Below are 71,262 nucleotides of genomic sequence, written 5' to 3'. Positions count from 1 at the left end.
TTTCCCAGGATTTAGGAATAGAATAGTAAATCATCCCCTAGTAAAACAAAAAGAAATAACAAAAAAATGAGGTGAGGACCATGAGCAACAGAGAAGGGCTCCATGACGAAGCTAAAATGGAAAGGGAGACCTGCCTTAGTTGCCAAGTAGGTCAAAGATGATAGTAGAAATAAATGCCAAGTTTTTAGATGAATCAAACTCTTAGAAAGCCTGCCAATCAGACCCAAAGCAGAGACACAGCAATATGCAATAAGAAATAAGACTCATTCCATAGAAACTCTGGGACACTGATAAGGCTGGAAGAATCCTCAGGTTGTTCTAAAAGATCAGGAAAGCCTGGTCCCAAAATCACAGACAGGATTGTTATCCACCACTCACACACAGAGATGAAATAGCCTAAGGAAAGCACTGGCAAGCTGACCCCATCCAGGCACAGAGAAATACAAAGCATTGTGACCAAGTGCATTTATTAAAGGGAAAAATGTTTCCTTTCAAAGCTCACTATCAATTACCACCTGGGGAGAAAGAAGAAAAGTGTTATTTGTTTATAGGTGATCATTTAAGGAGTCTGTTGTCACACAGATTGGAGTGACTTTATCCTTTTGCCCATAAGTCGCTCATAAAATCAGAATTCAGGAATGTCATCCAAAATCCAATTAGAGGGACCAGTACAGTAGCCTAGTGACTAAAATCCTCGCCTTGCATCCACTGGGATCCCATACGGGCGCTGGTTTGTGCCCCAGCTGCTCCGCTTCCCATCCAGCTCCCTGCTTGTGGCCTGGGAAAGCAGTCGAGGATGGCCCAAAGCCTTGGGACCTTGCACCTGTTTGGGAGACCTGGAAGAATCTCCTGGCTCCTTGGCTTTGGATTGGCTCAGCTCCAGCCATTGCAGCCACTTGGGGAGTGAATTAATGGAAGCAAGATCTCTTTCCTCTCTGTCTCTCCTTCTCTTTGTAAATCTGACTTTCCAATAAAAATAAACAAATCTTTTTATTTAGAACTAGAACTGTTTTAGAACTCTTTGTCAGAAGCAGCTGGAGAAGAGGGCAGACCAGGAAATATCAGGATTAATCTGGACTCTGTCCCAGATGCTGAAGGATGGAGGAGAGCATAGACATTGCAGCTCCCCTCCCTGTCAATAAACAAAAAGGCTTCCTGGGGCCAGCCTGTGGACTTTCAGAACAGATCAACAATTCCCAGGAACTAGCCTGTGAATCAGAACTACTTGGTCCCATTTCCTGTTGAGAACATCTCAGCTGGATATGGTCCAGTTTCCTGGGATCCTGAGTTCAAGGTATTGGCCATCCCTGACACCCTGACCCTGAGCAGTGAGGGCAGCTGAGGCAGGCAGTCATGCTTATCTGGGACAAATGGCCCATTATTTCCCAGAATCTTGCACTTTTTACTTTGGCTTGACCTACTCATTGTACCCAAGGTTGATGCTAGGATGCTTTCAAAAAGATCATTTTCATTTTGTTTGAAACTCAAAGAGACACAGATAGATCTTCCATCCACTAGTTCTCTCCACAAATGCTTGCAATAGCCAGGGTCAGGCTGGGCTGAAGCCAGGAGTTAGGAATCCAGCGTGAGTCTCCTACATGGGCGGCAGGTACCTGAGGACTCGGGTCATCACTTGTTGCCTGCCAAAGGCTGTGTAAGTGGGAAAGTAGGTTAGCAGCTGAGGAACTGGAACTGGAAGCAGGCACTCTGCTGTGGGATGCGGATGTCCCAAGAGGTGCCTTTGTTGCTGTCCCAAATGCTCACCCCTCGGCACTTTCTTGGCAGAAAAGTTCTTGCTCTTGACAAGTGGTTGACAGCTCTGCTTCTGGAGAATGGCCATTGGAGTTGTCAACTCAAAATGCAACTCTGGGTTTCTTCTGTGATTCCAGAAGGGATTTATCGTCAGTGAGGAGTGGCAACTCCCTTCCTCACACCCACGTTTCCAGACCCTGATCCTGCCACACAGACAGATGTTTATTAAGCAAGCAGGAGCAGGCAAGTACTGGATGATTTCTGAGGGCCAGTATAGTGGGTAAAGTTGTAGCCTCCAGGGTTGGCATCTGATCTTGGAGTTCACCCTCCAGGATGGTGAGCCAAAACAAGTCTCTTTCTTTGTAATACTGTACCACATCAGGCATTTCATGTTAGTAATGAAAAGCTAATATTGAGAGGAAATTGGGATTCTCTAAATCATGGCTGTACAGGTTATCCTCTGGGACTTAGTCCAGAGGTTCTGCCCCTTGTATTTCATTTGTGCAAACCGTGAATATTTTAGTATCTTTAAATACCATGAATGGCCCCAGTTAGAGCAGCCATTTCTGAAATCACTGTGATATTTACAGGCCATCATGACAGCAAGTAAAAGCCGCTTCTGACACTTACTATGGAGATCACCTACTAGGTTGGTGATCAAGACATGAAGCATGTGCAGCTACGGTCCCTGGAGCATGGCCATGCTGCCCTGGGTGCTGAGGGCCACATTCTACTTAGAATCCACACTTGTGCTGTGGCTCAACCCAAGTGGAACATGCACTGGCCCCACTCTACACATAGAAGTGTTCAGGAGGAAGCTAGAGCCCTTGGAAATTCCATCTCTGGCACATGCTAATGAATGCCCTGGACACACTAACCAACATTTCTGTGCTTCAGTTTCCTCCTTGTCTGTATGTATGGGTTGTTAGGCCAACAAAATAGCCTAATGTACACAAAGTACACAGAATTGTGCCTGGCACACACAAAAAAAGCAGATGCTTATGAACTATAGTATATGTATCACTAGATGTCATTTTCTCACCTTTAGCTGTTCAAGTTTAGTGAGTAAAGATGGGGAAGTGAAGGCCTGGAGCAATTGCTTGGTGGCTAAATCCTCACTTTGCATACACTGGAATCCCATATGGGCACTGGCTTGTGTCCCAGCTGTTCCGCTTCTCATCTAGCTCCCTGCTTGTGGCTTGGGAAAGTAGCATAGGATGGCTCAAGGCCTTGGGACCCTGTAACTAAATGAGGGAACCAGAAGAAGCTCCTGGTTCCTGACTTTTAGACTGGCTCAGCGCTGGCCATTGAGACCACTTGGGAAGTGAACCCTTGGATGCAATATATTTCTGTTTCTTCTTTTCTCTGTAAATCTGCCCTTTCTAATACAAAATAAATCAATTAAAAAATATGGGGAGATGAAACAGGTCCAACAGGTCCACCTGAGTGCACCAATTGTTGCTCTGTCCTAGAACTAGATGTCCACTATACATAGCCAGGCCTCAGGCTCACACAACAGGTAAACTGATTCTCCTTAGTATTGCCAAAGATAACTCCTGATGACCAAGCAAATCCATGAAACCAACATATACATTCAACGTTGCATTTATAAATCATAATGGGAAATGAAGCTCCTGAATATATCAGAATATTTGAATCCCTGTAATTAAGCCATGATATCATTAGGATAAGTTCACTTTATGCGATAAGTAGCTTCCTGAAGATTGTATTACTCAAATGTTATGGATTTCACAGCAATTTTTCCCAACTTTAGAGTTATGCAGAGCCTGGCACGGAACTGCCTCTTGATGATGATTCCCATTTCTTCAGTACACTGTCTGATGCTCTTCGAGAACAGTCTAAGTGTAAGCATGTCACATGGTGACAGTTGGGAGGTCTTCAGCCGTCTGGAGTCGGTACTCTGTATACCACCCTCAGTGCTCCTGTGCGCTACCACATAACGAATGCCCACTTGGCACGACCCTGGATATATACAAAAGTGTTTAACATAATGACCACGACCCAGTGGCCACCAATGCCACCTGGAATTCTAAGCTTTGTGAACAACAGCAGTGCTCACAAGATACTGGCCAAAGGAAGACAGGATTCCTGTGTTAGCACGGCACTGGCACATCATAGGAGCAGCTTTGACACTGAGAGAATCTTGATCTGACTTTAACTTGGGGGACTTGCATAACTCCCTTTTTTGAGCATAAACCATAGGACACTTACATTGTGTTCTAAGTTCCATGGTTTCAAATATGCGTGTCTTAGTTCATTCTTGGCAATGGTAACAAGTAGCGAGGGCTAAATGCTTACAAAGCAAAGGTGTATTTAACTCAGTTTTGGGGGTGAAGGTTTCCATGGTCATGTCGCCTCCTGGTGGATGGCACTGCAAATGGCGGGAACTGAGAGAGGAAGAGAGATCCCAGGCTAGACTGAGGGGGAGGGGCCGGTTCTATGACCTCCCATTGAGGTCCCCCACTCCCCACACTGGGGAAGCAAGCACAGGACACACAGCCCCTTGGGGCCTAATGCTGTGCTGTGACATCCACCCCAGAGCTTTTGTTTTAGTGAGAAGTCACCAAGGGCTATGGAGAGGATGGGAGAAGGTGGTCGTTGGCGCTGTAAAGACTGAGAGAGCTCCTTGAGGGTAAGGAAAGGCTTTCCACAGGTAAAGATGTCACCCATCTCTTTCCAGGCAGAGGATGATGGCAAGACTATTCTTACCTCAACTGCCAGCAGCTACCCTGAACGCCATCTTTTGGGACCTTCCTGAGGCACCTTCTACACCAGCACTTTCCCTCCTCTGCCCTGCCCTGCTCAGTCACACCAGCCATCACAACACCTCCTGTGAACCAGGGTTCTACTCGAAGGGTGGAAATATCTATCAGGCGTCCAGCATCCATGCATGTGTATGACAGTGTCCACAGTAAATATGTATATACCAAACACCCTGACACAGATTTAGACCTATTCAGATTTGCACAGTCACACACTGTGTATTCTGTGCAGAAGTTTATGTGAACACACTTACTAAGCATAACTCCAAACTTTCCAGGAGATGAATTGCTCAGCTGGAATTATCGGTTGTCACCTCAGACATTAGACTTTATTAAATTTCTCTAAAAACAGCAATAAAAAGGCAGTCTGAAACAGCCTGCTTTTGTAGAGCAAGGTAGTAGACCCAGCAAGTTTGGGATGTGCCTGGCTGACGTAGAAATTGTTCCCGCTCATCATTTTGCAGAAGATTTGCTATTGGAACAGCATTTTGAGTTGTCCCCATCCTTGGGAATCTAGAACAATAATTATCATTGAGATCTACCCATATGTGAATGACTAACAGCTAATCATAATGGGATATTTATTAAAAATGGAATGGGTCCTCTCCCTAGTGCTGCTCCCTGCCATGGACAGATCCATGACTTCAAATTGTTAGAATTTCTGATGGCCATAAAAGTGATGTGTAAGAGTGAGAGAGGAAGTAAGCTTTCTCTGAGATTTTATTACTAATGATGACATGTATAACAGCCATCATCAAAGGAATACCTGGGGACTTCAGAAAGTTCCCGAAGGGCAGGCCTTTGGCACAGCGGTCAAGACAGCTGTTCTGAGCAGACGCTGTAGTGCAGCGGGCTACTGCTCCATCTTGCAGGGCCTGGAATGGAGCCTCCACTTCTGTTCCTGCTTCTTGCCAACGTACATGAGAGGCAGCAGATGTAGGCTAAGGAACTTGGATTGTGGGAAATTAGGAAGAATTTCCAGACCCTTGGCTTATTCTGACCCAAACGCAGCTGCTGCTGGCATTTGGGGAGTGAACCAGAAGAGCAAAGAGCTCTGTCACTCCGCCATTCAAACAAATAAGGATAAATTTGAAAGACACTGGTTGTGATGCCCATGTCTTGGAGAGCCTGTGTTTGGATCCTGCTGCACTCCCAGGTCCAGCTCTCTGTCAGCACACACCTGGGAGACAGCAGATGAGGACTCAAGGCCTTGGACTGTGGGTTTTCTTCCTGACTCCCAGCTTCAGCCTGCTCCAGCCAGAGCTGATGTAAATATCTGAACAGTGAGCCAATGGACGAAAATTCTCTTTCAATCTGTTTCTCAAAACAAACCAATACATTTTTTAAAAAGTTCATGAATATGGAATTCAAAGCCAAGTTTACATATGGCACAAAAATTGAAATCTGTGCATAGCAGGGGACTTCAAGAGGCCCATGGAAAATCTACACTATGAGAAGAATGTATGGATTTCAAGTTTTTGTCCCGAGGTAAGTTTATTTTTGATTCCATTTCCCACAAACTTTTGAAGTACACTGGCACACATATTCCCAAGGTTCCAGGCACTGTCTGGCATGTTCTCACTCCTGTCTGATGAGAGCCCACTTCATTCTCATAGACTCATCATCCCAATTTCACCAGCGAGGAAGACGAGCACAGGGGAGTAGTAACAGCCAGGATTTGAACCCAGGCACCCTGACTCCACAGTCCACTTTTTCCTAAGCTACATTGCCTTTACTGTGCCGCTCTCATGCATTGCCGACCTGGAAGGACAGGTAAGAGAGAGAAAGAGACCCAAGCCCGAAGTGTCTGTCTGGGTCCTCCCCTCCAGCAGGGGGCGCACATAGTTCACATTTTCCAGGTCCCACATAACCACGGAGAGAGCTGGAACTCCAGATTCTTGGCAGGAGAAGCCCTGATCTTAAAAATTCTTTCCACCCTTCTGGGAAAGGCATAGGTATTTCCTCATGTTCATGGAAAATTGACTTTAAAAGTCATCCATGCAAGGGAAATCTTCAGAAAGTTTGTGAAAAATGCACTGTGGAAAGGCTGTGCCTGGATAGCAACATTTTTTTTTGCACCAAAATAAATTCTCATTCAACTCCATTCTCAATGTGCCTTTCGAGGCCTACACCTACTGCTGCTGTGTTGACCGAAGAAATGAATTGACACATGGAAATCATTAGGGAATTGTGCCCTAGTCCCTGGGCCTTCTTGAAGGGCCTGTGATAGGCAACTGTTAGGCACCCAGCCAAGTACCAAGACTCCAGGCTCAGAGGGACCGTGAAGACCTTGGGGCCACGGATTTTTTTTAACAGCTTCAAGAAAGCATACTGCTAACGCTGAGCCCATACACAGAGCAAGGTGATGGGGTCCATGCTCTTCTTGCTGCCCTACTCCTCTGTAACTAAGGAGCACTTAGTCACTTACGCTGCAGGAAATCAGCTCAACTGAGCATCCCTGAAAGGCAGAAGTTCAACCTGCCCCAGTGGCAGACAGCTGCTGGTCAGGTACAGCTGGATTTGTACTCTCACACGTGGGTGCTGGGATGGGGGTCTCTCCCTCTTTCCAGGAGCATGCCTCCAACCTTCCAAAGCTCTACAGAAAAGTCTGGGTGCAGGGGTCTGACATCTGAAAGGGGGCTTCTCAGGATAGGAGCAGGAACAAGTTGATGCAAGAACCCCAAGAATGCAAGAATTTCTCCAGGATCCCACACATTCTCCCAGTAGCTGGGAGGAGCCCCCGTGGGCTAACAACCTAAGCCTTGTGGGGATGGGACCAGGAGGGGGCCACCTCTGGGGGCAGTTAGGTCAGGAGGTGGCGGTGACCTCGGAAATGAGATCACTGCCCTTAGAAAGAAAGTGCCAACAGTTCCAGCCTTCACCCCTTCGTCCATATGAGCACACAGGTGGAAGATGCCACTTAAAACCCGGGAGTGGGACCTTCCTGACCAGGCACAAGATCTAACCACACCTCCATACACACATCCAGAACCCAAAGGAGTGTCCATTGCTTAGGAGATCTCTTTTGAAATTTGTTTTGTTGCCGTGGTTGGGAAAAAGTCATCTCCTTTCTGTAAATGCCCTAGGCGTAAGACAGGCGACTGAAAAACCAAAGGTAGGGGACACAGGGCTAGCCTCCCTGCCAACCTCCAGAGGAGGGCAGAAGATGGCCTGGGGTCTGGCCGTGGTGCCTCCCCTGCAGGCTGAGCAGCCCTGAGCGGGATATTAACCTCGCTGCAATAGCGCTTCTCACCTGCAAAAGGAAGATGGTGAAATCCATCCTGGGGGCAGGGGCAAAGAGGTGTTGAGTGCATTCAAAGCACAGGCACCTGTGCGGGTGTGCGGGTGTGCGGGTGTGCGTGCGTGTGTGTGTGTGTGTGTGTGTGTGTGTGTGTGTGTGTGTGTGTCTGGCATGCAGGGAATACTGAGGGTATCTGAGCTGATGTGACAATGTTGCTCCTGAAAACCAGGCACTCACACTGCTACCCCACTGCTCTGATGACTCCCTGGACCCGGACAGTTTCTGCTGCTCTGGATGACACTGGCCAACTCCCTGCTCTCCTCCACCACGCCGCCCGGTCCCAGCCACTCTGCTCTTCCACGTAGCCACAACATGCCATGCACTATGTGTGTGTCTCCCGCAATCCGCTTCCTGCCGCTTGTCCTTGGGGCTCACCGGCTCAGCAGTTCAAGAGGGCCTTCATTCTGACGCTTAGCATTTACTGATTTGTAGCATTTATAAGCCAAAGCACCTGTGTCCACCCCTCAATCCCATTCCCTCCCCTTGCCTCCAGGGCCAAGGCCAAGGCCAAGGCGACAGGCACAACAAAGCCGTCCTTCATCAGTGGCCTGCTTACCTTCCGGGAGCTGGCAGGGTGTGTGAAAACTTCTGGGTGGCGGGTGCTCAGGGTGTGGCGAGAACTCTGGGTGTGGCTGCTGGGATAGGCCTTGGAGAATGTGACAGAGTAGCAAAGTGTGGGACCAGGTGCCCCAGGTGTGAATGCCGGGGCTACCGGCAGCTTCCTGCTTTGCTATGGACTGGCTGTGGGGCCTCAGGTCCTCTGCTCTGCCTCCCCCAGCTGTGGATCGCTGATAGTGATAGCACGTACCGTCCTCGCCTTGCACTCCTGGCATGCCACAGCTCTCCCGTGCTGGCGTGGCCTGTGGGCTGCGTCTGAGTCCCAGGGCCCAGTGACAGCTCTGGGACCCGGGTCCGGGCAACCATCACTTAGCGCCCTCGTTCCTCGACCTCTCCTTTAGTCAGCAGAAGGGCAGTGAGGAGCATCGATTTGCCTTGACGGGGCAGAGAGGATTAAACGAGAAAGCCGGAGAATCGCCTATCCTGGACTGCAAGTGAGCGGTTCCTGCTGGGGCTTTAACACGTGTGAGTTCACGTGATCCTGGGAGGAGGCCCGGGGTACCCTGAAAGAAGCCGGCAAAGCTAACCTGTGGCCCCCCGGGGTTCTCTGCCTCCGAATCCCCAACTCTGGACTCAAGATCACACTGCCTGTACCAGCTTCATCCGTAGCACTATCTACAGCGCATCTGCTCTGAGCGCGGCTGTCGGGACCTTGTTTCATTGATTGAACGTTACAGCTGAACTCAGCTCACCTGTGCTCAGTCCCGTCCCAGCAGGCCGTGGGCCGCCTTCTGGACCTACCGCAGTAGCACTGGGTGGGAGGCAGGGCTCGCCAGCAGCAGCTCCCATGCCCTTGCTTGAGATTCAGTATCTACAAGGTTTGGAGAGTCTTCGTTTGCAACTCCCCGCATTTTCGTCTTTCTCTTTTGAGGGTCCTTCCTGATCTCTTGCAGTTCCCATTTCAAGCCTGAGATTGAATGTGGCCTTTCAAAAATACAAGGAAACCAGCTGGGAGAGGCATTTGCAGTCACCAGCTCATCTTTGAAAGGCGAGTACAATGATCTGAGCCCAGTAAAGCAGGACACACACACACACACACACACACACACACACACACACACACACACACACACACACACACACACACACACACACACACACACACACACACACACACACACACACACACACACACACACACACACACACACACACACACACACACACACACACACACACACACACACACACACACACACACACACACACACACACACACACACACACGGCATGGGTCTCTAAGGTGACAGCTGGGGAAACTCACCTGCACGTTCTAGAAAAACGTGGAAAGTGTCCCTTCCTGTGAAGGTAGGAAGAGAGCAGTTGAGGAGACAGACTAGTTCCAGGCGTAACCCAGCCCCAAGATGCGCTGGGATAGCTATGTATGAGATTCAAAACAACCAAGGACAAATTGATGCCGCCAGGAAACAAGGATTTACAGACCAGCTGATACCGCTGTGTTAGGATTCTTCAGAGGATCAGCTGTGGGGTCAAAGCCCACACCTGTGGCCTGCTGCACGAGCAAATGGCCATGCAGGGCCTGTCCGAGTCGAGTGCTGTCCTCCTTGACCCAAGTGACCAGAAGCCTAAACCAGTCACTGGAAGTTTGGGAGCCTGTTTGGAAGAGTGGCTGCTGAAGACTAGCTGCTGCAATGGTTCAGTTGGCTAATCCGCTACCTGCAAGTGCCAGCATCCCATCTGAGTGCTGGTTTGTGTCCCCACTGTTCCACTTCCCATCCAGTTTTCTAGTTACATTCTGGGAAAGCAGCAGAGGATGGCTCAAGTTCTTGGGACCCTGCACCCATGTGGCCAGGAGCCAGAAGAAGCTCCTGGCTTCAGATCAGCTCAGCTCAGCCATCACTTGGGGAGTTAACCAGCAGATGGATGATCCTTTTCTCTGTAAATATAAATAAATAAATAAATATTATATATATGTGTGTATATATATATGTATATGTATGTATATATATATATAATATATACAATATAGCCAATATATATATATATACTGGCTATTGCTGTGGGGAGAGCAAGGGTCCCAGGGCCAGATGTCCATACTCCGCCATCTACCTGGCTGGGTGGCTGGCTGTAGGAGGTACCAGTGACAAGTGGCCATTGTCCTGAGGCCTCTTACAAGTTTTTTTGGGGGTGGAATGGGAGGTGGGAATAGAATACCTACCCCAGAGTGTTAGTTGGATTACTTAAGCACCAGGATTTAAAATGCTTACAACAGCCCTGGGGACAGGGCAAGTGTAGTTGCTAAGGGATGAATTTGCCACAAGCTAGGCAGATGCTGATGGAGCTTCCTCAGGCCCAACCCGGACCTGGGTCCTCCTGGGACTGAGTCCTGGAAGAGCTTGGGGTCATGCACCTGTCTGGGGAAGAGAGAGATACCCTAAGCAAATGTGGACCCATGCACATATGAGAACCCTGAACCTGACTGTCTCGGGAGCTCAGATAAACATCAAAGTCCCCGCAGCAGAGTCAGGACAGCAGCTCACTGTCACCGGTTCTGAGCTGAAGCATTTTGTTGTTGTTGTTGTTTTGTTTTGTTTTGTTTTTCAGGGAAGGACTAAGTTTCTGAGAATGCTGCCACGTGGCCTTGGAAAGAGACTCTGCTAGGACTCAGCAACCAAGGACTTAAATGGGTACACTGTGTGGGTTTTTTTTTTCCTAGCCACATCTGCATCCACAGGGTCTGGGGTTGCTTGGCCAGGGCTGGTGGTCTCTAATAGATGTTCACAGGGGGAGGGTGTGGAGGCTTGGATATGCCTGAGCTTGAGCCTTTGAAGTGGGGCTTTGAGGGCAGGTGGCCTGGAAAAGCCAGCAAGAACTGCCTGAGGCCTTTGCTTTTTCCATGTGAGTCTCAGGGCTGTGGTTGGAGTAGGACCCAGGGTGCTTAGCAGGTTGGCCAGGGCTTTGATAAGGTTTCTCACCCACTTCCAACACCTGGAAGCCTTCCAGCCAGGCCATGATGTTGCAGTTCAAGCCCCAAGAGGACTGGGTGTGACCCCTACTGAACAGGGGCCATGGGGATGGGTGCACTGTGGAATCTAGGAAACCGGAAGGATCCCAAAGGTGTTCCCTGTTCCAGTTGGGTGCAATCCAGCAAATTCTCAGCAAGCACCTGCTGTGGAGTAGCCCCCACACTGTAGCTCATCAGGGCACAGGCTTGGCTCGCCCACGCCAAGTCCACAGTCTAGACGGAGAGTCAGGTGATAAACACAATGAAATTCTCCAGCTCCCTGCTTGTGGCCTGGGAAAGCAGTCGAGGATAGCTCAAAGCCTTGGGACCCTGCACCCGCATGGGAGACCTGGAGGAAGTTCCTGGCTCCTGGTTTTGGATCAGCGTAGCACTGGCCATTGCAGTCACCTGGGGAGTGAATCATCAGATGGAAGATCTTCCTTTCTGTCTCTCCTCCTCTCCATATATCTGACTTTGCAATAAACATAAATAAATCTTTAAAAAAAAAACCACAATGAAATTCTTAGAATTTTATCAATAAGATACATGAAATCTGTTCTCTTTGTATTAATAGATTTTTAAATTGGGGTGGGGGAGAAAAAACAATGAAACTGACATTTTGTGACAATGTGCCGGGCATGCCAGGAGACAGCTGTGCTGAAGGGAAAGGGAGCTGCTGTGGCCTGGGCACCTTCCTGCAGCAGGTGCAGCTCCCAGGGGAAGGTGGAGATCTCTTCCCCACCCCAGACCCACCCTTCTAAGCATTAACTGCAGGCTTTTACAAGGCTGTTCCTGGGACTTTTACTTTTTTTTTTTTTCCTAATTGTATCTTGTTTTTCCAGTTTTTCTTGGCAGAGGCTATTGTAAGCTATTCCGTCCTACACATCAGAGGAAGTCACTCGGCTCTTATTTTCATGTATTTCTGGTTCTTTTCTGAGCTGCACAAATTGCACACAAACACTGTGTCTTGATAAGAATCAATTTATAACAATAGACTGGAACGTAAATGGGATTGAGATGGTTCTCATTGCCCTGTGAGCTTGGCTTCCTGCCAGTGGCTGAGTGCTGATGGGGAACCCTCCCCAGCCCGTTGGTGAGGCCTCAGACCTCTTTCTCCTTCTCATTTTGCGCTGAGGCTAGGAGAGAGTGGAGGTGGTTGAACCTGACAGGTTTGTCAGCAACACTGGGCTCAGTTCTGAGATATTCTTTCTCCTCTTGGCAGTGAGCTGTTTGCAAGAAACACAAACTCCCTTCTGCTTCTCCAGGCCCTACATGCTACCAGGCCATCCTCAGTTGACCATCCGACTGGAGGTGGGCTCCCGAGGAGCTCTGGTCACCCTGACTGGGTATAGAAGCTGGACACATCTGGGGTTCAGTTAGGACCTTGCCTCGAACATATGCTGCAGGGGGCCTCTCTCAGTGAGAAAGGGGCTAGCACATCTCTCATGCGTGGGGCAGAACGGGATTCCTGCCCCAAATCTCAGCTGCAAGAGAGGCTAGGAGATGGGATTTTTAGTTTTCCAGACTCTGCAGTGCAAGAAAGTGAGAGATCTGCAGAACCTGCCAGCCCCAATGATGTCACTGGAGCGTACAGGTTGTTTTGAGAAGTAGATACAAGTCAAGCATCCTACCCTCCTTCTGTTCACCTTAAAGCACAATGTAAATGTGTGCAGAAGCAAATCACCAACAATATGAGGTCCTTAGCAGCACAGAGAAGGTGCTGGAGGATGCCACAGAGCAAAACATGGCTGACTAAACCTCATCCCCCTTCCCTTCATCCTTCATCTTCATATTGACTCTCCCACAATCTACAACCCTAGAATCTCAAAATCCTTTTACCTAACTTCTGTGCAATGTACTGTGTTCACCTGTGTCATCTAAGATGCTGTAAGCCTGAAGTCTAGCCACTTATTTGGGTGATTCATGCCTGACCTCATGCATCCAAGTAGCTGTGATGCTGTGCTAAGCAACTTCTGCTTGTTTCTCTCTTGCTCATCTGTCTTTTTTTAAGGAACTCCAGACAAGAACCTAAAGCAGAAGGAAAAGGTTTTTTTCTCTCCTCTCCAGAGGTATTGAAAGAGGTGAGGTAACAGGAAACCCAGAGGGCCAACTGACCAACTCATCACAAACAGAAATACGATTGTATGTTATGGCTTATTTGGCATCTGCTCCCTAGGGAAGGTGGGTCAGCTTTGTAAATTTGCTCATTAGAAACATCTAGCTGACATTTGTGGCTTTGGTATCAAGGTTGTGTCACCCACCTTTATTCGCTGGCATCAACAGAGTTTTTTTCAAAAGAACTTGGGAGTCGTTGCCACTTCAGGTCAATTTAGATCCATTTGCAACAAGTTCTTAGAAATTAAATATATGCATATTGAATTTTGATAAACACTATCAAGTTACTTTTTAAAAGATTTTAATCAATCCTCCTCCTACCGGTGTTTGAAAACATCCTTTTCCTGCAGCCACAATAACTCTAACTTTATAGTTATAGTTAACAATAGCAATAACTTTCTGTTCAGTTGAGTATCCTCTCTGCTCACTTTGAAGGCACAGGTGGTAGTGGAGTGGAACTAGTCATGGTAATTTTTTTTAAAGATTTATTTATTTTTATTACAAAGTCAGATATACAGAGAGGAGGTAAGACAGAGAGGAAGATCTTCCGTCCAATGATTCACTCCCAAGGTGAGCGCAACAACTGACGGGTGCAGGGTCCCAAGGCTTTGGGACTGCTTTCCCAGGCCACAAGCAGGGAGCTGAATGGGAAATCGGGCTGCCGGGATCAGAACCGGCACCCATATGGGATCCTGGCGAGTTCAAGGTGAGGACTTTAGCCACTAGGCCACGCCACCGGGCCCCATGGTAATTTCTTGAGCAGAGTTCTATGTTACATCAGCACACACTCGACAATCAGTATTTCATGGGCTCCTTAGAACCCCACTGCTGGGATGCACTGTCCCATTTTACAGAACAGACAGCTGAAGCGCAGAGAAATGAAATTGCTCCCTGGAGGTGCCTGATGGAAGGCGACAAGAATGGGAGAGCAAGTTCTGCAGGTTGAGGAATGGAGGCATCAAAAAGGGAGACAGGCTTAATGCCAAGACTTGTTATTAAGAAAATTATTTAGTGGGTATTTCATTATTCAAGTGGTGTCTTTAGATCACAGTTATAAATATCAAGTCTCTCTCTCACCTTCTAGCATGCAGAAATGTTTTCTTTTATGAACACAGTTACCTTTTTTAAAGTTACTTATTTGGGAGGCAGAAAGAGAGAGAGAAAGGTCACATCCTCTGGTTTATTCCCCAAATGCCTTTAATGGCCTGGGCCCAAATCAGAAATTCCATCCAGATCTCTTTCATGGGTGGCAGGGACCCAGGAGCTTGAGCCATCACTTGCTACCTCCCAGGGTACAAACTGGAAAGGAGGGAGGGAGGAGTTGAGACCTGAACTTGGGGGTTTTGATATGAGATTTGAGCTGAGATGAACTAATTACATTTCTGGAAAAATACAAAGGGCAATAATTGGTGCAAGAAGAACAATGCTTAAATAGAATAATACTTACTTTAAAACCTTAAATCATAATGCATGACCTCCTTGGCCCAGCATTTGATCCAGAAGTTTTCCAGAGGGCATTACCAAATTTTTAAGGAAGAATCTCTATTTTTCTACAAGCTGTTTCAAAAAATTGAGAAAGGGTAAAAGTTGCCCAAATCAGTTGAGACTGACTACGTAAACAGATAAGGGCTAGATCACATATAGAAATAAAACTTTGACCCGCAATCTACACCAACCAGCCCGTGCCAGTAATCTATGATCTCCAGCAAACATCTTAGAGAACCAACCTGCCAGACCAGGAGTTGAGCTCAGCAGTGACGACCAGGCTTGGGTTGCCGGCATCCTACATGAGAGTCTACTCTACTTCCCAACTCACTTCCTGCTAATGCGCATTGGGAGATAATGGCTCAAGCCATTAGGTTCCTGCCATCCCTGTGGGAGTCCTAGATTGGGCTCCAGGCTTCTGGCTTCAGCCTGTCCCAGCCTTGGCTGTGTGCAGGCATTTAGGGAGGGACAGTGAGTGGAAGAGCTCTATTTTAATCTCTCTCAGTGTCACTAGGCTTTTCAAATGAAGTAAAAATAAATCAATAAAAATTTGAAATAAAATGGAAAGCTTCCTAAGCAAAACAGCAAATTATATTTGAAGAAACACAGAGAGATAAGCCAACCTGCTATCTTCAAATCACACTTACAGGATGTCAGGCTGCTAGTTCTAGCAAACAGCCCAGGACATCATGCAATCATTCCTGCAGCAATCCATCCAAAAGGGGCAGGATGTGACTAATACGTAACTGCTTCACTGATACCTGTTACCCTGCTCCCAATGTGGCACCAATCAGAGAAAGCTACATAGGTCACCTAACCAGCGATACCCTGGGACACCTCTGGCTGCACGAGACCAACAGGTCCGCTCTCCTACCCCCAGCCCCAAAGCCTTCCTTTTCCCCACTCCAGCTTCCCCGACTCCTCTGCCTGCCTTTGAATCCCTGCAAAAAACCACCTGTGATGGTTCCTTTCATAAGCAGGCTCTGAAAGAATCCCCTTTGCCACTTCTCACCTTGTTGCTCTTTGCTTGTTTCCTTACGGTTGGGGAAGCCAGCGAGACATTGACCTGGCAACACAAACTCCATTCACAGACGTGCAATCTTGATTAAAACATCAGATAGTCAAATTTGCAATGTACTGAAATATGTCCATTTATATATCCCATGCTCAAGCGAGATTTATATAGGAAATGCAAGGATGGTTCTACATTTAAGGGTCTACCACAGTCACCTTATTTATAGTCTCAACGAAAGAAACTATAAGTGTATCTGGATGAAAAAGAAAGTTGAAGTCCCATGCTTAGTTATATCAACTTCTCCATCCTCCAAGAAAACCAAGAAAAAAATAAAAGGCACTCTTAGCTAAGATTTGTATACCGAAAAATATCCTAAACAGCATCATTCTTTTGGGAGGTGCTTTGGATACATTAGATCATAGTAAGCTGAAGATGTTGGAATTATGTTACTAAACTTAACACAGTATTAGCTAGTGAGGTTAGCCAATATCATAGGACACAAACATCAGAAACGTAAGAGTTGAAGGCAAGATCCAATAGGCCATTACTGCAACTGAGGCAAGTATTACAACAGCAGCAATGGGCTTGGTGTGTGCCTAAATCCTCACCTAGCACACACTGGAATCCCATATGGCACTGGTTCATGTCCCGGCAGCTCCACTTCCCATCCAGCTTCCTGCTTGTGGCCTGGGAAAGCGGTAGAGGATGGCTCAAAGCCTTGGGATACTGCACCCGCATGGGAGACCCAGAAGAAGCTCCTGGCTTCAGACCACCTCAGCCCTGGCCGGTTTATAGCCACTTGGGAAGTGAACCAGCAGACAGATGGAAGCTCTTTCTATCTTTGTATCTCCTTCTCTCTATAGACCTGACTTTCCAATTAAAGAAAATACTTTTAAAAATATGTAAAAGAAATCAATCTTAAATAAATAAATAAATAAATCACCAGCAACAAGAAACCAGTAACAAACCAGACAAAGGAATAGAGTTAATTGGATAGCTTAATCACTTTGCTAGATAAAAAATATTATAAAATGAATTGTGGTCCTCTATAGCAGAAACTATAAAATATAATATAAACAAAAGGGGAAGAGCATATCACCCCCAAATTGTGTGGAACCTGAGACAAGAATACAAATGAAAATCCTGTTTTTAAATACCTAAAATTGAAAATCAGTGCCAGTAAAAAATAAAGTATAAAATGAGAGCATGTACATTTAAAGCTACCATCTACCACAAGCTCACCTTAAAGAGAAGGGATAAATGAAGCATGATTACTTCGAATTTTACTGGATATGAAGAAAATGGTCTTTTTCGGGCCCGGCGCGGTGGCGCAAGTGGTTAAGTCCTCGCCTTGCACGCCCGGGATCCCATATGGGCGCCGGTTCTAATCCCGGCAGCCTCGCTTCCCTTCCAGCTCCCTGCCTGTGGCCCGGGAGAGCAGTCGAGGACGGCCCAAGGCTTTGGGAACCTGCACCCGCGTGGGAGACCCGGAAGAGGCTCCTGGCTTCGGATCGGCATAGTATCGGCCCGTTGCGCTCACTTGGGGAGTGAGTCATCGGACGGAAGATCTTCCTCTCTGTCTCTCCTCTCTGTATGTCCGCCTTTCCAATAAAAAATAATAATAAAAAAAAAAAGAAAATGGTCTTTTTCAAAGTCAATTATTGTTCTTAGCTTCTGGCTATATTCCCATTAAACTAAGGTCTTTTTGCTTCTTATTTGGTGAAATAGTAAGCCTTTTTACTGTAATGTAAATTTAAAATATGCTATCTCAAATATTAAAACATAATGGAGCTGGTGTGTGAGCCCAGCTGGCTAATCCTTCACCCTGAAGCACCAGGATCCCATATGGCGCCAATTCATGTCCCAGCTGCTCTACTTCCCATCCAGCTCCCTGCTCGTGGCCTGGGAAAGCAGTAGAGGATGACCCAGGTCCTTGGGTCCATGTACCTGCATGGGAGAGCTGGAAGAAGCTCCTGGATCCTGGCTTCAAATTGGCTCAGCTCTGGATATTGCAGCCATTTGGGGACGATCTTTCTCTCTGTCTCTCCTTCTCTCTGTAAAACTACCTTTCCAATAAAATAAATAAATATTAAATCTAACGAGAGAGAAAGGGAACAGAAAACAGAATGGGAAGGAAGGAGGAATGGGTGAGGAAGGGAATATCATCATATTCCTAGAATTGTCATATTGACAAGAACAAATTAAACACAATCTACAATAGAAAGAACATGGAAAGAACCCAGGTGACTGTTGAAAGTAGACTGGATAAAGAAACTGTGGTACTTCTACCTTATGAAATGCTACTCAGCCATTAAAAAGAATGAAATTCTACTACCATTTGCAACAAAACGGTCCCAACTAGATACCATTATGCTCATTGAAATAAGCCAATCCCAAAAGGACAAATGTCACATGTTCTCCCTGATTTAAGGCAGCCTTCACGCAAAATACAAGATCTACAGATATGTAGGTAAACATGGACGTACTTTTAGTCATCTAAAGGAATTGTGTAATAGAGAACTGTCATATCAAGATGTACAGATACAACACAGTATGCATATCAACTTCCAAACCAAAGATGGACTCCCAATGAAACTTAAACATATCTTGACACTAGGATGCTGGACTTTCTGCCGTTATCTATACCCATAATGTCAGGACACACTTTAATAACAGAATGATGGACTTACAACTTTTTTGAAGGACTACACTATTGTAATAATATAGGGTAAATGAGTGTGGGGAGGGGCCTGGGGAAGGGGAGAAGGGAGAACCTAGAGACGATGGAACTGAATCATAAAATAAACACAATTTTAACAAAAGAATTAAGCTTTTAAAGAGAGAAGAGGGTTATTTCTTTCCACTACTAGTCCAGTTGCTTGCATCAAGGTTCCCTGGAGATGCACTTGCAGACAGAGCTTGCATGCACCTGCTTTAATAGGGACCACCCCGCGATAGTCCTGTAGTCTCCCACAAGACTGAGGGAAACTAGACTGCAAAGAGGGACAAAGAGAGGCTTTATTTCAATTTTTGGCAAAATAAGATAATCTTGTCTGTCTTAATAAATGGAAAACATCAAAATTCTCGTATTCAGTCTCTACCCACTGGCCACTGTGACCACTCAGCGTCCCCCTTCACTCCTGGTGCGTCTGACCTCACACTGCCTTCCCTTGGGCTGGCTTTCAGCAGCCTGGTGATGGCGCATCTGACTGGGCTAATTCTTCAGGGGTCTCCCAAGCATCTCCATCCTGTGGAAGGTCTTTATCTTTCAACAAGCATATTCCTCAGCATATTCCTCAAATATTTTCTCAGCCCTGCAATTTCTTTTCTTTCCTGGGGCTCCACTGCGCTGATGGCCTTATTGTGGCCTTATTGTGCCACAGGTTCTTGTATTCCCATCTGTTGTCTTTCAGGCTGTGTAATCCACACGGGTCTGTCTTCAAGTATACTGAGTCTTTGAGCTGTAATCTCCAATTTGATATTGAGCCTCATCCAGTGAATTTTTAATTTCTTTTAAAGTTTATTTGAAACATAGAATTACAGAAAAGGAGAGGCAGAGATAAAGGTCTTCCATCCACTGATTTGCTCCCCAAATGGATGCAACAGTCAGAGCTAAGCCAGGCTGAAGCCAGGACCCAGGAGTTTTTTCCATGTGTGCAGGGGTCCAAAGACATAAGTCATTCTCTATAGCTTTTCCAGGCCGTAAGCAGGGGACTGGATCAGAAGTGGGGTAGCTGAGATATGAACTGGTGCCCATATTGGATGCTGGCACGAGAATCTGAGGCTTAGCCCACTATGCCATGGCACTGGGTCTCCATATATAGTGCATTTTAATTTTCATTTTATAATTTTCAGTTCTTAGATTTCCTTTTGATTTTAAAAATTTAATATTTCTATTTCTTGCCAGGATTTTACCTTTCCATTTGTTCCAAGAGTGGTCATGACGGCTCCTGGGATAATTTTTTTTTTTGTGATACTGACTTTAGTCAGATAGTCCCAGTATTCCTGTGAATTGGGTTTAATAGAATCTGTTGATTTTTTTTTTTCACTGTACGATGAGATTTTTCTGGTTCTTCCTGTGCCACGTAGCTTTGGATTGTGTCTTAGCAATTTTGAGTATTGTGTTACGCGACACGTTCCTGTTCAAAGCTTGTATTTTAACCGGCAGTCAACCCATTAAGATTTAGAACACATACACCCTGGCCGGTTCTGGGGGCTGTGGTGTGCATGGTAATTGAATTTCAGAACCTTCGCAGCATTTTTGTTTGGTCTGCTGCTGCCAAGCAGCCACTCTGCAACCTGGGTGGTTACTCCGCAGCGGGCGGTTCTCAGAGCTTCCTGGGCGGGTTCTGCTCTGCTTGGCTCACTCAGTCCTGTAGTCTTTCAACAAATGTCTTCCTTCTGCCAGTTGCCCTTTCCCAGCTCTCTCACTGAAAAGGGAGGAAATGTCTCCTTCTTGGGATACAGTGCTGGGTGGGCACTGTCCGCCGGGCCCACCTGCTGTCTCCACCCAATGATGAGAAGCGAAGCAAGAGCGGACTGCCGGTCTTGCGTGTGTGTAGCTGCTATTGTCCAGAAAGATCCAGACTGTGGAGCCATCCTCTTCCTGCTCTTACTGAAAGGGAGTGGGATTTGGCTTGTGTGTTTGTGTGTGTGTGTTTTGGTTCTGTGCTTTCAGATCAGGAAATCCACGAGTGGACTTAACTCCCGGGAACTTAATGGTTGGTTTCTCCCTTGACCAGCCTATCATCTTTCAGTCACCTTCCAGAAACTGATGCAGGCAGCTTTCCATGTTTTACTCTAGAAGTTTTTTTGCATGTTTACTTTTGTTTTTGTGGGGATTAGCAGGAGGAATGGCCTGGGATGCATTTATTTCTACTGTGACTAGAACCACATGTCCTTTTGTGAAGCCATTGATGAATCCCATTTTGTCAACAAGCTGCCTGATTTATAGTTGCCTGACAATCGCACTGTTGGAATTCTGGTGTTGCACCCTTTCAGTGTTGGCTGACTCTCATAATGTTTCTTTATGCGTTTTGTTAGCTTAGCCCGTGAACTTGATCAAAGCAGGGCTTTCTCTGGGAAAGCCCTCTGTGTCATGGGTTAAGGATGTTCTACAAGAGTTTTGTGTTTGCTTATGTCCTGGGATTTATGCAGAAGGTCTTAGTTCCAACTCTTCATCTCACTCAAAGCTCCAGTTTGTCATTTGTCCTCTGTGGCTGCTAAAGTGAATCCCTGGCACAGACCTAATGAAAATAACAAAATCTTAAAGTATAAAAAGTATAAACCTAATTAAATAAATGTAAGACCTCCTGTACATGGAAAGTGCTAGATGCCAATGAAAGAAATCAAAGGGAATCTAAACAAATGATGTAATAGGCCATGTTCTTGGACTGGAAGACAAAATTTCTGAGATATTAATTTTCCCAATGTAGATACAACACTGGTCACAATAACACTATTTTCAATACATGGTGCTAGTATAGTTGAACATACAGTTGAACCTAACTTCTCCATTAAACCATAATCCCCAAACTGACCATGTAATCTCAGAAACTATAATGCTTCTAAAAAGTAAAAACAAAATAAAAGAGTTGTGATATTGGGTTATATAGGCAGAAATTTCTTAGCAAATATAAAGTATGGGATGGGATTTGTGGTGTAACAGATTAAGCTGCTGCCTGCAGTGCCAGTATCCCATATGGATGCTGGTTCAAGTCCTGGTTGCTCTACTGTTTTTAAAAAATATTTATTTATTTAAAAAATTTATTTCTATTTATTTCTTTTAAAGATTTATTTATTAGATTTCTTTCATTTTATTAGAAAGATTTACAGAGAGAAGGAGAAACAGAAAGATCTTTTGTTCCCTAGTTTACTCCCCAAGTAGCCTCAATGACCAGAGCTGAGCTGAGCTGAGCCAGTCTGAAGCCAAGAGCCAGGAGCCTCTTCCAGGTCTCCCGTGTGGGTGCAGGGTCCCAAGGCTTCATTCCTGACTCCTTTCTCACACCACAAGCAGGGAGCAGGATGGGAAGCAGGGCTGCTGGGATACGAAGCACTGCCAGTATGGGATCCTGGTGGATGCACAGCAAGGATTTAGCCACCAGGCTATTGAGTGGGGCCCGGTTACTCCACTCTTGATGCAGCTCCCTGACAATGTGCCTGGAAAAACAATGGGACAATGACTCAAGTCCTTGGACACCTGCTAGCCATGGGGGAGACCTCCTGGCTTTGGTCTGGTATAATCATCTGTGGCCATCCAGGGAGTGAACCAGTAAGTGAGTAAATCTCTCTCTCGGTGAATCTGCTTTATTTATTTATTTTTAGTATATATTTTAATTTTGATAATCTTTACACAGTTGATTAGGGCACAAAAGGTCAAGGGCTATAGGAAAGTGGGTAAGACCATTGTTTCCACGTAAATATATATTTTTTTCTGTATCTGCGGTAAGGGGAGAGATAAAGGGAGAAGCCCCACCCAGCCTCCCACCCATCCCAGGTCCCCGACGTGGGGCATACTCCGAGGGTCCTGCTCAAGCAGTTTTGATAGTTCAACAGTTCTGAATTGCTGCCATTCTTGCTGTTCCAAGCTCGATGAAACCTCTTCAGAATCCACTAGCTGACATAGTCTCTTCATGGTTGGGGTTCTGGGATCAGCAGTTCAGTTAGAGGGATCCCCAAAGAAACTGTCAGAAGTGATTCTAGACCTGATTCTTGTGTGTGCTTCCCAGTACAGGGTCTGGCACAGTTTGTCACTCCAATCAATTTATGCATATGCTGGTGGTTGCAATTGCTGGGTCATTTCTGTTTCCAGCCCTGTTTTCTATGCAATGGTGGTTGTCTCAGCCTTTGCCTTCGATGCTGTGGCCTAGTATCCCTGGTTCATGCAGACCAGTTGGTGTAAGAGCCTAGTTCAGAATGACCTGTGCTCCAACCTTATTTCTGTTCTTCCTTGTGAGTTAAGGTTTGCTCAGCCCTGCCCAGTCCACCCCACTCCCCTTCCAGTTACAGCCTTACCCACCCCCTACATCCTGTTTTAGGATGCACATTTGGATGCTGCTGCCTTGATCTGCCCAGATTATTGTCAGTTCCTTTACCTGTAAGTGATGACAGGTTCCATGGTCACATATAGCTCAGCCCATCACCACCCCAACTTATAAGCTAACCCACAGGACTTGTATTTCCATAAGGTTGGGCCCACACCCCACCCTACCCCACCTAACCCCCCCAGAATGTACCCCTGCACCTGGTTCTCTCACATGCTGGTTAGTGTCTTGACCCTGCCAAGTGTGATCCGTCCCCCGTTCCACCACTCAGTCAGGTATTGGTACCTAGCCCTGCAAGACAGGCTCCCATCCATAGCTTTATGTGGACTGGTGTGTGGCAGTCAGTGATGCTCTATGCTAACAGCCCATCTCAGGAGTCCCATGTGGGCTGGTGAATCAGTCTGACCCAAATAGATCTTATGGACTCTGCCCTCCAAACCACCAGATCTCCCCATTGCTGGGAGTCATACAGGATTCATCCCTCACCTACATTCACACTGACCTTATCCATGGATGTCCCTAGGCAATTACATACTCTAAAAACCCTAGAGCTTGCCACCGGGCAGCCAGGAGGCAGAGCCTGGTGCCCAGTTGGCGCACTGGCTGCCCAGCAGCCTAGGACTCACTCACTGTGTGGTGACGGTGTCCTTAGGCCAAGTCCCAAGCATTGGGTCCAACCTGGCTGGGGCACCTTTCGCAGCTGCCACACTGCAGAGGGCTCCTTTTGTCCCAGCCCCTTGGCCAAACATTGCCCAGACTCTTCCTGCCACAAGATGGTGGTGGCAGGGCAGAGTCAGGGGCTTAATCCAGTGCCCAGGATTCCCTCATGGCGTACTTATCCTGAGGGAAGATATCTCTCAGGCCTGGGGATGCCTGGGACACACCTAGGTGTCCTTGGGCTGAGTCCCAAGCATTGGGTCCGACCTGGCGCGGGCACCCTTTGCAGCCACATTGCACAGGGCTCCTTTCGTCCAAGCCACCTGGCTGAACCACTCTGTTTTTGCTTTTTTTTTTTTTTAATAACCAAAATGAATTCTTAAAAAAAATTAAATAAGTAGGTTTTTTTTAAAGATTTATCTTATTTTTATTGGAAAGGCGGATATACAGAGAGGAGAGACAGAGAGAAAGATCTTCCGTCCAATGATTCACTCCCCAAGTGAGCGCAATGGCCGATACTATGCCGATCCGAAGTCAGGAGCTCTTCCGGGTCTCCCACGCGGGTGCAGGGTCCCAAAGCCTTGGGCCGTCCTCGACTGCTTTCCCGGGCCACAGGCAGGGAGCTGGATGGGAAGTGGGGCTGCCGGGATAGAACCAGCGCCCATATGGGATCCCGGGCGTGCAAGGCGAGGACCTTAACCACTGTGCCACTGCGCCGGGCCCATAAGTAAGTTTTTAAAAAGAGGGCAGCCACAGTCCTGGTCACCAAATCCAACAAGAAGGAGGGTGCTGATGAAGAGGCTGTGGGGGTGAAGAAGGCCAGAGGGTGTCGAGCACAAGAAGCCAGTGGTGGGGTAGAAGGTTGCCACTGCTGAGAAGCCATTCACTGCCAAGACAAGAAAAGAAGCCTGTTGTGTAAACTCAGATGTGCTTGTTCCAGAGGGTCAGATCTTTTTTGGACAACTTATTTTGAATAAAGGCCTTATCAGAGAGACAAGGAGGGGAAAAAAGAAATGCCTGTCTCCCACCTGTGGTTCATGGATTCAATAAATTTCTGACTCTGGCTCCTGACTCCAGCTTCCTGCTGCAGGAGGCAGTGGGGATGGCTCAGGAATTGGGCTCCTGCCAACATGTAAAGATTCGGATTGAGTTCCAGTGTCGGGATCTGGGAAAGGAACCAATAGTTGAGAGCTCAAATAAAGTCAAAGAAATGCCAAGACTCTAATGTGTGATAACCAGCCAATGTTTTCCCTTATGGGTATGCAAATATGAAATAATAAGTAGTGGGCCCAGGACAGTAGCCTATTAGCTAAAGTCCCCGCCTTGCATGCCACGGGATTCCATATGGACACAGGTTCATGTCCCAGTTGCTCCTTTTCTCATCCAGCTCCCTGCTTGTGGCCTGGGGAAGCAGTAGAGGACAGCCCAAAGCCTTCGGACTCTGCACCTGTGTGGGAGACCCAGAAGAAGCTCCTGGCTCCTGATCGGATCACCTTAGCTCCGGCTGTTGTGGCCACTTGGGGAGTGAATCATTGGAAGGAAGATCTTCATCTCTGTCTCTCCTCCTCTCTGTAAATCTGATGTTTCCAATATAAATAAATAAATCTTTAAAAAGGAAAAAGAAGTAGTGTTTCTAGCTGAGGGATGTGTGTGGGGGGAACCTGGGTGACAGGTGACAACCTAGAAGTTGGCTCAACTGCACAGACAAGCACAAGTACATTTAAAAGGAGGCACTGAAGTGGTCTGGAAGCCATTGCGACCAGAGGTTGTGCAATAGTCCAGTGAGCAGTGAGTGGCCTGATGGTGAACCTATTTTTTTTTTTTTTTGGCTTTTTATCTTTGTGACCTCAGGTAAATTGCCACATGTGCTGCAATTTCCAATTGTAAATAAAAGAATGATGATTTTTATGTGCTGTACAGTGAAAATTAAACTAATGAACACCTGAAAAATGCTTAGAGCAGCACAAAACACATAGTAAATATTCAATCGGTTAGTGTTAGCTTTGGTTGCCCAATTATCTATTCAATATTCCCTTTGTGAAAAAGACTTATTTAGGGCCCGGTGTGGTGGCCCAGCGGCTAACATCTTCACCTTGAATGCACCGGGATTCCAATTGGGCGCCGGTTCTAATCCCGGCAGCTCCATTTCCCATCCAGCTCTCTGCTTGTGGCCTGGGAAAGCAGTCGAGGATGGCCCAAAGCCTTGGGACCCTGCACCCATGTGGGATACCCAGAGGAAGTTCCTGGATCCTGGCTTCAGATTGGCATAGATAGCATCGGCCATTGTGCTCACTTAGGGAGTGAATCATTGGACGGAAGATCTTCCTCTCTGTCTCTCCTCCTCTTTGTATATCTGACTTTCCAATAAATAAATAAATCTTCAAAAAAATAAATAGAAAGACTTATTTATTTTCATTGGAAAGGTAAATTTACAGAGTGGAGACAGATATCCCATCCACTGGTTCACTCCTCAATGACCGTCAATGGCCAGAGCTGAGCTAATCTGAATCCAGAAGCCTGAAGCCTCATTTGGGTCTCCCATGCAGGTGCAGGGTCCCGAAGGCTTTGGTCCATCCTCCACTGCTTTCCCAGGCCATAGCACAGAACTGGATGGGAAACGGAGGAGTCAGGATATGAAGTGTGAACCAGCATCCAAACGGGATACTGTGTTTGGAAGTGGAGGATTAGCCAGTTGAGCCATCAAGCTGGCCCCAACACACCTTCCTTGACACACTTCCCAACTCACACCAGAGCACCTGCTTGGACATCTAGGCACTTGCAAAAGGATGTCACGAGGAAAGGAGGCAGATGATAATGTGACAACCCAGGGCTATGATTGTTCATGTTGAGGAAATCACCAGGCTATGAAAGCCAGGAAAGAATGAACAAGAGAGCATCTTTGTGGAGACAGAGGGTGGAGTTCACCCAAAGCAAGCACAAAGCAAGAGGAGCTGGGAGCATTTCACCTGAAATGCGCTGTGCACCCATCAAATCTGTTTGGTCAAACCAAGCGTTTGACCGTTCTCGGGGTTGGGTGGAAGACAAAGAACAACATGCCGATGACTGACAATGGATGAGGCTTTAAAGGGATAGAATCAGTAAAAACCAAGTTCAGTTCAACGAGGACAGGGGAGGAGTTAGTTGACAAGGGAGCGATCATGTGATGACAGCTGAGTATCAGAAGGATGGCTTAAGTTGGGCATGTGACAACAACGGACTGAGGTCAGGCCCAGAAGAACCTCCAGAGGCGGTGAGCTGAAGCAAGATTGAGAGGGGTTGCAGCCAGAACTAGAAGCAGAGCTCAGAATCATGGACCTACTCAGCTGCTCTTAGGACACCCTTTCTGCACGGGTGCTGAGGACGTCCCAGGCTGGCCACAGGGTTCTCATTCTGGCAGGAATGACAGTTTTGGACACAGGCAGCCTAATCCAACCCAATCCAACCACCTACCTCCCCAAAAGCTCACCTTCCCATACAAGTGGGTCATCCAGCAAACTACTAACCCATCGGACATGAAGTCTGAGGTTAAAAGTCTGAGGTTCTGCCTTGTGGAACTACATGTTGTTCAAACCCCAACAATAGAGACCATAAACAATGACCATTCCAAGAATGCACTCAAAGAATGCTGGCTTCCTGCAGTTTTATAGTTTGTGGTTGGAAGAATTCCGGTTGGCTGTTACTAGAAAATCAGAGACAGAGCTTCGAGTTAAGCTCTCTTGTACTAATTTCAATGATATCTTTTTTCTTCCCCTCCATTAACAATGACTGTGTGACTTGACATTTCAGCAGGGGTTTTCACACTGCTCTCCCTTGGTTGACCCTGGTGATCACTGAATACATAGTAACCACATGATCATACTTAATATTCTGATGGTTTTATTAACAAGTATATAATACATATATTGCATACTGTATATAGTATATGAGGACTGTACAGTACAAATTTATGTTCACAGTTCGACATGACAAAATGTCATTACTGAATTCCCATTGGACTACAGAGTAGAAACAGAGAAGGTACATTAAACATTCACATCTTTAGTAAGAAAGATTACCAAAATGTTTCAGTATCTGCAAGTATACTAACGCATGCTAAAAACCTTTACCCATTCAGTCTTATTAGCTTATAAAATATATTACACTTTATTAAAAATTTCTGCATAGTTTATACAAGTATTAAAGTACTATAAATGTAATAGTCCTGCTACACTTGCAGGTATGGTTTAAGAGATGCTAAGCAGAAAGATTATTTTGACCCTCTAACACTAAGTACATAACATAGGAAAAAAAAGTGCTAGTATCTGTAAAATCATATCTTTGTAGCCCTTGTTTAATGCATGTAAAATGGCTTTGCAAATGTATTAAGTGGATTTGCAATCATTTAGAAAATGTTAACCTTGACCAAGAAGAAAATAAAAACTGAGTAACTTCATGTATGACAGCAATTCCTTCAAGACAACTGTATATTTTCAAGCCAAATCCTTTCAAACTCTTAGATCTTTGAGATTGTCTTTCAAACAATCTACCTCAGGAATGATGTGCAGATATACAGTGTCAGTAATAGTCTTTCCAATTCCACATTAGTGCAATACTGATAGTGCAGATGGATGTTTAATAAAATATACACACATATATATAGTTCCCCTTTAATTCTGTTCCTAGGCTCTCGAAACTTCTGTGTATTTAACATCTCCTTAGCTCAATGTAGCTATGCTGCTAACATATTCTGCAAACCAAATGATTTAGAATGGTTAATGCCCATTTATGCTGTTGCTTCACATTTTGAGACACTACAATCTGATGAATTCGTACTTGTTTCCAACTTCTTCAACATACTTAACTGCAAAAACTCTCTAACAAATAGAATTTATGTGACATCAACTCGTTCACACTATCCTCATCATTTAAAATATTGCAACAGAAATCACCATTGATAGGAACATGGTACACCATTAAACCACATGTACAAGGGCATCTCATCTTGTAGTTGAGGTCTTCCAAAACAACTAAAAGTGACTACAAAACTAAATTTCTCCACTACTACAGCAAAAACACAAAGAGATAAAAGGAAAATTTGTTAAGGGCCAATTGGTCACTAAAACATTGTTGACCAGCATGGGGACAGAGAACTGTCTCTGGACTGCATTCCTTTCAGAGTTAAAACAAATCTGTGTTCACACACTGTTAACATATGCAAGCTTGTGAGAGTGTCTTTGCAGGGTCTTGCTTGCTCTTTTGCAAAAATTTAAGGTCAAAATTTTATACTGAGCATGCACACAACAGACACATCATACCTCATGAGAAGCATGAAGCTTTCTACTCACTGGACTTGGCCTCAAAGCAGATTCAAAGATCAACCTTTCTTGTTCCCCTCTCCACTTCCTTCCAAGCTAGAACACAGACTAGGCATCTCTACCCGGACAAGTTCTTTGCAGTCCAGCTGGATTCTCCACTGTGTGGTGGAAAAGCCATTTCAGGAAATGAACATTTTGGCAGGAACGTGACTAAGCATTTACAATACAGACAATACCTGCTTTTCCAAGAGCCATTTTTATTCCTCAATTCACGTCATAATTGCAGAAAAGGAAAAAAAAAAAGGTCCAATTACAATATTTTCATATTCTAAACAAATTTTGCAGTGCTGAAAAAAAGAAAAAGAATATCAAACCCAAGTGCCACGATAACAATTGCCTTTGCCTCCCTCGACTGTTTCCTTTCAGCTGGTTCCCAGGGTGGACGAACAGGACCTCTTGGGGACTAATGTTCATGAACTCAGCGCCAAAGTAAGCTCTCCTCCTAAGCCACACGCCTCCACAATCACTCGTTCATGGATGTCTGAGCCGAAGCAATGCATTCCTCCCACGTAGGGCTGTGTTGGGTCCTGAGTAATGGCTGGGATGGGTCTTCAGGATTCCATTCTTCTCTCTTCTCCTCCATCCTTTACGGAGGATGAAGGGACATTCCGTTATGTGCACCCACGTATGACCACCATCGCCCACTTTCTTCAAATTTAGGACCAATGGCATCTAGATGTATGAATTAGTTTTATTGGCATTTAGACTGTGGTGCTCAAAAGCCTGCTTTTGAAAAATTTCCCCAAATCATGGTGCTATTCACACTTAACATAAACACGAGTCATTAATTTTTTCTTTCAGTTTATTCTTTGGATAGTGTACTAGATAATAGGAAATTGCTAGCTCCACCAAGGAATTGTTGTGAGTTTTCTGAGCTACAGATATAAATCCATGAACTGTGGTTTTCTATCTTTCAAAAACAAAGATATGTGTGTGCTTCATAATGAATCCTACTTGCAAACAGATACTCAGGCCTTCAGGGAGTGGATCGTTGGAGCGTGAGCAGATGCTTACTTAGGATGTGTGTTATAACCACAGCTGACAGCCGATTTGGCACCTCACAGCTCACCGAGCAGAGTTACTGCAGCCAAACTAGGTGATTAATTTGATATGGGACTACAAGTACCACTTAACATTCCCCTGTTTGAAAACAAAACAAAACAAAACAAAACATAATATAACAAAACAAAAACCGAAAAACAAACCCAGAAAACCAGCTATGGGCAGGTGGGGTAGCGGAGGGAGAGAAAAGACTCGCTTAGCCCCAAGTTTTTTCACTATTACTGAACAAGTACCTCTGCAGAGGCCCTGTTACCCATGCTGTCTGATCCATGAGGCCATGGCAGGAATACAGACAGCCTCAAGGACAACACCTCTGCAGCCTAGCTTTGCTGCACGCCTCTGCAGACCTGAGGGTGCAAGGACCTAAGCCGCAGACTGCAGCACACACAGCAAGAGCGGAAACCTGGTTGATAACCCCAATGCTGGGGGAGGAACTGTCGCCTGCCTCCTTCGTGCCCCACCTTCTGCCACTCCACACTACAGAAGCACAGCATCCATCCCTTGAACTGCTACTGTGTCAGCCACCTAAGTCAGCAGCTCTGGCTCATCTCCCCACAGTAGCAGAGGACTCCATCTGAGCTGTAGGCACAGTCAGGCCAAGAACTCGCTCGGGTACAGCAGTCACTCCAGGCCGACCAGTGGGATTTGTGGGAAGGACACAGGAAGTGCTGACTGCCACTGGTTCTGACACTGTGCTGCACTGTAGCTATTTGGTGCAGGGGCTCGCCCCTCTTGGTGTGGCCGGGGCCTCCAGTGTGAACACAGGGGCGCAGGACTGCGAAGTCTCTGGCAAGGATTATCAGGCTGCATACTGTGTTTCTAACACGTTTACTTTGATATTCTTTTGAGGCATACATGGACAAACTGACAACTGCATGTGCTAGTTTACATGTTCCCTTGTTCTCATGACATTAAACGTGTCTGTAAGAAGGGTTTGCTTAGCATCCCCAGGAAAAAAAAAGTGTTCACATTCTTTAGGTCTGACCCGTGGTAAGGAGAAGGGAGCATTAGAGAGGATCTACTACTGACCGTACGGAAGTTTTGAATGATACAAATTCAAAGATTCAGGCCAGCTGAATCCAAATTAAAATGTACACGTAAAAAATGAGTTAGACGATGGGCGGGAGGACAGAAGAGAACCAGGAGAGTGGGCGTGGGGCTGTGGTGGGAGGCAGAGGCCTTCAGACCAGCATGTGGCGCTTCCTGTGGAGGGCCAGGTGGTCAGAACGGGAGAAGCTGCGGTCACAGTCTGGACACTGGAACGGTTTGATGCCAGTGTGTTTGCGGAAATGTCTTGTCAGTTCATCAGACCGAGCAAACTTCCACGTGCACCCTTCCCATGTACATTTGTAGGGCTTTTCTCCTGTAGAAGAGATGGGGGGACAGGGGTCAAGGTTCATGAGCAGACACGCAACCCTTGTTACTGCCCAGACAAGGTTACCTGTTTGCCCCTCATTGCCAAAGCATTTTGTAGACCATTACAACACAAGTACGAGGCAAGGAACCCGACACAAGGAATTCTGACCTGTAACTGGATGACTGTAAAGACTGCAAAGCGTCAAGGCAACAAAAGCCATCTGACCACTAGTACTCAACAAGCGCAGGTGACTGGTTTCAGCTGTACATGTCCAAGTGCTAAGCTAACCTGGGAGCTTCATTACCTGCAAAGCTCCAAAGTCACACCTAAGTTTGTGAGAGTATTTTTTCTATGTTGTTTAAAAAAATCTGAGGCTCTATCAACCAAAATAGCTGCTAACGAGTTCAATGTCCTGTTTTCTTATTTATTCAACAGCAATTATGATGAAGCATAATGCTTTAACTCAGAGATCCTAACAGTACAATTAATTAAAAATGTGATAATCCCCAGTACCCCACCCCCTTCATGGCCAGAAGCCAGGTTTCAATAGCTTCTTCCTTTAGGATCTTGGGATAAGCATCACTAATGGGTGAGGGGTGGAAGGCTCTTTGGGAAAATGACAGGTCTCAGCAGTGAGAAGCAGCTTACAAATTAAATAGCTGTTCCTAGCCATTACACACAGCTATTATATTATTAAATTAGTGATAATGGATATCACAAATTAATTCCTATTTAATACACTGTTCTCTAGAAACCTTGTGAGACTGCCACACTCCTTGGCATTTTGATGTGATATTCAGGATTAATAAATGTTTTGCTGCACACAATATGCACGCAGAGACATTTTTTCCTATATCTGAACTGCCATTCAAATATTTCTTGGTGTTTAGATTTTAGGTACCACGTTGGTTAACAAGCCCCTCCCAAGTTTCTCTGAGCCCCTGGGGAAAGCGGCACGGATGGTATGGGCACCACGGCCTGGACGTTCCATGGGGTGAGTGTCCTCTGCCTGTTGGCCGAGGCTCCCTGAAGCTCTCCACTTCCACACTGCCAGTCATTTCCCCGTGTTTTTTTCTTCCATGTCCTACATACTCTCTGTAAATACAGTCAGGGATTACACTGGGCCTACTCTGACTTCTTACAAATCATCATCTGAAACCTCATTCTTTAGAAGCGACAGAGACACCTGCAGGTGAGCCAGAGCCCTCCCTCCCACCCCTCTTTAGGTTTTGAGGGTAGGGGGCGTTTCCCACACCTGTGTGTGTCCTTCTGTGGGCTTTCAAGTGGGAGCTCTTTGTGTACACTTTGTTGCACCCGTCATAATCACATCTGTGTATCCTCCGCTTCCTCTGTGTGTCTGGAGATTCCACAGGTAAAGGTCTCTTGCCAGGCTGCACTATGACCGAAGGGTGATTCCTGTGAAATCCAAGGATAAACATGAAAGGTTGAGAGAAGGTTCTTCCTTTGCAGCTGTCTACTAAAAGCATCCACAACATTGTGCAGAGACAAACAAACAAACAAAACCCGACACAATAAACCAAAAGAAATGGCTGACTGACCCAAGAAGCACTGCTATATCCGTCTGACAAACATTGAGTGAGCACCTACCATGAGCCAGGCACTGGGCTTGGCACCGGCACACAAAGATGAATAAAAACAGGGTTCCTGCCCTCGGGGAGCTCACACTCTAGGGGGAGACAGACAGGGAAATGAATAACGGCAGCAAGAAGGGTTGGGGAGCAATGCTGGCTGGAGGTATCTGGCACCGGAACAGGCTCCTTCCTGCCAGGCGCACCTGCTTGCCCACAGAGCCCTGAGGAGCCAGGCAGTGCTGATCCCAGCTTCTCACAGATGGCCCTTATGGGCACTGTGGTTCCCCAGGGGTGACGAGATAGGAAGTGTCAACATTTCCCCCTTTACATCAACTGGTATTTTGCCTGTCAAGACAGCCAGCACACATCTGACGCTCAACCAGGGTGAGGTTCTGTTAAAACCTGGCCCTGTTGGCGTCACAGATGCAAACGTTAGGGGCACTGCCATTATGCAGGAGGGAGAATTTCAGTGTAGCATTTGATGGCCAGGTGAGGAAGGCCAGCACCCACAATGGCTACAAAGTGGTCCAGCTGTCCCCCAAGGAGCCCGTCTTTTTTCCCACATCCTGACTTCTCTCACATCCCTGAGTTTGCATGTCCTTTCCAGATGGATGTCAAATCAAATCCTGCTTCAGCATCCTACTAGCAAATTTTTCAGAAAGGAAGGTGGTGGAGAGAAAAGGTAGATGGGCAATGGTTGTGAAAAGTCTGGAAAGTTTGCTCAGGTTCCCCTGCTGGTTAATGTTAGCCATCAGAAAGTCTACATCTGCTCAGCCACGCTCTGAGAGACCTGGTACATTACAATCACACGTGGCCGGCCTCCAGGGAAAAAATTTCTTTTCAGTTTGCACCTGCAGCTCCTAAGATGTCCCAAACAGGAAGTAAAGTTTTTATACAAGTGTGTATGGAAAGAAATACAAGTTCAGTGATAAAAGCGATGAGGGCAAATACTCAAGCTGGTGAGATGCCAGAAATCAGGAGAGTTCTGAACAGGAAGCTCATTTTTTGTCTTGGTAAATCTGGGAGCACAGGCCCCTTGACAGCAACCTTTCCAGGCAGGCTCTGAAATCAACTAGGGAAAGAGTATAAGCTGTGCCTTGGTGGCCTTATTTCTGGCACTTGTCACGCTGGCAAAGAAAGCTGCTACCTGCACTGTTCTGATCTTCCTGCCCTGATGTCCCACCGGGCGTACACAGGCTAAAAACAGCTGGGGCAGGATCCATGGAAAGCAAATGTGAACTTGAGCGAGGAAAAAGATAAAAGAAAAAGACTTCAGTTCATGCCTAGATAAAGCAGAGACAAGAGAGGTTTATAGACAAAAATAAAAACTGAGGCACAACTATTCAATTCTACAACTAAATGTCATCCAATGGAGAAGTTCCATTGTCGCTGAGGGAACTTTAGAAGTGCTGGGAAGACTTGGGCTTTGGGGATGCCGAGTGTCTGCCTCAGACAATGTCACAAACTTCCAGGGCAGGTTTTAATGGGGTTGCAAAGCTACCAGTAATGAACTGTTGCTTTTTCCAGCTGTTTAACTTCACATATGACACCCTGGTACACTGCAAGGCTGTGGCATCCAACCTTAATCTCCTGGGGCGGGAGCAATGTTGTAAGCTGCTGCCTGCAATGCTGGCATCTCACACGCAATGCTTAGGATGCCAGTTCAAGTCCTGGCTACCCACTTTCAAGCCAGCTCCCTGCTAATGGCCTGGGAAAGCAGAGGACAACGGGTCCTTGGGTCCCTGCACCCACATGGGAGACCCAGATGAAGCTCTTGGCTCCTGATTTCGGCCAGGCTCAGCTGCAGACATTTGGAAAGTGAACAAGGGGATGGAAGATTTCTCTTTGCCTAACCCCCTGTAATTTTGCCTTTCAAATGAAAATAAAATAAATCTTGAAAAAAAAAATCCAGTTCTGCCTGGATCACCTCTGTTAACTCTGGGCAAGGTACCACCTACTCTTTGTAAAATGGAGATATTGATAAAATTTTTACCTAGTTCTTTCAAGGTCCCCAGGGGACATGTACACAAATCCCTTGAGAGTAATAATAATAGCTGTGAATGCTTTCAGATTCAGAAGTGACTTTACCCATCTGGAGCAATTCATCCCAGTTGTTGATGTCTCAAGAAGCTTTTGGGGTGACATCCAAAAATCCAATCAGGAAATATCCACTCCAGCTAGGACCCAACTGGAAAGGCAGCCATGTGTCAGAAGGGCCTGATGCTGCAGCCTGCCTCAGTTAGGGCCTGTGGGAACTCAGCACTATGTGGGCTTTCCATTCGTCATTTCACTACTCAAGAGGGAAGACGGATCCTCTGGCTTTTTGTTCCAAACACACACTTCACACGTGCAAAGATGCAATGAAGGGGGTCAGACACCCCCATGAGTGTCCCTAACAGTAGTTCTAGAGCAGTAACTACGATCAAGCCCATGGATTTTATAGCTGTATTGTAAAGTTGGCTCCTCGAAGGGAAGGGTTTGCGAAGGCAAACACTCCTGCGGCTGCCTCACCGCAGCGGCGCCTGGCGTCGGTGACTGCCGGCTACAAGGTTTCCTCTGTGGGCTGCTACTGGGCCCACTCCAAGACATGACTTAATCACATCTGTGGGAGAAATGTCCACGTCCCAGCTGTGGCTGAGGCGCAGACTGCATTCTCAATTCTTGGGTAAGATGAAAAGCAGCACATCACTCATTCATCACTGAAAGACCCTGAGCTGAGATCATTGGCACACGGAACAGGCAAGAAAGAAAAGTGCTTTCTTCCAGCAGGGATCGCAGCGCCTTCCAGCACCCTCCTGTCTCGAGCTGGCATTGCCCTCAGCTTTGGAACGCTCCCCGTTCCACCAACAGCCCCTTCCCTGTGCAGGGGCCTGCCTGTAACTGACAGCATCCTTTTCCTTACGTGGATGGGAGCAATGAGCAGAGCATCTCATGTGGCCAGGTACCTTGTCAGAGACACCATCATCAAAAGGACTTCCAGCCTGCACGATGTGCCACTCGTGCTTAGTCACTCTGCTGCTCCCGCATCTGCGTAGAGTATGGGAGCCTACAGCAAGATCACAGCAGGAGCTGCGATCCGCAGCAAGGACAGAGTGGTTCGTGACCTGCTGCCCGACGTTGGGCTCGCTGGCTCTCTAACTGCACAACTTAACTTCCCACACATGTCTCTTACAGGCCCAAGAAAGAATTCCTATGAAAACACTTGGCAAAGAGGGGATGAAGCCATGTCTTGTGGTGGAAGCCAACGTATCAACTCATCCCAGACCCTTTATCTCTCGGCTGACATGACTGGGAAAGAGAATGCACCCTCTTCTTCATCCACCAGGGAGTATAAGACGATGAAGGAAGAACACGATTAGGATTTGGCACAGCAAAAAGTAAATGTTCGCATGATAGCGGCACCTATCTGAGCTGTGACCAGGAGAAGAACATACTGGAAAGTACTAGAAGACACAGGGCTCAAAAACCAGAGAATTTACTCTGCTGTGGCTCACAGAGCGGTGAGCAAGATCAGCCGGAAAGGCGGGCAGCGCATCTGTTCAAGACAGAAAACAGGTGACATGGGAAGGCACCTGTGGGGACAGGAAGCTGCTGAGTCCCCTGCTGAAGCACCACGACAGACAAAATTACTCCGCCATCAACAATGACCACCAATAAAGATGGCCTGCGGTGTCACCACTGGGAGACGGCAGGGATGGCCACAGTGGCCAACCCTACAAACAATGTGACTGGACCCCAGTGCGGCAACATGCTATCAGGCCAGTGATCCTAAAATGAACTGCACAGAGGCAGCGCCATCTCCCTACCGGCAGGCCCCTGCACAGGAGACAGAATACTCTAGGAGCACATGAGATGAAAAAGAGAGAAAATAAAGAGTTCTGTTGCCACCAAGCTTCTCCATGCTCCAGGGTCAGCTTCTGTTGCCACCGCTATTGACACAACTTGTTTTGGAGTTTCTTTCTCGGGCTGGTGGTTAGTCTATGAATTCTGATTAGAGACATTCTCTGTAGTAAAAATCATATACTTGACTAGAAGTGCCAGCTGGGGACATGAGATGTGCCCAGATGAAAAAGCTGAGGCCCAAGTTTCAGAGGAATATCTAGAATATGAAATTCAATCTACGCCAGGACTCTAGTGATGGGAAAACTGCTTATACATAGCCTGGAAGGGAAAAAAGAATATTTCTGCAGTAGGGTGCAGCAGCCATGTGGGTTGAATAACTGATGGGAAACTCCGTGCAACTGGTGATGATAAACACTGGCCGTGACAGAGAGCACGGTGTCCTTGGAGGGCTTCTCCCATGCCGGTCAGTGATCCCGCACAGCACATCACCTATGGGAAATCGCAGTCCATGCTGGGTCCCCAGATGCAGGCTAGCTAGCTACGGTGTAAATGCCGGGTGACCTAGGTATACTTACTCTTGCAACAAGGCTTGCGGGGGGGACACTGAGTTCATTAAAGGGGGTGACATTTCTTCAGGATAATAATCTGTCCTCTGTGGTTCGATCCCGGGTTCTATTTTAATTTTTTTCTGTAATATGGGCTTCTCATATGATTCAATTACAGGTACTGAAAAAAGAGAAGAATGGAAAGTCAGTCTGTGCATCATCTACCCATGTCAGCTTCTTTTTTAATTAATTTATTTATTTTTATTGCAAAGTCAGATATACAGAAAGGAGGAGAGACAGACAGGAAGATCTTCTGTCCACTGATTTATTCCCCAAGAGGCTGCACTGGCCAGAGCTGAGCCGGTCCAAAGCCAAGAGCCCAGAGCCTCTTCTTCTGGGTCTCCCACACAGGTGCAGGGTCCCAAGGCTCCAGGTTATCCTCGACTGCTTTCCCAGGCCACAAGCAGGGAGCTGGATGTGAAGTGGGGCCACTGAGATTAGAACTGGCGCCCTATGAGATCTTGGCACGTTCAAGGTAAGGACGTTAGGCGCTGGACTACTGCACTGGGCCCCCATTTAAACTTTTAAGAGTTGCCTGCAACCAGCTCCTAGTCTCAGTACTAATGTATGTGAGTACTGATTTACAGTTAGCAAATTTGTAACAACAACAAAAAGGAGGTGCAGGGTTGGAAAAGACTGTTTTACCTAATCACTTTTGTGCCAGCACGCAGCAACATCTCCAAAGTGATTCTCACCCATGGCTTCGTCTAGGACTAGCTGGTACACAAAGCTGCTTTTAATTATTACCATGATCAAAAAGTATTTATTAAATGCCTTCTGTACCTAGAACCCCGTTGGCATTGCATAAGACAAAACATAAAGATCGTTACTCTGCCAAAGTCGATGTAAAATTACACAGGGAAAGTAATTATCTCACGGGTACCAGACAGACTGCCCGATGTTCGGGAGCTCTTCCAATATCAACACTTCAACTGAATAAAAAGGAAATGCCTGAGGCAGATGAGTTTTTCCTTTTAGGAGTTCAGCAGCTTTGCTCCTGCATTCCCTCACAGTACACTGGCAGGGCACAGGCTTCCAGGCAGGTGCAGTGCATGGTTCCGTGTGCAGGGGAAGGCAGGTCGGAATTTACCTTGCATGCTACTGTTGGAGTTTTCCATCTCCTCTGACAAGGAGACCATGAGCGGCTGCTGGAGGTGACTTGTGTACATGAAGGGGACGGGCTGCACCACGACAGGCTGGATGACGGGCAGGATTCCTGGGCTCCGGATCCCGTGCCGGGAGAGGGCAGCCGCCATCACTGGCGGCATGGACAGCGGCACACCGAAGGGCTGCACGCCGGGGGAAGGCGGCGAGTATTTTTTCATGGGTGGGCTGGAGGAGGGCATGCTCAGTCCGGGTGAGGCTCTGCGGTGTGAGGACGGGAACTTGAGGGAGGACGGAGAGCTCCCAGGTGGTGCAGGCGGCGAGCTCCGCTTGTTCACCGTGAGGTCCACCGGCTCCATCTGGATCCCGTGTGACAGGCCTTCTGGGGGCTGAAAGAACTTATCAGGCAATGGTGTCGAGTAAATGACCCCATACTTGTTGGGCTTCATCGACTCCATGTAATTAGACGGGTAGGACTAGTGGGAAGGAAGAAATAAACACTTGTCAGCTGCCAAATAAGGATATTTGCTGGAAACACAAAACAAAGACAAAAAGCTACACAACAAAGCTCTTTCAATCAAACGGGCCTGAAAAAGCAGTTCAAATTTAAGTAGATAAGGGAACTTGAAAAAGTTCATGGTAGCACGGAATGAAAATGTCATTTTCTTGTGTGTACAATTGTTTTTGCCATGCACATTCCCCACCAGCTCTCTGAATACTCTTTTAGGGTTCCAGCCATCCTGGGTTACTGGGTTAGCCCTCTACGTCTCCCACCCCCAGGGAGTTCCTTAGCTGCAACCTGGGATGGTTGGTCACCCTAGGGATACACCTTAGTACCCGAGGCCACCTCTGGCATCAGTATGTCCCAGTCTTTAACATCCAGGATTTGGAGGCAATACTCAGGGTGCAACCAAGAAAACCTGCCCCTGGGAGCATTTATGCATCAATAGCATAAATGTACTAATAATTTCTGAGCCACACACACATATACACTCCTTGACCCTTCTGCGGCCACTATTGTGAGGTGTGAATAACTGAAGGGTGGCAGTGGCTGGCACACCAATGACACCCCACACTATGCTCCAGGTGCAGGAGAACCAGCCATGCTGGCAACCCTGCAGAGGACTCCTGAGGTTAGAAGAGTCAGCAGTCCAGCCGTCTTTATCTCAAGCCGCGGTCTGCTGTCCCTTCAGCTCTGTGCTCTTCCCTGCTCCTTCTCTTTATCCGGATCACCATAAGCCCGCCTGACCTCCCAGGCCAGTGCTGCTGGGCCTGACCTGGGAGAGAGCTCAGATGCTTAATGGTGGGACACCACAGACACCCTGTGCTTCCACACAGTTATGTGCTTAGCTGAATGTGTAAGGAAAAGGGCTAATTGTTTTTTAGTAGCGACAAAGATGCCTTTAAAATAAATATGTTAAAACAAATCTAATTCTACAACAGATAAGAAAATCAGTAAACAGCTCAGGTGCCCATGAGGATGGAGCGAGGACTATCAAGGTGGCACTGTGTGTTCCCCGCAGGAGAGTGTGAGGTGAAAATTAAAATTGGATTCGATGAGATAACCCCTGTAACGTGCTTAACGCAGGGCCAAACATGCTGTCCCGGCAGTCCTTTCTTGCAGGACAGACACCGTGTCGCGGCTTCTGCTCCGCCCATCAACTGCACAGTCCACCGAGTTCCCCTGGGGCTGGAGCAGGTGGCCCACAGCCTGCTTTCTGGACTGCCAGGCTCTAAGTGACATCACATGGAACAGAAAGACCAAAGTTTGGGGGCGGGGGGGAGGCGGGGAGCGGAGGTGTGGGTTCACTGACCCTACTCAGATCAACAAACACATCAATTATTTATTTATTTTAAAATCTTCTGAGTTACGTATCAAGGATGGAATTAAGGAACAACTATGTTCCATACCTTAAGAACCGGGTACATTGAGTACAACGCAAGGGAAGAGGTCCAAGTCATGTGCCAACATTAACAGTGCCTGTTTTTAAATATCAATACTGAGGGCCTGGTGCGATGGCTCGATCGGCTAATTCTCCACTTACAAGTACTGGCACGCCATGTGGGCGCTAGTTCGTGTCCTGGCTGCACCACTTCCTACCCAGCTCCCTGCTTGTGGCCTGGGAAAGCAATGGAGGATGGCCCCAAAGCTTTGCGACTTGCCCCCGCGTGGGAGACCTGGAAGAAGCTCCCGGCTCTTGGCTTAGGATCGGCTCAGCTCTCGCCATTTGGGAAGTGAATTAGTGGGTGAAAAATCTTTGTCTCTCCTAAGAACTCTGTATCCCTGCACTTCCAATTATAATAAGAAAATGTTGATATTGAGACTGTCATTACTAAAAGACGTATAAATTTCATTCTATTCTAAATGAAGGACAATGAGTTTCAGGAAGTGATTAAAAGACGGAGAAGAATTTGCCTCCTGATGTTAAAGTTCAATATGCTTTACATCATTCTTTAAAATAGTGGAAAGCTCTGGGACCAGCAAAAAAAAGCAAAGAAAGCATCAGGAGTGGGAGGCAGGAATATTTCTTCCAACCCAGTGCAGCTTCGCCCTTAATTTCAGCCCAGTCTTCCAAGACCTCCCTGTGACCTAGATTTTCAAGTCAGTACATACTGGCAGCTGAACAGGAAGCAGGACGCGGGCGGGGTTGCACTGCTGCCCCTGCTGGATTTCTCTCCCTGTGGGGCAGGTGCAAGGAGGGCAGAGCTTTAGAACCTGAGAGATCTGCAAATTCAGTCCCGGTCTCCGCTCTGCCTGCCACAGCAGTTCAGAGTCACGGGGGATCTGCTGTCAAACAGGGGACCCGATCTGGGACACAGACACCCCCCCATTCCCAAGGATGTCATTACCCACTTGCAGTTGGATCACCTTCTGAAGGGGTGATGAACCGTGCTCCCTCCAACAGGCTCATCGGCTGCTTTCACAGGAATGTTTTCCAGTACCTTCTAGAGGACTGGATTCTTTAATTATCTGGGTGGAGCACTAAAGCTATTGCAATCAACCTGCAACGCTATGGCTTTCCACAGGGAAGGACCGATACAGGCAGGTTCGGATCAGGGTGTGTCTGAGGGGCTACACCCCGTAACAGCTGTTTCCCCTCTGGCCCAGGCCATCGTTATCTTCCGGTGAGCAGGTGTGGCTGTGCCTGGTGCAAACCAAAGGCAAGTGTGCGTGAAGCAAACACTGTACCTACCTCTGGCCCGGAAGGACATCCAGTGTGCCCAGTACATGTCCCTGTCCCTGTGTCCTGGGCTGGAGCTGTCCAAACAGAAGGCATGGGCACGGGTCTGCCCCTCCTGGAGCGCTCCACCAGGGCTGGGGAGAAGAGTGTACTTTGCCAAACCATCTGTTGCCACAGTGAGTTCTTTCCGTGGGTCGGGGACACGCACGCCTCGGCTCGCATCTGCTGGAATGTGAGCCGAGGGCCTGGCACAGGTGCTTGATAAATACTTGATGAGTGCCTGAAGGGAATTTATTCTCTCTCTCTCTCTCTCTCTCTCTCTCTCTCTCGGGGCAAGCTTTTACCACCCATGGGCCCACAGGCAACACACTGCTCCTTGAACTCCTGAAAACAGGCTTTCCTCATTCCGGGGGCACAGGGCAGACCTCCGTAAAGCTACAAATACAGCTTCAAATAAATCCAAGTGGGCCCTTCCCTAAGCTTCTTACTTAATTAGGAAAGCGTTGCAGTTAGCTGCCCATCACAAGACAGTGTCTGTGGGTGCTGTAGACTGAAACGTGGATGAAGGCTATTTCACTCTTCATCAACACAGGGGAAGAGAAAGCACATGTGGCGGGGTGAGTACAAGGAACCTTGATCCCCAGGGTGGGGTCTCCAGTTCCAAGGGCGTGGTGCACACGCGCGGGCGCACACACAGACACGCATGTGCGTGTGTGAATCAAAGGCACGCCCGACACAAACACAAGGGGACAGTTCTGTTCCTGCCTGCCCTGGAAAAAGTCACACAGAAAGCAGAGGAACATGTAATCTTACAGAGTTAGAAGAATGACTTTTAAAAATGTGGTGCTCCTGTGTGTGTGTGTTTTTAAAGGATTTATTTATTTGTTAAATTTGAGAGGCAGATTTTTACAGAGAAAGATCTAGCTGCTGGTTCACTCCCCAAATGGCCACATTGGCCAAAGCTGAGCAGATCCAAAGTGGAGCACCGGGAGCTTCTTCTTGGCCTCGGGTGCCCAAGGCCTTGAGCCATCTTCCGCTGCCTTTCCCAGGCCACAAGCAGGGAGCAGGAAGCGGAGTGGCTGGGACACAAAGCAGCACCAGAAGAGGATGACAGTGCCTGCATGTGGAGGATTGACCTTCTATACCACTGCACCCGGTGTCTTTTTTTCTTTTTTTTTTTTTTTTTACAATTTGTTTTCTTTCTTACCTAGTGACTTGAATCCTTTAATTTTCAACCTTTATTGAAATGGCTAAAAACAATTTCTTCACAAGTACACCTCCTGCACATTTTGTATTTAAAAAAAAAATGAAAAAGACAAAAAAAGGATTTGCGAAGGTGACTCAGGGAACAGGTTGGGCTGAATTCGCCAAAGCTGGGCAGACCGGAAGCAGCAAGCCCGAACCTCAAAATGCAGGGTCTCTCAGAGAGGAGGGTTCACTCGCCAGTGGGCATGAGGCTGTGTCACAGGCTTAAAGCCTAAGCAGAACCAGCAGGTGGCTCCTCCCTGCTGCTGTGCTGGGAAGAGAGGGGACCCCGGATCATCCCCCGGTTCACCATTACTGCCACGTGGTATTTAAAGAAACACGTGCTCACGCCCAATACCCACACTGCCTTGGAGTAGCCTTTGACTTTCAGGTCAAAGATTGATGGGAAAAAATTAACAGGTCCCCACCCGCTCACCATGGAGACAGGAAAGATGAAGTGCAGGGACCGCAGAGCGAACACAAAAGCTTTACTTTTCGAAGGTGAAAGCAGCACAGCTCCCTGCCCCGATATCCCAGCTAACAGAGAACCTCGATCCTTCTGGAAGCTAACTTCCACCGAAGGCTGATTAAATTCTCCAGGCATCGACGGGAGACCAGGGCATGAAGGAGAGCAGACTAAGCATCAAAACGGGTGTCTATGTGTTTTAGCTTCGTGTATTCACACGAGCTCCATTATGGCCAGTTTAACAGTTACTTCCAGTTCATTTTAGTTCCCGTTTTTTCCAGTTAAGTGCATCCCTCCACACTTCATTATTATCAAGCCAACTTAGCAATGCGGGTCTTCATCTGGGCTTCAATAAGGCTCCAGAGTCCTATTTTCACGCTTGATGAAAAGTGCTCGGGGTATATCGCATGCTGAAATGCATCCCAGAGGGTTCTGCATCATTTAGAAAATTAATCACATTCTCTGGGACCAAAAAACCCATTCATAATTCAGGGATATAGTTAATGGAGAAAGTTTATACCTTAATTTTCCTCCAATGTGATCAGGCAGTAGCTGGGAGAATGACAGCTCTGAATTAACAGTAGAGGTAACTTTACTTTTCTGATGAAGAAAATTTCCACTGCCTGGTGATGCTCTTGCAGGCATTCGGTTATCCAGCTAAATGCTAGAAGGGCAGCGCTGCTTCCTCCAAGCCACTCTGACTTTGTTTTTTTCATTATTGACTATGATGCACACAGCACTGGCTTAGGAGTGCCCTTGGCAAGTTGGTTCTGGGGCCCCTGGCATGACCTCTGCTGTGACCCCTGGTCTTGCATGAGCACTGTTGGCAGGCAGGCATGCGCACAACCCTTGTGGCAGGCTGATCTCAGCTTGCAAGCGTGCCATCAGATACATAGCCCAGGCCAAGGGCTTCTTCCCCTTGGGAGTATTTGTTCCAAGGTTGTGCAAGCAAGGAACAAGATGGAACGGGAATGGAGCTTTGATAGCCAGTCTTCGGTAAGCCAGGCCTCCTCACGTTCAAGCTGTTTGCTCACTTGTCTGCTGCATCCAAGCCAGGCACTGCTGGGGTGACCACGGCCCTGTGCTGTTTGTACACAACCCCCGAGGGAGGGGTCTACAAGCAGAAGAGCTGGCTGAGACCAAGGGCGTTTGCTGACCGGGACAACACACTCCATCTCCACGCAGCCACAGATGCCTCCAAGATTCCACCCGCACCAAGTCCTTTCCCTCGCTGGATTCCCGTCGTCCCTCATCTGCTCCTAGCTCCTCATGCGCTTCTGAATGTATTTCCCCGACGACTGGACCAAAGAGTTTTTCCTAGGCCTCCCTGGGGGTTATGACCCGACTTATCTGGGGTTGAGGAGGACTAGGCTGGCTCTTCCAGGGCGTGCCCGGGTCCTGGGCTGAAGGAAGCCACAGGTGCCACTTAGAAGGGATGCCTGACTACAGGTTGTGTTTACCTCAATTCCTTAGGAGGGGTGCTGGGAAGCACTGGCCTCACCAACGCCTGGCAAACCATGAATCATGTGAAGGAAAAACGCAGCACACACATACACACACCCACATTCATGTTATTATCATGTGGAAGACTTACCACCGAGACAGGGTCCATGGCCTCTTGCTTGACAGGGACCGGGTCAAACATGAGCATTCTTTTTGTGAGACTTTCTAGGGTGCTCTGGTGCTTGGTCTGAAAAATAAAACCAAGTGTCTACTTAAATCCCGAGCTTCCTATAAATGTAAACCACACTAACCAAAACACACCTCACCTCCCTCCTGTACCCCCTTCTCTCCTGCCCTGCCACGGGATGGCTGGAATTCATCTCCTTTACCTATAAACGATTCTATTCTATAGCATTACAACTTGACTAGAGCCCAGCAGCCCCCGGGACTGCAGTGTGCCAACCCATACACAGCCCCCTGGGGCTCCCCTGGAGCATGGTGCAGGCTGGGGACTGTCACGGCCTTGGGCAGTGCAACCGCACAGCTGTTCAGGACCTCTGCTTAACAGCCACATCTTGGGTTCTGGACCAAAGAGTCAAACCCAAAGAAAACCCGCACCACGTGTCACCCCGCCTAGCTTTGTATCACACCAGGCCTGTTCTTTCTAAATAGCAGTACAGCATCCACACTACTGAGAAGCGACCCTGTCACTTGGTTTGGGGTGAAAATCCATCTTTCGCAGTAAGCCTGGCCCACCTTAGCACATCATGGTAACAAATAGGATCAGTCTACTTAACCATCACCCCGCCCATACCCTTTTTCTGGGCACTTTGATTGCTTATAAACTTTCCCAGGGACAAGCAGCAGTAGGCTCATTTCTCCCTACACGCCCTTCACCCAACTTTTAGGATAACTTCTCCTGAAGTGGAATCCTTAGGTGAGCAGCTTGTACTCTTTCCCAAAGCATTTGACGCACCTTCCGATATAAACAGCCCATGATTTTCACTAATAAAATAGAATGTTTCCCAAACATGTCTACCAGCAATGGACTTTAGCACTTAAAAAATAAAGTACACTTGGCCAAGTGTGTAATCCTCAAATGGGCAAATTGTTTTTAATTGTGCATTAATTTTTTATGTTTCTTCTTCTGAGATAAGCCTACTGAGGTCTTGAGCCACTCATGCCCTCTCTTACTGTTCTGCAAGCACTTCATACACATGAGGAATCCTGGAGGGTTTCCAAAGCAGGTGCTCCGTGTCAGAACTCAGCCTAGGGACAGGACAGGCCCAGGTCAGCACTGTCTTGTCCTTCTATACTGGTGCTGTTTTATCAGACCATTTTCTCTTGGAGTCTACACAAATATTCTGCCTGCTCACCCATACTGCACAGAGCCGGCCAAGCCACTGAAAGCGTCTTCAGGCGCTTGCTAGCCTTTGGGTACCTGCTGCTTTGGTTCCGGGTACGTCTTTACCAACCGCACTGTTTTATAAAGTCAAACGAACAAATCCTACAGTGAGTTCTAGCAAAAACGACCCAAGCCCCAGGCTCTGCATCACTTCCTGTGCTTCACTATTAAAACTCCGTACCCGCCTCTCCACCCTGGGCATCCTCTGTGCAGGACACCTGCTCTTCACAGGAGTGCACAGGAGCTTGGCAGGAGTGCTGTGTGCCTGGAGTGCTTCACTAAATGTGGAAGACTGTCCCTTCAGGCTCTCATGGCAACCCACGAATCCCATCAGCATCCCAACATGACACCTGCTGGCATCACAGGATGTGCTAAAACCTGCATACATACTGACTGGAGAGAAGGTGGCTCAGTCTCCTGTGGGGTCAGCAGGACACACACCAGCAGCCAGGGGAAAAGGCGCAATTGCCTAAGGAGGCTTGAAAACGCCTTTGTGTCCTGGGGTCCCAGGCTAGCAGCTGCACAGCCCATGCGAGGTTGTGCTGGGCTCCCCAGTGGACCATAAACACAAATGTGAGATGCCCTGCTTCCTTCAGTGAGGCCAGCCAGTCAGCAACCATGACCCAAGTGAAGTTGGCCACCTCATGGGCAGCACCCCCTAACAACACCCTGCTTCCCCACTTCCACCTGCAGCTCTGTAAACTGAACTCACTTGGAGGGATGCATCCACTGCACTAGGCAGTAGTTTGTGGTAAAGGCTTCCCCATAAAGGTACCAGCTTCCCAGACCTATCAGAAAAGACTCAACATCCTCTCTTCTGTCCCTACCACTTGGCAAGGTTTAGGATGACCAAGGGTCAAGACTTAAAAATGGAGCAAAACAACAACAGTTGCTTTGGACAGGCGTGCACACCACATTTGGCTATACATTTCTGTGCACACAACACAACCCCTCAGAGCAATGCCTGGCCTTTGCCTCTCTGCCAGGCCTTGGCTGCCGACCCCCTCACTCACCCCTACAAGGAAGTTGAGACCAAGAAGCAGGGTGTAACCCTAACAGCTGCCTGCATTCTGTCCAGACCCCAATGGGCTCGGCCATTCCAAACTGTGCAGCCTCAGCACCGGCCTAGCAACTTGCACCCTGGGCTACTCTGCACCCTTTCCAGCACAGCATAAACAATTGAGATAATGGGTTCTAGATCTGGTTTGGGTTCAAATTCTGCCCCCTCCCTCTCCCCTATTGCAGATAGAGGAGCTTATTTGGGAAGAGACCAGGTAAGCAGAGCTGGAAGAGGGAAGCGCAAAAGTACCTCCTGAGGGAAAGCGGGTCGGAAGCAGAGGTAGACACTGCTGCATTCAAATTCTCACTGCGCCTCTGGGCTCGTCCAGCCGTCAGTGGCTCTGGCTATTGTCTAGTAAGAGCTCCCGAAGCCATTTAGAAGTGAATGACCATGAACCCGTGCTCTTTCTGTGTTCAGACATTACAAATTGCTTTGTTCTCTTTTTCTCGTGATAATTACTTAAGTTTAAGGAAATAGGTGCTTTGCAAGGTATGTAACTCTAAGACAGTGTAGTCAAAACGAGCCCTAATAAAATCTTAGTTTTGATTCAGAAAGACTAGTGAAGCTATGTTTATTTGTTCAGAACTGCACCGCAAAGTCATTCAAATGTTGACAAAGGATTTTTCTCATTATAGGAGTGTTTCAGGGACCAGCATCACGGTGCACCCCATACTGGATGGCTGGTTCTAGCCCAAACCACTCCACTTGGGCTGCAGGCTCCTTGCCCCAGGGAAGGCAGTGGAAGGCAGCTGGTGCTTGGGCCCCTGCGTCCACCCCGGAGCCTGGGCTGGAGTTCCCGGCTCCTGACTTGTGGCCATCTGGGAAGCGACTTTCTCTCTCTTCTCCATTACCCAATTTCCTTTGTCCTCTCTTTCAAATGAATCTTAAAAACAAACAAAAAACAAGCATTTCAGCTAACAAATGAAGAATAACAGAATTAGAACACCTCATTTGTAAAACCACACTCTCAGACAACAGGAAGTCTTTGCAAAACCCCCAAGACCAACAGCACTGGGGTACTAGTTTGGAAGCCCCCTTACTAGTATAAGTGATGATACTTTTACTGGCAGTCCTGGGATATGAAAACAAAGCATAAGCAATGAAAAAAAAAAGTCTAGAAAGATCTGCCCCAGATCCCTGGGAGTGGCTGAAGTGGGTGTGGGAGGGTGTGCCAGCCTCAGCCCCATACACACCTGTGCCTTCCCTTCTCAGTTTTATTAATTCTAGGATTACAGCCTTTAATAAGAACCAGGACAAGAGAGAAGCTGAGACGGCAAAGAGGTAGATTTAGAAGCAGAAGTAAATACACCAACATAAAGTAGGCTGCTGCTCACTGCCTCACAATTTTCCCACCCGGCCCATGCTTGCCATGGACACTTTGTTTATGAGCTCGGGTTTAAAAAACAACTGCAACGTTCTCCGCAGAGTGCCTTCCTTATAACTGCGGAAGCAACTCAGGCACCAGAACAAGGAGGGTCCTTTCACTCAGTGTGCAGACAACATGATCTACAAGGTTAAACCCGCAGGACACTGTAGCCCATCTGTTTCTGTTCCAAGGGCCTGCTGGCAATCCTGAGCGACACCAGTAGGTGGCGCAACGAAAGCAGGAATGGCCGGCCTGGGCACAGACCACGAACGGAGCTGGTCCATGGACTCAGGGTCTTGAAACCCAATTTTCACCGGACACAGGGATTCTGTCAACCCCCCCGGGCGGGCAGCGTGGGGAACAGCAGCCAGCAAAGGTGGGTCTTTCACTGATGTATTCGTTCTTCCTACTTCCAATCCTAAACATTCCCATCCTGGCGATAGTTAACCCGTGGAGCAGGAATGCTGAACAAAGCTATCCCATAACAAGCCTACCAAGTAAAGGGGACAGAGGGGAGCAAAACTGTTGAAAACAGACAACCTTCCACTCTCAAAGAGCTTCAGACATAAAGAGCAGGACCATCACCACTGCCAAAAGAACATCCCACAACTTGAAGCAGCTACCCCACCACGATGTGACGTAGCTGGGAAAGGACCCCCTCCCATACACACACCTAATCTGAATTTTCAAGAAGGAAGACACAGGCTTCCCGTCCCGACTCCAGAGTGGACCCCCGCTTTTCTCAGACATCAAAATTGGGGTGGGATTCCTGTCAGAATTCAGAGCAGCACGCTTACTTAAGGTTCTGTGAATCATTGCATACTTGGGAAGCCAGGAGGGTCGGGCTGGGGAGCCTGGTGGGGCCACCGCTCACACCAAGTCAGGGAGGGTCCCAGGGGCAGGGGGCAGGGCGGGGCACCTCTCCCTTAACAGCCCCAACTGCACCTCACCCCGCCTCAGATCCTCAGGAGGTCCCTTGCCTAGCCCCAGCCTGGCTGCAGCCTCAGGCTCCAGGTTGGCAACAGCCAGCTGGCCCCAGCACCCACCAGCAAGTACTCCCGCAACTCCCCAAGGGCTGGGAGCCTTCAAAGAAGGGCATGTCACTCACCCCCTCTACACACACACACTGCACAGGAAATCAGGGAAAGTGTGTGTGTATGTGTGTGTGGCCAGCCCCAAAGGCCACCTGGCTTCCTCTCTCCACACACACACACACACACACACACACTCTCTCTCTCTCTCTCTTCACTCCGGTCTCCAAATTCTTCCCAAGCTCCTGGAGGCATGCAGGAAGATTTCCCGCAGAACCCTTGCTTCCCCCCTCCCCAGGCCAGTGGAAAACAGGCCTTGGATCTTGAGTGGGCATTTTTAAGTCGCCGGTTCCTTTAAGAGAAGCCGTGTCTCTATGCCACCGAGTCCCACCTACCTCAATCCTTGGTGGCCGACCGGAAAAGGAAAAAAGTCCACCGACTATTGCCAGGTCTTTGCCCCTCATAGAGTTGCTAGCTTGGCATGGGCAGTGTTTTTGTGAGGGGCAGAGCAGGCAGGGAGTTACTCTGCCTGGGATGAAATGGACCGAGCAGGCGAGCAAACACTCCGCCCTCCCTGCGAACAAGCCACCCCGTTTTACTTTCCGGCCTCCACCCATCTGCTCCACCCCATGGAGTGCGGCCAAGGCAAGTCCAACTTGTCCAAACAGGACATGGCTTCAGATAAGATTCTGCCCACACCCTGTACTTCGGAAAGACCGAGTGAAGCAATTGATTTTGCATGTAAATAAGGACAGGTGCAAAGGTAACAACACAGCGAAATCTCTCCGCCCCGCCAGGCTGGGGCAGCCTGAGGTCCACTCTCAATCCAATGCTACCTGCTGAGCCCCATCGCACCCTCTTCAGGGCTCAGCCAGCAGCACCCCCCACAGCACTGGCCCCAGGTGGTGTGGGGCTGCACACCTGTTTCCCGTCTTGAGGTGCCGGGACAATCTGGCATTGCAGCGTGAAGGGCGGGCAAGCAACCGGGTAGAAACTGGAAGGCACCCGCCCCGCCTACCATGGCCGTGCCTGGGCCCCGGCCGGGCTCCTCTGTGAAGCGTTATATAATCAATTCCAGAGAGGCCACCGGCTTCTCACCCGCCTCTGGCTGCTCGCTCGGTGCCCTCCCTATCGCTGGAGACCCACCCAGCTCCACCCGTCCTCCAGCCTGCCTGCCCGCCCTCCCTCCCGCCCTCGGGGGCCTCCACCCATGGGGCCCCACCCTTGGAGGGAGTGGGAGGCTGGGAGGGCCCGCCTGGCTCCTGGCAGCAGCCAGTTCCTGGAAATTCCGGCCTGAACAGGGGTGGCAAGAACCTTAAAAATAACCAGAAAGAATGGGCCTGGGCTGGTGGTGGGTTCCTCAGCCTTCTGCACGGGGGGCCAGTCTGCGAGCGCCACAAACCCCTGAGCTCAGACTGCCCGCTCCCTTCAAAAGTAAACAAAAAGAAACAGAGGCGTTTTGAGCCCCTGCTATTCCCACTGGCCTCAGCCCCTGCCGGCTCCAGCGCCTCTCAAAGGCTGCCCTGTCCCCACCTCCCCTCGGCCATTCACCATGGAAACCCAGAGGTCATCTTAGGGGACCTCCTCACCTTTTCTTCCTTGCCACAGGGGCCAGGCCCTCCAGCGCCTCTCCCCTCTTGCCCATTTCTTGGGGCTTGGCCCTCCCTAGCCTCCTCACTCTCTTGTCACCTGCAACCCCACCCTTCTCTCACCTCTTGGTCCTGGGGATACCCAGGCCTACAGGGCGGCTCAGGTTCCCCGGCCCCCTGGGCCCCCCGCTGTCCCCCACTTCTCTGGATGGGCAGTTGCCCCCAGCTCCAACAAGTGCCCTTCCTGCTGGCGGCCTCGTGCCCCCTCCCCACCCCGTGCCTTTGTTCATTTTTGGCCCTGATGCTGGGCAACCAGCCGTGGAATGCCCCCCTCCCCTTCCGGCTTATCTAAATCCTCCTAATTCTTCAAAGAGTGGCTCGGGCCCCTCCCCGTTCTGGGGCAGCTGCCTCTGCTTACCTAGCCACACCGGGTCTTCCCTCTTTCCCACCGCCAGGATTGGGGGCACGTGAAGGGCAGCGAGATAGCCTCACCCTTCCCTTCTGCAGGGGGCCCCCTTCCAACACTGGTGCTGAGCCCCCTGCGGTCCTGCCCCTATCCTCTCCCTCGCCCTTCCACGAGACCTGGGGGCACGAGAAGGAAACCTAGGGCACAAAACGTCAAGTTTTCGCTCCAGTGTTAACCTTGCCAGTCACACGTAGGTCCTTCAGACCTTATCTGTGACAACCTTGCAGAAACTAGTGCATCCCCCAGCCCAGCCTGCGTGGTCTTCCAAACAAGTCAACGTCTCACCTCTGTTTAAAAAAAGGAAAGGAAGGAGGGAGAAGTGGGGAAGGTGTGTGTGTGTGTGTGCACGCACATGCATGCAGGGGCCATTACTAAGTTTTCTGAAAAGGACACTTGCAAGCACTGACAGTACTGGGTGCTGTACTCAACTAGTCTGTGTCATTTCACACCTATGAGGAAGCTAGCGCCTTCTTGAGAACACTGCAACAGAGAGGTTCAGTAGCCTACTGCAGACCACACAGCTGCTAAGCTGCAGAGCTAAGATCTGAACTTGACTGCTTAGCCAGACTTCAAGGCAGCTGGCCTGGGCACTCCACTCAGGCCCTCTCCTTGAAGTCAATACCACAACACCAACAGAACCAGGAGGGATAGCAATGGCAGCGAACAGACTGGTCCCGGGGGCTACTGAACATAGGGTTAGGCTCCTGAGCACAGAGGCAACCTTAATTCCTCCCACCGGGGTGCCCCCACAGCCTACCCTCGCTTGGACGTAAGATCAAAAGACACACTCCGAAGGTCCCCCCCCCCATGAAGCTATATCCCTCCCAGCCAGTGCACCTGCAACTGGTCCATAAAACTGCGGAGAAAAATTGGCAGCTTTACCCAAGTAAATACGGAAATCCTCATAATAACTGTACAAAGGTGGAAGGGTCAGGTCCTCATCCCAGTTTAGAAATGAGGAAATGGAGGCGCAGGGGTGAAATGACATGCCCCAGTGCGCAAAGCTGCCTGGAGCCACAGCCAAGGACAGAGGGGGCTGCCTGCAGGGCCAGAGCTCACTCTGCTTTGCTGTGCCTCCTCCTGGGGTCAGTCCCTTGGCCCTGACCAGGAGTGTGTGCTCTGGTGGGCACTTATGACCTCCAAACGGCATTGCAGGTTGGATTACTGCAGACCTACCTGCTGCATCCTGTGGCATAACCTAACATGATGATTGCACATTATTTCAGATTAGCTCTAATGAGTAGGTGTTCCATAAATACTTGCGAGATGAATAAATGAATGCATGTCAAACTACACTTCTCACACGCACTGATAAACCCAAGGGGCTGAGGCCTGACTGCAGACTGGCTATACCACACAGACAACCTGTCTGGGGGCTCCGTGAGGTCACAGCCTGAAAAAAACGACGGACACGTGAAAACTCTGGTGGGGGGTGGGGGTGGTGACTTTTGTTTGGAGACCTAATGAAACAGGAAGTTGGTCTTACTATGGAGAGTTGGGAGCAGGAAGCTCTGGAAGGCCCCTCCCCCTCCGCCCTCGGAATAAAGGGAGAGAGGAGATACAGAAGTGGCCTGTGGTGATTAGATGCAAAAAGCGGCAGCAGTAGGGAGAACAGCACCAGGGCCCAGGGGCTGGAGGAGCCCAAGGCGGCACCTGACCCTGAGAGCAGGTCGCTCTCCAGGGTACAACACGCTGACCTCAACATCCACTTCAGCTCTCCAGTCTGCATCTGGCCAGTTTCCACTGATCTGCGTTGAGGCTAGCCCAGGACCAGCCCTGGCAGCATCCCCAAGCAAGCCTTCCAGAGATTGGCAGCCACGCTGAGTGTGTCCCAAAGGAAGCTGAGCTCTTCAGGCACTCATCCAGCTCCCTGCCGCCACTCCAAGCCTAAGCTAGAACCAGCATCTCTCAAGTACATGGGCTAGACAGCCATGGAACGAACTTGCTGCCGCCCCCCCCCCCCAAACTGAAGAAAATGGTAATATATTCAGCCTACTGATACAATGGAGTAAGTTTCAAAAACCTCCAAGAGCTTGTTTTGCTACTGCAAGAACTTTATTAGCAATACTCTGCCCGTGCTCTCTTCGGTAGCACATACACTAAAATTGGAACCAATACTGTGACCAAGACATGCAAGGCATACAGGTGACTTTTTCAAAGGTTGCATTGAAGATGCTAACATGCTAGGATCAGCATCCGACCAGCTCACAGTATGTGTGTGCGCGCGCGCACTGGGGGGGAGGCAGGAACAGGCCTGGTCTTGGTTCAGAAATTGTGTCTAAAGCACTGTGCCTCTTTGATGACTACTACATTTCAAGGAAGGAGTTGTGGGGGGTAGGGAGGGCGAGCGGGGCTACCTCCTTTAGACAATGCTGTCCCTTATCAGGGCAGACTGCTGTCTGGTTTCCTGTCTCAAGCTCCAGTCAGACTGCTTAAGATGAGAAGCAGGGTCTGAGAGAAGCACAGAGCAGGGTGGAAACGAGAAAGCTGAAGACCAATAGAGCCCTTCCCACTACACTTACTCCAAAAAGAATTTCGACTAGCATATCCACCACTGCTGCTGTAGGAGGTTGGGGATTTGGTTCCCACCTCCCAAAAAAGCTAGAACCAATGACAAATAAAGCATCCCAGAAAACCAGCCACGAGAACAGTGCAATTCCTAGTACTTTAAGGATATGGTTTGGTTATTCTTCTTTATTCCCTTCTTAGACACAACTGGGCATCAAAGCAGAAGAAATGCTGTGTAAGAAAACTGTTATTTTGTAGAAAAAAAAGTTTTGTTGTTAATATTAAGAGGGCCAGTATCTTAATGGGGGAATGGAGATGCAATGGGATTAAATGAGGGCTGGTGATTTACAAGAGGAAATTTTTCATCCCATTTTATGATAGAAATTGTTGAATAGCCTCATTTTTGACTATTTTAGCTTAGTACTGAAGAACCTGTAGATTTTTTTTTTTCCTGATAGAACGTTAACAGGTCCTAATCTCTCTTAACCACTTCTCTCCCCACCACAGAAAGGACAGTCAAGAAAGACACTGACTGTTACGAACTCTGCAGCACCAGGACTTCAGTTGGCCTGACTTAGGAACTTCAGCCTTCGAGGCCTCCCATCCTTCAAGTTAGCTTCAGTAGGTCCAGTGGCCGGTTCCAAGTGGAAAGGACAAAAATCTTCCCAAAGTGTCCATCTTTTGTCAAGGAAGATGATCAATGCTTTGATCCTTGTAATTTTGTTAGCATCAGTTTGATGCTTCCATTTGACACATGAAGAATAAGGTGAGATAGGAACTTTACAACCAGAAGGGTTTTCATCCTTGGCTTTGAGGAGCCCGATTTGCTCCCTCAGCAACTGAGTTAATTCCCCTAGGGAACACTATAGCTAATTCCTGCAGAGCCCAAGATACGGAAATCTTACTCTAAGAAGTTTTCAAAAGACACTTGTCAAAAGGTCCTCCCCCCAAAAAAAATGAAAGAAGAAAAAAAAAAAAAGCATTTGCCTTCTGTTCTTAAAGTACAAAGTTAAACATTTTCCAAAGTATCATGAAATGAATTTCTTATGGCTGGTTCTCCCGTGGAGCTTTTTCTTTAAGATGGTTTGGAAATCACTATAATAGAGTAAAATCTCTATCTTTAAAAAAAAAAAAAAATGAGCGGGGTGTTTAAATCTTTGTCCTTTCAAAGAAACAATACTGGGATTTTCTAAAAATATCTTCTGCCTCTCCCCAGCCATTTTTCTCAAGATTTCTTCTGCAAAACATAAACAGAACTTGCAGCACAGCCCGGCCGCAAGGCTGCACGCCCAAGCCTATGTGGATCCTTCGTGCCAGGGGACCAGGCTGGACCTCATCTTCCAGAGCGCCAGGCCTTCTGACCTGCAGGGTGTTAATTCTCATCCCAAACCAACAGCTTCAGGGCAAAATGCCTCCTCTCTTAATGCCAGTCCCCTGCCAGCTCCCCTCAGAGAATCAGCAAAACCACCTCCTTAACATCTCCTGGCCACTATGCACAGAAATGCCTTCAAATCACAACCTGACAGAGAGAAAGGAAGGTATGAGTATTTATTCACCTATCTACGCAGTGGAGCAAAGGGTGTATGTAAAAAGGCTAACTGACTGCTCATGATGACATAACCGGAGCATCTTGGGCAATCCCGAGTGTAGAGACATGATAACTCCCTGGGTGGGGATCCGGGAGTTGAGGGGCAGGGACCACGGCCTGGTCTGGGCTACTGATCTACCAGAAAACAGCCTGAAACAGGAAAGAGCACACATATGCCACTTGGAATGTATGACGCAAACCCCAGCCTTGAAACAAAGAACAGGAAACAGCTCTGCTGGCCGTGCTGGAGAGAAAGCACAGAGAAACATTTAGCCGGCCCTCCCTGACCCTATATTCATGAGCAGCTGGAGTTTTTTAAGACAACAACAGGGGGGTGGAGGTGTTTGTTCTATGGGTGTGAATAATAACACCAGCTTTATACAGGGACCTGCCCTGTTTACAAACAGGGGCTGCCACATCCAGCCAACCTAGCCGGTGGACATGTGACTGTATCATATCCAGGCAGCAGAGCCCTTGCACACTTCTCGCTTCCCTTTGTCCCTCTGTCCCATCCCAGATTCCAGAAGTTAAGGATGCCCCTGCAGCCGGCCAGCATCCTAAAGGGAAGTACAGTGGGCGAGACCTCAGGTTACAATTAGGTCTCCAGCCTGCCCACAACTGAGCTAGTCCTGCTGACACGGAACCACATCTCCAATGCACATGTGCCGTCACCCAGCGTTGGCACTGCTTGGCTCACATGCACAGTTAACACAGCTGTAGAGACCTCCTTCCTCCTCTCTCCACCAAAACCCACCTTCCCAGACTCAAACCTGCACCCAGGCTGGAGGGGCCGGGTTTTTCTACACGCCCCTCCAGAACGCCCCAAGGCAGTCCAGGTCCACCAACCTCGTCTTTCCCGTCAACCTGCGCCGTTGAACTCGGGCTCCCATCAATAAAGGTAACAACAGTAGCCACTCTGCACAGTGCCTGCCTGTAGCCATCTAGACACTTTGCATGGTGAGAAAACAGTAGCTTTCTTCCCAAGGCACGCTGTTTTAGATATCCGACCAGGTTTTGTGGTCTGAGCAGCTACTTCTCTTTGTTATTCTCACGCTGAGAGCTGCACTCTCCCCATGCAAGCCAAGTGTTTCTTTCAGGGCGTCCTCCACAGGACTCACCAATAGGAAGTGCGCTGGCTTTCTCTCGCTCTCAAGTTTTACAGCAAGCTCCACAGACTACAGAAACTGAGAAATCAGCTTTTTAGGGAGTTGAAATCCATCAACTCTCTTATTTCAGCTGTCTCTCAAACAGCTGACTAAGGTCAGGTAGCAGATCTGGTACTTCAAGGCACAGAAATCACTTGGGGGCCCCTTCAAACAACTTGCAAAATTTTGGATGCTATCAGGTTGCTCCTTTCCCTAAAAACAAGTCTTCCCGATGGTGAGACAGATTACCACCCAGATGGGTTTCTCATAAAAACGCTTCTCAAATTCAGGCATAAAAACACTTAGAAAAGCACAAATCACTGCAGAGTGGGGTTACCTATGATGAACAACTGGTCCACCCGATTTTGCTTAATAATTAGAGCTACTCAGGCTAAGTGTAGTCAGAATAGTACTTCACACTTTTCCCCATGCACTGGACTTTTGAGCACATGATCAGTATATTTAAAGCGTCCTGGGTTATACTAATGGGCAAATAAATTAAGATAGTAAAAAGAAATTCAGAAATTTAGCAAAATGTTTGTTTTAATCAAATACGAGAGGATGAGCGATTCTCACTCAACCTATTATAAATTCAGCCGCACTCGAGTTCCTGCTCCAGTATCACTGCACATCTCCGTGAGACACCGAACAGGGTTTCGGCCGGCTAGTACCAAACAAACGAGGTCCTAGCTGCATCTCCAAGAAAGCCACTTGGAAAACGTCAGGTGAGGCCCCAGGGTCCTGAGCCTTGGAGCAGACCCTCGGTCGCCCACCGCCCACCGCTCAGATCCTTCTGGCTGCAGGCGCTCGCCCAAGGCGCTCTCTGCCTCCGGCCAAACCGCAATCCTCGCTCCAGGCACTGCGGCAGGTTCTCCCCTTGCCCCCAGGAGAACTCTCCAACCCTGGCAGCGGTGAGGCCCCCACCCCGTCCCGGAGCATCCCGACACCCCCCCACCCCGGCTGCGGCGGCGACCGGGCTCCATCCCCGAGAATGGGATGCTATCGCCCGCACTCCCAGCGGTCCCAAGTTTCTTCCCACAGGGCCTTGGGAAAGGCTGCTCAAGTTTGCTCCGCCGCCGGGCGAGCGGCCGCGCGCCCCGGCCGGAGAGGGGGGAGGCGGGGAGGGGAAGGACGCGGGGGCCCGGGCAGCGGGGGCGGAGGGGGAGGAGCAGCGGCGCGCGGCCTCCGAGCTACCTTCCTCGCGACGCGGTTGCCACACGCGGAGGGCACCGGGATTCGGGGGGCGAGCGGGCGCGAGCAGGCCAAGGGGGACCACACAGGTGAGCCCCCGCCCGCGTCGTCCTGCCGCGGCCGCGGAGCGCGCCACCGGCCTCGCTCGCCCCGCACCTCGGGGTTCCGCACGGGGTCTCCCCCAATCCCACACTTCGCACCGCGAGCCAAAGGGGGGGCCTCCTCCCCTCACCTTCCTCTCCGCTCCCCCACTCCCGGCTACCAGAAGCTGCTGCTGCTGCTGCTGCTGCACTTTCCTAAGCCCACAAGCGCCCCCCGCGCTGCACCCCAACGCATCCCCCGCGGACCATCATCCCACCCCACCCCAGCCCCCAACGCCCAGCCACCCACCCAACCATGAGAAACAAACGGGAGGCAGAGGAGCTGCAGACAGGGCGGCAGGAGTCGGGGCGAGAAGGCAAGGTGAGGGCCGGGGGACTTACTTTGCGCGGTGCAGAGCGCTTGCCGAGCGGAGAGAAAGGCCCGGATCCGGGCTGCCCGGGAGCCCCGCGAGCGCAGCGGTGTCAGGGCTCCAAGGCCGCGAGGCGCTGGCGGCGGCCCGAGGGGGACGGGGTCGGGGTCGGGGACGGGGACGAGGACGGACGCGCGTGAGGCGGGCGCGGCGCGGTCGGGCTCTGCGCTGCGCTCCGGCTCGGCGCCCCCCGGCTCCGCGCGGCTCCGCTCCTGGCTCCCCTCTGGCTCCTGGCACCAACTCCGGGCAGTCACATGACGCCGGCGCCGCTCGCTTCTCTGCGAGCCTCCCCGGGGCTGGCGGGGTAAGTAGAGGCTGGGACCCGGGGGTGGGAGGGTCAGGGAGGGGAGAGGGGAGCCGCCGCGGCCGCCCGGGGCTGGGCGGGTCCCCACCCACTTGGGTGGAGGCAGCCCGCCGGAGGGGTCGGCCGAGTCACTCGCGCAAACACGCACCCCGCCCTGCGCCCTTCCCCCGCCGCCCCCGCCTCCCGCGCCGCCTCCGCCCCGCCCCGCCCAGTCACCCGGGGACGGCCTGACAGACACTCATTATTCCCCGGAGCCGGGCGCCGCCCCGCCGGCCCGACCTGTCCCGCGAGGCGCGGCGCGGCCGTGGGGCTGGGCGTGCGCGGGGGAGCCCCCCGCCCCGGAGCCTCCGCCCTCCAGCCGTCCGGTCCCCCCTCACGGCCCCCGCGGCGCGCCCGGCCCCGAGTCACCCCCGCCCCGCGCGCGCGCGCACCGCCGCCGCCCCACCCGGGCTGGGCCGCCCCGCCGCCCCGCCGCCGCCCGAGCCCGGGGGGAAGGAAGGGCGGCGCTGGCCGCTCCGGGGCGTCACACGGCTGCTGCCCGCTGCGCCGCTTCCAAAACACACAGCCGGGCTCGCGGGCGAGCTGAGGCGGGGGAGCCCAGGCGGCCGCGGCCATCAATCAGCCGGCTCCGGCGGGAAGGGCGGCCCCCGGGCGCGGCGGGAAGGGCTGGGCCCCGCGGCCAGCGCGGCCGCTCCCGGGCCAACTCCGAGGGGGGAAAAAAAAACAGCAAAGGCGGCAGCTGAGGAGGAGGAGGAGGAGGAGCAGCAGCAGCAGCGGGTGGACAGGAAGCATTCGGGAGAGCGCGGGGCGGCCGCCTGGGAAAGGGAGGCCGGTGGCGTGTGGAGGGGGCAACGGACTTCGGCCTAAAATGGCCCCGGGTTTCCAGGGTCCCGCAGACTCCCGATTGGCGCGCTCTTCCTTTGTGCCCCGGGGAGGTGCCCCTTCTCCACTCCCACCCCCTGGCCTGGGGGCACTAAGGCAAACCTTCCACGGGCCGCACCCGCTGCTCCGCCCAGCCTGCCTGCAAACTTGGCAAAGTTGGCCCGGGTCCTCCCGCCCAGGCCGAGGGCTCAGCCCCGCGACCTTTCCCTCGGCGTCGCGTCCCTGGGCCCCGGTGCCCGCAAGCTGGGCGGCCTTTGCCGCGAGGTGGGGCGAGGCGGACAGGCGGACACGCACTTTCCCAGGCGACCAAGCCGTTCGGAGGACTTTGTCCAGCTTGGTGCAGCAGCCGAATGCCTTTCTGAGTTTCTTTTTAAGCAGTGTTCGTGCCATAAAGATTGCAATAAAAAGAACAAAGGACAAATTGGTTCGATTGTTTTAGCCCTGCCTTAGTGTTGAAAAAAAAAAAAAACGAGCCCTTGCTATGCTCTCTGACTTATTGCTTCAAGATGTTTTAAGGGCCGCATAAGTTCACCACTGTCACTTTGATGCCTCGTCCAGGCGTGGACTACTGGAAATGCGGAGTGTCTGTCTTTCTGGGACCCTTCATGGAACTACACGGTATCATAAACTTAGTCTGTGCTAACCTCAGGGACTGAAATTTCGGACTCTACAAGGCCATGCGGGGAACATGCCAGCCCTAACACTGGTTTACTTTGAAATGTAGAGTGTAAAGAGTTGCTTCCTTTAATATATATAAAAATATATATATAATTCTTATTGTTAGGGAATGAAAGGTGCAAAAAAAAAAAAAAAAGTTGGATTCCTGTCGGTGACTCTGCAGTTCGCTGCCCACTGCTGACATCATGGAGTGGATAGTAAGATGCTTTATATTTGGAGTAGCTGAAAAACTGCTGTGGTGACTGCTGGAGTTGCAGGCGTGTATTAGGGACTCAGAAACTAGGGGCTTCACGCCAGGGACACAGAAATGTGGGAACTTCGTTTTCCACGGTTGTTCATGTGAGCGTGCACCTAAAGGAACATGACCTAGGTTTGTGGGAGAGAAGTGTGGTCCAAGATAGCGAGGGAGTGGCTTTGATAGGGGGTGGGGAGGGAGAGAGGCCATAAAAGATTAATTAATGAACACACTGTGTCCCTGCCCTGTGGGTGGTGGTTCCAAAGCAATCCAGGCAGTGCTGGGTACCTCAGTGAAGGGACCCTCGGTCGCTCCAGGTATCCAGCCAGGGCTCCCTGACAGAGAGCCCGCCTTGGGCACTCCCCGCCGCTTGAGCCCAGCCTGTTCCCACCATGTGTTGTTGGTCATGCTGCACGTGACATTTCTGGATGTGGGCAAGGCACAAAGAATGCCTGTCCTGAGACACAGACCTGATGTGTTGGTTCGTTGAACAACAAGTCCCTTAGGATAATAATAACAGTTTTGCACCCCTTTCTGCTTGTGCCATTGACTGTGAGCTCTGCCAGTCTTTCCTTCCTACCCTGTGCTCCAGGATGGGAGAACTGCTGCCCTTCTCTGCTTCGCTCCTGCTCTGTGCCCCTGGCCATTTGCACTTGCTCATTTTTCTGGAGTCAACCTCCAGAAAAAAGCCTCTTTGCTGTCTCCCCCAGCTCCTGCCTTCCACCGTCATTTCGTTAAATCTTAGTTATCCTTTGCCTCTTCACTGAAATGGCATATTCTCCAAGGTAGATCTCTCAGCACGTCTCCCACCTTTAGATGAACTGAAGTATTCCTTCTTGGTGCTGTGGTCACACCTGTATTTCACCTCTTATCCTTATTTCTCCACATTGTAGAACCCACACAAGGCTAGGGACCTTCCATGTTCAGCAAAACCATCTTTCCAGGACCCAGAAGTGCAGTGAGTGTTGGTCAAATGAATAAGTACACTTTGTGAATGGAGACAAACAAGTCATCTTAACCTCAGGAGATGGGAGGAGTGGCAGGTGACCATGAATTGGACATTAAGAAGTCCAAGGATTTTGTGAGGAGGACAGGAAAGGCATTTCTCCTCACTGTTCTTTCTTTTAAAGATTTGTTTATTTTTATTGCAAAGTCAGATATACAGAGAGAAGGAGAGACATGGAGGAAAATCTTCCGTCCAATGATTCACTCCCCAAGTGGCCGCAACGATTGATGCTGCACCGATCCAGAGCCAGGAACCAGAAACTTCCTCCAGGTCTCCAACATGGGTACAGGATCCCAAGGCTTTGGGCCGTCCTTGACTGCTTTCCCAGGCTGCAAGCAGGGAGCTGGATGGGAAGTGGGGCTGCCGGGATTAGAACCGGCGCCCATATGGGATCCCGGCACATTCAAGGTGAGGACTTTGGCCACTAGGCCTCCGTGTTAGGCCCTTCCCTCCTGTTCTTAAGCCATGGAGTGAGATTCCCTCTGTGGTGCTCAAGTCTTGTTTTTCTCCTTAAAGCTAGCGCAGTGCCCAGCACTGTGTCCAATACATCCTGACTCATGTTTGGTCCATGTCCTTGCTGGTGTCAGATTCCTTGCTCTGGTCCCCACAGAACCATTGTTGCCGCAGCCAGTCATTACAGGGTTCTTGTAAGTGACCAATTGGAGAGTGGCTTTGGGGTGTAGTTCTGGCCAGCCAGAACCTGAAGGGAAGTGGGAGAGTGGGAGCTTATGGAAAATGTTTTTCTTCCTTGTGACAAGAAACCCTCAGAGGTGCTTTGGAAGTTGTTGTGTGAGGATGTGGTGTGTGAAGCGGTGGCAGCCATCTCCTCACCATGAGGGAACGACCAGGTTGCAGGTTTCTGTACACACAGTTGTTTTTCATGATTTTGTTTTCAGCCCAAGATGACTTCCTTAACGGGAAGGGCAGCTCCTCCCCCTTGCCCCACTCACAAGTTAACTGTTCTCTTTTACCTTCTGCTTTTGACAAGTTGTTAACTGCGATCACTTTGTTCAATTTGTTGGTCAACTTTTTTTTCCTCCCTGGAAAGTGGGCTTCGTGAGCCTAGGGACTTTTGTCTCATTCATTTCTTCTTCCAGAGCTGCCTAGAACAACGGCTGGTAGCTAGAAGGTATTCCATAGGTATTTGCTGACTGAAGGATGACAACGACACTATGGCAAGACAATCACATTGCGCTGACGTTGACCCAGGGCCTGCCAGGCACACGCCATCATGAATCTCCACTCTCTTTTGTGATAGGCTTTTACAGTCAGTTCCTGTTTAAGACAATCTCTGATATACAAATACAGACTTTGAGATTTCTTCTTCCTTCACAACTCCATTTTAGAACCTTTTTATTTCTTCCACAGTGAATTCTCTCCCTTTCATTTGATGATAGAGTTACAAAGTCAGAAAAATGTCAGATGCTTGTGAAATTTGAACATCGCCTCAAAGGAAAGCAAAGTTGCATGGTTTAAAGTAAAATTGGAGATGCTAGCTAGGCCAAGGTTGTTCTGTCACTAAATCATTATGAAGGATCTGGGTTTTGCAGCGTCACTAAATGTTTCTATCTATAATACTCATCCATCCTTCAAGAGATCCATCTGTCCACTCATCCACCCATCCATCCCTTTAGAATTTCCAGGAAATGCTGAGGTTGAACCAGGTGGTCAGTAGTTCTGATAAAGATCATTGACTGTATGATCTGCCCCGTGGCCTAGAAGCGTGGGCATTGCAAGTGTAGGAACTGCTTCTGGATGGTGCTAGGCAGGACCCTGCAATTGAAGAACATAGCACAAAATACTTGAACTGTTGGATTTTGAAATATAGGTAGGAGAGTAAAACTGAAGTAGCCTTAAAAAAAAAAGGTTTTTTTTTTTCCTATTGGAAAAGCAGAAATCTAGAGAGAAGGAGGTACAGAGAGAGAGATCTTCCATCTGTTGGTTCACTTCCCAAGTGGCCACAATGGTCAGGCTGGAGCTGACCTGGTATGAAATCAGTAGCCAGGAGCTTCTTCTGGGTGGGTGCAGGGTCCCAAGGCTTTGGACCATCCTCTACTGCTTTCTCAGGCCACAAGCAGGGAGCTGGAAGTGAAGTGGAGCAGCTGGGATATGAACGGCACCCACATGGTACCTGGCACATCCAAGGTGAGGATTTAACATTTGAACTATCATGTCGGGCTCCAGAAGCTGGTTCTACAAAGACAGTCGAGAGACTGGTGAGCTGGGAATTCTGAATAGGAGAGAATAATTGAGCGAGAGACTTGGAGAGTGAGAGATGAGAGCTTGGAGAGTGGGGACCTGTGAGTTTCATATTTAGAGGGGAAGCACCAAAGGCTGTGGAGAGGGAAGCTGGAGGGGAGAAAGGAAGGTAGGGGGTGCCCAACATGGTTCTGGCTATTTCTGAAAGTTACTCCAAATGGTGGTCAGACAGGGAATAGAGTAAGACTCAGACCCTCAGGCCATGCCTCATTCCATGAGAAAAAAAAAAAAAATCCCAAAAAACTGGTGGACAGTAGCAACCATGGAAAGTGGCTGAGAAACACTAGTTTTATTGTTAAATCCTGTTGCCTTGGGGCCAGTCTGTGGCAAACAGGTTGAGGACACCTGCGAGACAAGCATCCCATACAGACACTGGTTCAAATTCTGGCAGCTTTACTTCTCATCCAGCTCCTTGCTAATGGCCTGGGAAAAAGCAGCAGATGACCCAAATGTTGGAGACCCTATTACCCTCATGGGAGATCTGGGTGAAGACTCCTGGCTTGTGGCTGGGGCTTGGCCCAGTGCTGGGTGTTGGCAGCCATGAGGGGAGTGAACTAGCAGATGGAAGATCTCCCTCTCTCGTAACTCTGACTTTCAAAATCAATCAATGAATCTTTAAAAGAAAAACAAAATTTTTCTTGGCTCATGGCTGTTCACGTTTTCCTCACTCAGATTGGCTGTGTATTAGTTGTCTTACCATTAGTAACATCGATCAATAGTTTTATTTTCTTCTTTTTATTATAAACATGTTATTTCTACTTCGTTGGGAATTTAAATCAGCTGTGGGGGATTTGTCAAGGATCTTAAAACATTGTTTATGGTACTTGCCAGGGAAATGATCCGTAATTGCTAAATCAATAAGCTACACATATGAAGGTGTAGAATGTAGTTTATGGCTCAGTTGGGGACCACCTGGGTTTTCTTTGTGCTGGGATGCAGAGTGAGGCAAGAACAGGGGTTCCCCAAGGTAAGAACTATGCATCCCCTGTTTTGGAAGGAGAGACTGACTTTATGTGCGTCGTCCTCTCCTCTGTGTTAAGGAAAAATTATAAGTATGTACATCTTGGATTGAATATCACACAGTAAATCCTGCTTAGATGTTTTACCATAATCCTAGGGCAGGGATAGGAGAACATTCAAGGAATTTGAGAGAATATATAGATGACTTAAGTAATTATTGTGCAATACAGAATGTAATATTTAAAAAAGAGAACAACCAATATGAGAGTTAAAAGGATAAAACAAAATACATTTGTTCAAAGAAACAAATGTCTTTGGAACAGTCTTTGGTCTTTGTCTTAAAGGAGCCAGCAGTCTTGTGAGATAAATTGTGTCAGGTTAGGAAATTCCCGAAGGTCATCATGGAAGAGGTGTTTCCTGTGTGGGAACTTCATTGCTGACAGGGAAGGCATGGCAAGTCACATTTGGGGCCTGGGAAGGGCCTGGGGGCTAAGAGCACATGGGCCACTCAGGAGTGGAATAGGTCGGCTTAGACAAGGTTGTGGAGAAAATGGGGAATGACTATTGGGAAACCATGGCAAATATTTTAAATGACAAGTTGCATGATATCGTATGAAGATGATATTCAGTACAATTGTAAAGGAGCAGAGCAGAACTGGGTGACAACTGGTACATATTTCAGAAAGTTGAACCCTCAGCTTGCACTGGGTTTGCATCCTGATAAACCAGCATACATTAAAAAGTATCATTAAGTCAGAAATGCGAGGAATACCCTTACCCTGCACCTGCTACATCTCCATGCACGTGCCCTGCATCCTTCCAACATCTGTGATGCTGCTGCCTTCACAAACTGCATCCCAGATTCCAGGCACGCAGCACACTGCGCAGGACTTGTTCTAGTCCCCTTCCTTCCCCCACGTCCAGCCATGGTTATGGAGCCTCTTGATTGAGGATGCTGACACCCCAGCATCCCAAGAGAGAATCTCAGGTACCACATGTCTTGAGCCCAGGATAAGATCAAGATTCAAAGTACAGTTTCTACTGAGAGCATATCATCTTGGCATCATTGTAAAGGTGAAAACCTGTGAGTTGAGGACTGTGTGTTATATATATTTGTATACTATCTTTGCCTTGCTTCACACACACATACACACACTCACACACTCTCACTAACTCTCATCCTCAATGACTAAACCAGGGTGTGAATTGCACTTGAGGGAAGTGGCCTTGCCATGTTTCTTTCAGCTCATTCCAAGTAAGTTGTGTGCCCACATCTTTAATTCTGTGCCTTCAAGACTTCAATTCTCCTGTCTCCCAATCTTGTAAACCAGTATTGATGAGAAATGCTATTTCCAATCTGACATTGTGGAGGGTTGCTACTGTCGCTCTGCAGGTTAAGCTGCCTGTGGTGCTTGCCTGTCATTTGACCATTTATTCAAATTTTGGCTGCTCCACTTACAATCCAACCTCTCTGCTAGTGCCCCAAGAAAGCAGCAGACTATAACCCCAAACTTTGGGCTTTTGCCACTCCTGTGGCAGTCCCGGAAGAAGCTCCAGGTTCCTGGCTAGCCACTTTGGTCTTTTGAGGAATGACCCAGCAGATGAAAGATGTCTGTCTCCTTCTGCTCCTGGGTAAATAAAGAAACTTTTTTTTTAATAGCCTGAGTAAGAGGTGGGCTGGTTGTGTATTCTTAAATATAGAACCTCAAGCACAGTTTGGCACAGTGGGCCCTGGGAGCGTCTCAGACCAAGGCACAATTCCTTCCTGAGGAGTCAGTGAAGAGGAGGGCCTGGAAGGGAGGGCTGGAAGGTAAGGGCTCTAGCTTAGCAAAAGATGAACAGCTCCACTGAATAATGGAGCCACAACAGCCGCTTGAATAACTGGACCTGGGCAGCTCCTGAGAGCTATAATTTGTCCTCAAAATAATATATTTTTACCTGAAAAACCTTGCCAAAGAGAAAAAAACTAAAAACCAGGAAAGTTAGCAAACTCTTCCAAATAGAGCTCTGGTGTGCACTTGTCAGTGGATGGAAATGTACTTCCTGGAGTGGGCCATGTGGTTCCCTCCCCGGTGGCCGCCCAGGGGGAGGAGGGGCACATGAGAGGTTCGGTTCCAGTGTGGCCCCAGCTCTGGTATCCTGGTCTCTGCTGCTGCTGGGTTTGTCTGTTACTGTTTCGGGGTTTGCTGGTAACTATAAGCAACAGCCCTTGTTAGTTCCTCTTGAGATTGCCCACCACTCCCCACCCTTATTTCTCACCTCCCAGCATCCTGTTTGTCTCCCTGACTCTGTCCCCCGCCCCATCCCCACCCCCTCTCAGCTGCCAGTCCCTTTAGCCAAGCTTTGCTCCCCTCAATTAGTTGTTTAACTTCATTTTTTTTCATTTTTTTTAACATTCAAGGCCAAAAAGGTATGTCATCTATTCATTTTTTTTCATGCATTGATTTCTGCATTACAAATTGTCAACAATTTCAAAATATGCCTAGGCATATTCATATATTGCACTGTTTGTCCCCATTTAGTCTTGAATATGCTGTATTTCCAGGAAATGTTGAATAGTAGGGAGAGAAAGGGAACCAGGGGGAGCTTTGATCTGTGTCCAGGACTTTTTTTGGTGGCCTTTGCCTGTTTAAAGGGACTTGCTTCTGACAGCAATCAGAAATGTACAATGTGTAATGTGGTTAGTTTCACATGAGTTTGATGTTGAGCTTATTAGCTTTTAAAGAATATTTTAGCCAGCATTTTTTGTATCAGCTGTGGAGACTTACCATTTCAATTTTGCTCACTATTGTTGTAAATGGATCTATTAGCTGAGATGCATTCTGGAATCTAGCCCTTATAATTTGTAAGTTTATAAGAAGTATTTAAAGTTGTAAAGAAGTCATTGCTGCTCTAGCTGAATATATAATTTGACTCAATAGCCACAATATGCTCTCAGTAGAAAAAATTCACGTTCGAAAAAATTCACTTTTAAAGGAGAGACATACTCAAAATTTTTACTACACAGAAATTTCTCAGATCAGCTTCCTTTTCTGTGGTGAAGATAAGAGAAACTAAGGGGTAAAGGAAGCAGAGATGGAGAGACAGTGTTTAGCTGAGCGGTGAAGATGCTTGTGTTGCAGAGTGCCTGGATTAGATTCTCAGCTCTGGCTCCTGGCACCAGCTTCTTGCCCATGCGGACCCTGGGCAGTACCAGTGACAGCTTGGGAAATCGGATCCCTGCCATCTTTGTGGGAGACTTGGATTGACTTCTTGGCTCCCAACTTCAGGCAACTCAGCTCTGGTTATTATGGGCATTTGGGGTGTGAACCATGAATGGGAGTGTCTGCTTTCTGCTTCTCAAATACATTAAAAATAATTTCAGGGCCTGGCGAGATGGCTCAGTGGTTAAATCCTCCCCTTGAAACTCACCAGGATCCCATACGTACACCAGTTTGTGTCATAGCTGCTCCACTTCCATCCAGCTTCCTCCTGATGGCCTGGGAAAACAGTAGAGCTCAGCCCAAAGCCTTGGGGACCTTGCACCCACGTGGGAGATCTGGAAGAGGCTCCTGCCTGTTGGTTCCTGGCTTCGGATCTACTCAACTCCAGCCCTTGTGGCCACTTGAGCAGTGAACCAGCAGAAAAAAGATCTTTCTCCAATGTCTCTGCTTCTTTCCTTAAATCTGACGTTCCAATAAATAACAAGCCTTAAATAAAATTATTTTAAAAAGCAGATTTGAGGATGGTGAAATCTTGTTTTAAAGATTTATTTATTTGAGGGCCCGGCACCAAGGCCTAATGGATAAAGTCCTCACCTTGAATGCACCGGGATCCCATATGGGCGCCGGTTCTAATCCTGGCAGATCCACTTCCCATCCAGCTCCCTGCTTGCAGCTTGGGAAAGCAGTTGAGGATGGTCCAAAGCCTTGGGACCCTGCACCCAAGTGGGAGACCTGGAGGAAGTTTCTGGCTCCTGGCTCTGGATAGGCACAGCATTGGCCATTGCAGTCACTTGCGGAGTGAATCATTGGATGGAAGATCTTCCTCTCTATCTCCGCCTTTCTGTATGTCTGACTTTGTAAAAAAAAAAAAAAGGAAAAAAAGAAAAAAAGATTTATTTATCTGAAAAGTAGTGTTAGAGAAGGAGAGAGAGAAAGAGAGATCTTCCAAGTGCTAGTTCACTCCCCAGATGGCTGTAACAGTGGGGGCTGGGCCAGAATGAAAGAAGGACCAAGGAGCTTCTTTCAGATCTCCCATGTAGGTGACAGGCCCACACTCTTGGCCTATCTTGTGCTTTCCCAGGTGTATTAATAGAAAAAAGGCAGCCTGGATTGGAACTGGCACTCGTATGGGATGCTAGTACTGCAGGTGGCAGATTGAGGTGCAGCTCTGACCCCAGGAGGAGTCTCCACCGAGGAGCTATTTCCAGGTTCAGCAGAGTTAGTTTTGGTAGAATCTCAGTTTCATGCTCTTCTGCTCATTAGAAAGATCCAGGTGATCCCTATTGCGTTGCATTTGAAACTCTGGAACTTTCCAGAACAGGTCCATTTTGACTAGGCTGGTTCAGGGGCAGGCACTTGGCCCGGCATGTAGGTCACTGGTTGACATACCTGTGTTCTGTATCAGAGGACCTCAGTTCAGTTCCTGGCTCTGCTTCCAGTTCCAGCTTCTTGCTCAAACGCATCCTGGGAGACATCAGATAATGGCTGAAGTACCTGGTCCCTTGGGGACAGTGATCACTATGCCTCGTGGCCTCCCTAAGAACACTAATGATGATGTTTCAATTCTAGATAACCCTCTAGGTCTCACAGAAGGAAGGCAAGGTTCATTGAGTTTATTGTGTATGAACACCTTTCCCTATTTTTAAGCATGTGATTTCAATTTTCTTTCTAAACTCCAAAAAGAAATCCTCCAAAATTTTAAGCTCTTTTTCTAGTTTGCATGATTCTCCTCCCCACATGAAGTGTGTACATCTAGCTGGCTTGAACCATGCTAGTTGTTTGTAGGTTGTGGGAAGGGCTTTGCCATTTTTATAGTTTCCACTACAACAAGAGCTGTAGTGTAGAAAGGCTACTTAGCAGATGGATTTATATTATTTGAACAACCAGCTTTCTGGACTATGTAAATTATGTTTCTTAGGTTACATGAACTTTTCTATGAGAAAGGGGAGAGAGAATGCTCCCATCGGCTGGCTCACTCCTCAAATGCCAGAAACAGCCAGGGCTTGTCTGGGGCTGAAACTGAGAACTGGGGCCTCAATCTAAGCCCTCCGCCTTGGGCAGCAGGAACTCAGTTCCCTGAGCCATTCCTGCTGCCCTACTCCCTCCTCCTTCTGGTGGGAAGCTGCAGCTGGAAGCCAGAGCCAAGGACTGAACCCAGATACCCTGCTGTAGAGGTTGGGTGTTGTAGCTGCTAGGCCACATACCTGCTCCTAGGAATTACTCTTTTCATTTGGATTTATCTGTCTACCAAAAAAAAAAAAATCTCTTTTATTTATTATTAGAGTGATTTGAATTTTCTTAAAAGATTTATTTATTTTTCTTGAAAGGCAAATTTGGTTAGAGAAGGAGATACAGAGAGAATGATCTTCCATCTGCTGGTTCACTTCCCAAGTGGCCACAAAAACTGGAGCTGAACTGATCTAAGCTTCACCGGGGTTCCCCACACGGGTGCAGGATCCCAAGGCTTTGGGCCATCCTCCACTGCTTTTCCAGGCCACAAGCAGGGAGCTGGATAGAAAGTGGATCTGCCATGGTATAAACCGGTACCCATATGGGATCCCAGTGAGTCTCAGGTGGGGATTTTAGCCACTAAGCTATCACTGAGCCCACTGATTTGAATTCTTACATTTTGTACCTGACTGCATACATTTGCCTTAGACTCTCTGAGATATATATTCCTCAAAATGCAGATTTTTACTCAAAAGATTGCATTTTAGAAATTTATTCCCCAAAGAAAATACAATAGTTAAATATTATATTTAAATTATTCCCATTAAGATTCCATGAAAAAATGTTTTATTCCAACACATACAGATGGAGGCTGGTTGTTGAATGAAGAGTGCTAATAAAGTAGCCAGAGACTATGATCTCCGCACCCATGCGTGGCG

At 48.5% G+C, this 71,262-nt stretch overlaps 1 protein-coding gene across 3 annotated transcripts; it reads right to left on the bottom strand.

Moving 5' to 3' along the window:
* Positions 1-27,593: 27,593 nt before the first annotated feature.
* KLF3 (Kruppel like factor 3) lies at positions 27,594-59,144 on the bottom strand. Of its 3 annotated transcripts, none has more exons than XM_040966346.1 (6): positions 58,819-59,144; positions 45,139-45,234; positions 38,638-39,127; positions 37,518-37,668; positions 32,763-32,923; positions 27,594-31,513 (listed from the first exon to the last, which is right to left on the bottom strand). In XM_040966346.1, the coding sequence occupies exons 2-6, from the start codon at positions 45,193-45,195 to the stop codon at positions 31,332-31,334; spliced, it is 1,041 nt and encodes a 346-aa protein (XP_040822280.1). In that variant the 5' UTR covers positions 45,196-45,234; positions 58,819-59,144; the 3' UTR covers positions 27,594-31,331. The 3 variants fall into 3 exon arrangements, with proteins under 3 accessions (XP_040822280.1, XP_040822278.1, XP_040822279.1); XM_040966344.1 differs by lacking the exon at positions 58,819-59,144 and adding an exon at positions 50,245-50,678; XM_040966345.1 differs by lacking the exon at positions 58,819-59,144 and adding an exon at positions 50,245-50,677 and having other exon boundaries at positions 38,638-39,040.
* Between the last annotated feature and the right edge of the window lie 12,118 nt (positions 59,145-71,262).

The sequence above is a fragment of the Ochotona curzoniae genome, unplaced genomic scaffold, assembly GCF_017591425.1.
Source record: "Ochotona curzoniae isolate NIBS_2020 unplaced genomic scaffold, NIBS_Ocur_1.0 scaffold_4505, whole genome shotgun sequence".
In the NCBI taxonomy this organism is placed as follows: Eukaryota; Metazoa; Chordata; class Mammalia; order Lagomorpha; family Ochotonidae; genus Ochotona; species Ochotona curzoniae.
This window is presented reverse-complemented; position numbering and strand designations above follow the sequence as displayed.

Excerpts from the sequence above, each read along its gene's own strand:
- KLF3 (XM_040966344.1), bottom strand. The coding sequence starts at position 50,466 with ATGGGTGGAGGCCGGAAAGTAAAACGGGGTGGCTTGTTCGCAGGGAGG. Across the intron at positions 45,235-50,244 it reads GTCGGCCACCAAGGATTGAG|ACCAAGCACCAGAGCACCCT; the intron begins GTAGGTGGGACT and ends TTTATTTTTCAG. Across the intron at positions 31,514-32,762 it reads CCACAGAAGGACACACACAG|GAGAAAAGCCCTACAAATGT; the intron begins GTGTGGGAAACG and ends TCTCTTCTACAG.